At 39.9% G+C, this 72,089-nt stretch overlaps 1 protein-coding gene and 1 long non-coding RNA gene across 3 annotated transcripts in view; one reads left to right on the top strand and one right to left on the bottom strand.

Moving 5' to 3' along the window:
• Positions 1-14,541, bottom strand: part of LOC144456782 (uncharacterized) — a 23,220-nt gene extending 8,679 nt beyond the window's left edge. Inside the window, exons 1-2 of the long non-coding RNA XR_013485876.1 lie at positions 14,260-14,541; positions 5,613-5,678 (exon numbers count right to left, since the gene is read on the bottom strand). This is a non-coding gene — a long non-coding RNA (uncharacterized LOC144456782). The remainder of the gene's footprint in view (positions 1-5,612; positions 5,679-14,259) is intronic.
• A 23,442-nt stretch (positions 14,542-37,983) lies between these two features.
• On the top strand, positions 37,984-69,786 carry ARF1 (ARF GTPase 1). 2 transcript variants are annotated; one of them, XM_020999075.2, is made up of 5 exons: positions 37,984-38,008; positions 64,163-64,348; positions 66,287-66,397; positions 67,061-67,185; positions 68,152-69,786. In XM_020999075.2, the coding sequence occupies exons 2-5, from the start codon at positions 64,201-64,203 to the stop codon at positions 68,311-68,313; spliced, it is 546 nt and encodes a 181-aa protein (XP_020854734.1). In that variant the 5' UTR covers positions 37,984-38,008; positions 64,163-64,200; the 3' UTR covers positions 68,314-69,786. The 2 variants fall into 2 exon arrangements, with proteins under 2 accessions (XP_020854734.1, XP_020854733.1); XM_020999074.2 differs by lacking the exon at positions 37,984-38,008 and adding an exon at positions 38,156-38,303.
• Positions 69,787-72,089: the final 2,303 nt, after the last annotated feature.

Below are 72,089 nucleotides of genomic sequence, written 5' to 3'. Positions count from 1 at the left end.
AAACCACCGTTGGTATGAAAAAGGTCTGGGGGTCCTAATTTCCAGTCCAGTGGTCTTCCTACTCCTTCATACTGCTAGAGTAAACCCTCTTTTTTGATTTCCTTATGCCCAATATTTGCTGTCCCTTCTGGGAAGCCCTAGCTCATCTGCTTCCCAGCTCTGTGCCCAGGAAGAGCTGTCACTCCTCTCCACTTCCTTCTCCATTACGTATCCCTTCTACCACTTATCCATTCCAGCCCTTCTTCCACCTCTCCATTGGTTTCCACACCTTCTAGGCCTGATGTCCAAAGTTCTGTCCTCCATTCATAACATCCTATTGTGCCTGTGAATTCCCATCAGGCCCAGGGTTCCCTGAGGAGAGTAGGTAGGTCTATACCTTAGACCAGTAGCTCCCTGAGGGCAGGGTCTGTGTCCCCTCCTTCCTACCATTTCCCTCCCAGTGCGCTTATCCAAGTATAAGGAGGTGGCAGTATATGAAGATTTCTAAACCAATGACAGAAACCACCTGTAGGGATCAGAGAAGGCCCAAATAGTGATCTCAGTGTCTGACAATCAGTGTGTCCTCTGGAAATGTCCAATTCCCCATCCAGGCAGTTGGTCTGGCTAGGTAGGGTGAGCTCCTGTCCCTGCGCTCAGGGCTCCATCTGGTGGCAGACTTCCCTCACTGGCAGGAAGGTGGTCCTATGCCAGATGTTCACGCCTCTGCCCTCAGGACCAGATCTTACAGAACCTAGAGCCAGAACCGTAGACGACATCTAGTCATCACACTCCCCCCAGCTCATTTTACAGAGGAGTAAACTGAGGTGTAGAGACTGAAAGCATCTTGTGATGGACTCGGAACGTGGAATGAGATGTTTATATATTTGGGAGCACAGCCAATGAAAGAGTTAGCTTTGCTTGACTTTTCCTATTTGTTACATATTTGTTTTTCTTTATTTTTTCCAGCGTAACAGGAGAGGATGGGGAGACAGAAAATAGATTTCTATTGAGTAAGAAAAAAATGTAATTTTTTTAAAAAATCTGATACGTAGCAATGCATTCAAACTCAGGTCCTGGGACACCGAGTTGGGGGGGGGGTCTTTAAACAGCATCTATACCACCTTACTTGTCGACTGTACTTGTATGCTAGTGATGCTCTGGCAGGGCTGTTCTCAGACACTATTGTAAGTAAAAGAGAGAGGAGCTTCCAGCAAGTCTTCTTCCATACTCCTTTGAAGACCAGATGATTAAAGTCCCTTCAACTTTTAAAGCTTAGGCTTTAGAAACAGCAAAGGAAAGGAGACCTTCAGATTCTAGTTTATTAGCTATGTGACCCTGACCAAGTCACTTTCACTCTTGATCTCACTTCCCCAATCTGTAAAATGGATATAATAATATTTATACCGTCTACTTCACAGTGAAGAAGTTCAGTGAGGAAAGTGCTATAGAAATGTGAGTTGTTGGTGTTATTGCTATTATAATAGTCCACAATTTTGCCTGAGTGAATCACCTCTATCACCCATCCCAATGGAAACACAGCCACGCCCTCATACTCCTCTCCTGGGCTTCTCATAGTAGAAATTCTTCATAGTAGAATTGCCCTACATACTGGAAACCTTCCTCTGGGTCTTTTGCTATTTTAATAGCTCATGGATGCCAGTGTGGCACTCTGAGTCATCCATCTGTTATCTCATTCTCGCAGCATGTCTTCCTCCTTCTCTGGTCATCCCTTTCCCTGGTGACGTATTTCGCATGACTTCCTATACACATGCCACCACTGGCCATGCACTCTGGTTTCCCATCCGCAGTCCCCCATGCCTCCCACAAAAGGTGTGCCTCCATTTAGTTCTCAGACTAATTCATTGTCACAGAATAGCAGCGTCTCAGAGCTGGACGGGCCCTTGGAGCCAACTGAATCTAGCTCTTCCCTCAACAAGAATCCCTTCTCCATCAAACTCCAAAAGTGGTGGCCCGGCGTTGGTTAAAGAGCTCCAGTGAGGAGAATTCACCACCTTGTAGAGCAGCCCACTCCTCTTTGGGAAAGCTCTAATTGGTAGGAAGTTTTTTTTTCTCTGACACTAAACTTAAATTTATCTTTTTGCAAATTCCACTAATTTGGTCTTCTGGATCCAAGCATAATAAGTCTATTCGTTCCTTAAGACAGTCCTTGAAGTACTTGAAAATAACTATCTCACTTTTCCCTCTCTAGTCTAACTTTTTCCTCCCACTAGGTGGAGCAGTGGATAGAGTACATGTGGCCTGGAGTCAGAAAGACCTGATTTCAAATGTGTCCTCAGACACTTACTAGCTGTGTGACCCTGGGCAAGTCACTTCACTCTGTTTGCCTCAATTTCCTCATCTGTAAAATGAGCTGGAGAAGAAAATGGCAAGCCACTCCAGTACCTTTGCCAAGAAAATCCAAAAATGAGGTCACAAAGAGTCAGACACAGTGAAACAACTAACACCCCACTCCCCCAACTTCTCTTTCTCAAGCTAAACAGTCCTAGTTTCTTCAACCAATCCTCACTCATATGGCATGAACTCAAGACCCTTCAGCATCCTGCTTGCCTCCTCTGATTGCTTCTCAGCTTATCAATGTCCCCTTTCAAATGTCTCATCAAGGACAATACTCCACATGTGCTCAGAATAGGTCAGAGTGCAGTAGTACCAGTCCTAGACACTAGACTATTCCTCATGCAAGCAAAGACTTCAGCTTTTGTGGCTGTCATGACACGCTGTTAGCTCACATTGGTCCTACAGCCCACAGATACTCAGATCTTTTTTTAAAAATTTTTTAATTTTAATTTTCAGTTCCAAATTCCCTTCCTCCACCCCCTCTCCCATCTATTGAGAAGAAATACAGTACCCATTATACATATGAAGTCATGCAAAACATTTCCACTTTAGCCAGGCAGAGAAAGAAAAATAAGGTAAAAGGAAAACACAGGCTAATCGGCACTCAGAGCTCATCAGTTCTCTCTCTGGAGATGGATGGCACTTTTTATCATGAGTCTTTCAGAATTGTTGTGGATCATTGTACTGATCAGAGTAGCTAAATCTTTCACAGTTGATCACATCAAAGTATTGCTTTTACTGCATACAATGTTTTCCTAGTTCTGTTCACTTTACTTTGCATCATTTTATATAAGTCTTCCTAGGTTTTTCTCAAACCATCTTGCTGATCATTTTTTATAGCACAGTTGATTTCCATCACAATGATACACCATAATTTGTTCAGTCATTCCTCAACTGATAAACATCCCCTCAGTTTCCAATTCTATGCCACCACAAAAAAAGCTATTATAAATATTTTTATATACATATGGATCCTTTTCCTTTTTCTTTGATTTCCTTGGGGTATAGACCTACTAATGGTATTGCAAGGGCAAAGGGTATGCACAGTTTTATAGACATTTGGCCATAGTTCCAAATTGTTCTCCAGAATGGATAGACAATTCACAGCTCCACCAACAATGCATTAGTGTACCTATTTTTCCATATCCTCTCCAGCATTTGTCATTTTCCTTTTTTGTCATGTTAGCCAACCTAATGTGTGTGAGGTAGTACTTTAGAGTTACTTTAATTTTCATTTCTCTAATTATTAGTGATTTAGAGCATTTTTAAATATAACTATTCATAGTTTTCTTCTCTAGATTTTTTTTCCTAGACAAATTGATGTTTAAATCTACCTCCAAACCCTATGGTACTTCTTAAGTTGATTTTTTAAACTTTTTTTTTCCTGAAACATAACTTTACATTTATCCTTTTAAAATTTCATCTTATTAGATTTAGCTAATGTACTCTGACAAGGCTTATTTTTTTTTTTAATTCTCACTATATCATCTAGTTAGAGGAAGAGGAGGAGGAGGAGGAGGAAAAGGAGGAAGAGGAGGAGAAGGGGGTTAGATTAGACAATATTCCTGCTCTAGAGTTAGCATTCTACAAAAACAGACAAAGAAAAGGGTCTGAGCTATTCCTAGGAATCCTAGGGACTTGCTCAGGATCACAAGTATCAAAGTATCAAAGAGAGAATTTGATCCCCAGTCTTCCTGACTCCAAATCTGGCACTCCATCCATCATATCATATAGCCTATCTATCTATCTATCTATCTATCTGTCTATCTATCTATCTATCTATCTATCTATCTATCTGTGTGTGTATGTATGCATAAATATATCTAATAGGATGTATGTATGTATTTGTGTATATATGTATGTGTGTGTGTGTATTTATAATAGATAGCAAGTAGCTAGATGGCACAGTGAATCAAGTGCTGCGCTTGGCATCAGGAAGGTCTCAGTTCAAATCTGGTCTTAGATACTTACTAGCTAAGTGACCTTGGACAAGTCACTTTACCTCTGCCTCAGTTTCCTCAACTGTAAAATGAGGATAATAATGGTACCAACCTCTCAGGGTTGTTGTGAAGATAAAACTGACACTATTTATGAAGCATTTAGCATAGTACTGAGCTCAAAGTAGGTGCTTAACAAATACTTGTTTCCTTCTTTCCTTCTCAAGTAGTTAAATTGTTGTTATTCAGTCTGTCTGACTCTTTGCAACTGTATTTTGGGTTTTCTTGGGAGAAATACTGGAGTGGTTTGCTATTTTGATCTCCAGCTCATTTTACAGATGAGGAAACTGAGGCAAACATGGTTAAGTGACTTGCTCAGGGTCACACAGCTAGTAAGTGTCTAAGGCCAGAATTGAACTCAGGAAGATGAGTCTTCCTGATGAGGCCCAATGCTTTATCCACTGGGCCATCTAGCTTCCCTATTAAAAAAAAAAAAAAGTCTGCTTCCCAAATATTCTACCAAAGATTACCAGTATGATGTGCCTATGTGAGAGCAAAATTACTGCCAGGTCTGGGATGGCTTAAATTACTTCTTCTTCTTCATCCTAGCCCCATACAAAAAAATTCTGTGCAGAGTAACCAACAAATCCAGAGAGGATAGGGGGAGAAAGATGGTGACTCCCTCTCCCTGACAACCGTAAATACATATACATACATGTATAAATGCATATATACATACACATAGATAACCAGATGCTAGAGGCCAACGATTGATTCTTGGTGGATAGAAAAATCCCTCTCTTGAATACTCTGGCTAGCTGCTCTGGTCCTATGACTGACATTATGACTGATAATCTAGTCCTCCTATCCTGAGGGAAAGGAAAGGCAGAAGACAGCCTCATATGCAGACAGGGGAGTTCACTTGCCAATACAAGAGGCATTTGGGGCCCAGCCACCACCGCTTTGATGGCTGATTGAGAGGCAAGCAGAGAGGAAGTGGGCGAGCAGGCAGCACCCCAGGAAACAACTCCGATGAGCAAAAGAGTGGGAGTTTGGGAGAGCAGAAACCTAGAAAACTAACACCATAAAAATGGGAGTGGAGATGGTGTGATAAAGTCACCAAGCCGGGACCCCGGAGCCACAAAGCCGGTCTGGGCAGACTCTGGGTTGCAGATTCCTCATGCTTCTCCTCCCTTTCTCTTTCCCGCCTCAAACCTGCCCCCCATTCTCTTCCTGGGAGAGGTGTGCGCTTGCTCTTGAATCTCTGTTCCTTGAAAGCCAATTTCTTTCCCATTTCCTTTTTGTTTTAAAGTCATTTTTTCTAATATCAATGTTACTCACCATGGCATTATTGATGTATCGTATGACTCATATGCAGCAGCAGGAAAAGTAATAGGGTACAGATGCCTGGGAAAGAGAAATAGATTTCATAGCTATGATTTATATTCATTAAGGCAATTTTGCATAACTAGGAGCTCAAATTGAACTAAAGAAAATAATTGACTTTTTTTTTTGGTAACTTTACAGAGCAGGGAAAAAATGCAGACCTCAATATTCCTAAGCCATGAGTCAGCAATTTGGGTTGTGAGGGTTTTTTGTTTTTGTTTTTTTGTTTGTTTTTGGTGAGGGGAGGCTGTGATTCATCTGAGAAATGAGGCTAGGGGCATTTCCTTTTGCCATTTTTTATTTCCTGCAGCCAGTTTGAAAGGAAGACCACACTATGTCTGAAAGCAAGGCTAATGAAGTGTCTAGACATAAAGTCACACCCAAAGGGGAGGAGAGAGGGAGTGATGAGGAAGAAGTAGAGCCACCCACATGAAGGTGGAGGCCAGAAGGAGAGAGTGACTAACCTTCCTCACCAGCACACCATGCCCTGCACCACTGCTAGATATATGCATGTCTGTACTTACACATATGTTTATGCACATGCTTTGTAAGTTGTAAAGCCCTAAACAAAAATAAGCTATTATTATGATCTTTAGCACATGCCGTTTTGTATTAGTTATTCTGATATGTCAAATCTTCCCTCTGGAAGGTGGGGGGAGGGGTATATACTCAATGACTCAATGACTTAGTAGAGCCTTTTACAGCAAAATCTATTCCCCCATAAAGATTCCTTTAGTAAGAAGAATTCTCCCTGCAAGTAGCCTTTCAGTTGGTCTTTGTCTTCAGTAGCAGCGGTATTATCATCTAACATGATGGGAGGAGGTGATTCATCTATTCAGACAAAGATGGTGGCAGTTTAGAGTGAGTTCATTGATTGAGACATAGATCTGTACTTCCATTAAGTGATGAGAAAATATGAGTAACACGAACAAATTTTCATAATGTCTATGAACATATGATTCTATTCTTCTATGATCTAATATAAAAGTCTTAATCAATACCTTATTATGGGATGGAGATGACCATGGGAACACAAACAATGGCACCTTTTATTAAGAGAGAATGACTTTGAGTCTGGGCATGGTGATGGACCCTGACTGTTGTCTAAGGATTAACCTCTCTAAATTCAGGACATCATCGGAGGAATGGCCATTGCAGGAGAATTTTTTTTTTTAACCATAGCAAACTCATGAAACATGGAGTGAGTGCTACAGTCTGCATCTTTGGAAGAAATACAAACTGAGGAATCCTCAGTATTACATGACCACCATCACTGACACCATCTACCTAACTTTTCAACTGAGATGGGGGTCAGGGTGTGTGAAACATTTTGGAACAAGCTAATGATTATGATAGAAGAAAACACTTTAAAAGGGAAAAAAACCCTACTTTTATGGCAATTCCCTTGTGTGGCTTGGCTATGGTCACCCTGAAATTGGGTGTTTCCTCTCACCACCCTAGAAGGGGCCACCTGCCAAGTCAAATCCCCTGGCAAACTCATATGTTAATATCAACAAAGGCCTCTTTGTGGGCAGTAGATCATGGAATGACTGGGATGCTGAAGCCTGCACCTATTTGTCTCTTCCAGAATTACAAAATCACAGAAATGTCAGAGGTGGGAGGATCCTTAGAAAACAGAGTCTCAGAGCTAGAAAGTACGTTAGAACATTGAATGCCAGCACTAGATAGTACTTGAAGGTTCTTTAAAGTGTTGACTGTCAGAGCTGGAAGGAACCTTAGAATGTAGGATGCCCAAAATGGAGCATAGACGTGAGCTTAGATTATAGGGATTGTTAAACATTTAGTGTCATAGAACTCCTCTTCAGCAGTCTGGTGAAACCTACAAACCCTTTGTCAGAATAGCATTTTTAAATGTACAAAATAAAATATGTAGGATTACAAAGGAAATCAATTGCATTGAAATACGCTTCTGGGGCTGCTAGGTGGCGCAGTGGATAGAGTACCAGCCTCAGAATCAGGAGGACCTGACTTCAAATTCAGCTTCAGATACTTAATAGCTGTGTGACCCTGGGAAAGTCACTTTAACCCAATTGCCTACAAAAAAAAAAAGAAAGAAAGAAAAGAAAAGAAATATACTTCTCAAAGTATTTTTTAAAAACAAGTTCACAGACCACTGGTTAAGAAAAGAACTCCTGATATAGAATATAAAATGTTAGATAGAACATAGACAGACCTGGAGGGCAATTTAGAACACAAATCATTGAATATTAAACTGGAAGAGACCTTAAGACAGAAAATAGAGAAAGGCTGAGTTGGAAGAGTCATCTAGCCAACCCCTTTTTTTACAAAGGAAGAAGCTAAGTCTCAAAGGGGTGAAATGATTTGTCCATGGTCATGTAACTAGGAAGGACCATAGCAGAGGCTTGAACATAGGTCTTCTTACCCCAAATCTGGTGCTCTTTCTGCTATACAACCCACTCTACCACTGAATGTCCACTGGCCAGTAGCCCATCTAAAATCTGACTGCTCCTGAACCCTCTGTGGTTAAGTCCTGCTCTAGGTGCCACGGGGGCAGGGAGAAGGAAGGAAGGCTCAGTGAAAAGCACATGTAGTTCTGATCCTTGGAGGGCTCTTCATCAAATAGGAAAGAGCTCGCATACCAGAAAGAGAGCTACTCAGCAGTACACTTAATACACTTTAATAAACATAGTGTCCCAAAAATATGGGTGCAGTTTTAATCTATCAATTTTAAGCTATTGATAGCTTAAAGCTATTAATTAATCAGTTAAAGCTAAGACATTAATAGCTCTAAAATGCGCCAAGGTTTCGGGAGACTCTTTAAATTAAATGCCCACTATGTATAAGACCCTGTTCTCTGTTAGGAGATATAAAAATAGCTGTAAGACATCCCTGCTCTCAAAGAGTTTATACATTAGTATGAAAGGAAAGATATGTGCTCAAATACTTAGGATAAAAAGGACGGGGCTAAGGGCAAAGGAGGGGTCCAGTCAAAGTGTTGGGAGAGATTTAAAAAGGAAGACTCACTTTGACCTGAGAGGCTAATGGGAAGCGTGGCGGCCACTTCGTGGAGGAAGTGGCATCTGATATGGGGCACTGAAGGAAGGGAGGGACATAGACAGAGAAAGAAGGAGAAAAGAATGGTACAAGCAAAGGCACAGAAAGAGAAGGGAACAGGATGAAGACATAGCCAGTGTTATTGGAACAGATTACATGAAGGGAGTAGTATAAAATACAACTGAAAATGTACGTCTGAGCCAGATTTTGAAGGACCTCAAATGCCAGTTACAGAATTGTATTCAGTAGGCAGAAGTAAGAAGACCATTGTGCTGGCAGAGAGGAAGACCACTTGGGCAGGGAATGAATGAAGACAGGGTTGATAGCAGCAGAGATTTAGAGCTAAAAGGGAGCTTGGAAGCTACCCAACCAGGGGTGTGCTGGTAAATGTTAACGATAATTTCATAGGTCCCTGGAAAAATGTCCACAGGACACTTAGAAGTTTAATCTGCACTATAAACATTTTCTCCATCATTTCCTTAAGTCTATACAATAAATAAAACAAAGAATCAAGTCCTGATTTGCGGTGTTTGCTGATTTTCAAGGTATAAATGCTCATGTTAAAAATTTAACAATCTCTTTGAGTCGGAGCCAGGACACCTAGTCCAATCCCCTCTTTTTATAGATGAGGAACTGAGGCCTGGAGAGGTTAGATTACAGGGACTGCTAACCCTTTAGTGTCATAGACCCCCTTTTCACAGTCTCACAAAACTTCCCCCCTGGGGAGGGGGAATAAGCATTTATGTAGCACCTGCTGTGTGCCGGACACTGTGCTAAGTTCTTTTTACAAATTTTATCTCATTGGACCCTCACTACCTAGGAGGTAGGTACTATCATTATTCCCATTTTACATTTGAGGAAACTGATGCAAACATAGGTGAAGTAACTTACCCAGAGTCTCACAGCTAGTAAGTGTCTGAGGCCTGATTTGAATTCAGGTCTTCCTGACTCCAGGCCTAGTGAATTCATTCCCAGTCCATTCCCTACAGTCCATTGTCCTACAAATTGCCTCTAAAAGATTAAATGATTCACTCAGGATTACACAGGTAGGAAAGAAAGAGAGCCAGGCCAAGTACCCAGGTTCTCTGTAGATCCCATGCCCTTCCCACTTGGAGGAGGAGAGATGTGGCCCACGTGGTGAAAGCTGAACCCAGGTGCCAAGGGTGCACTGAAATGGGAGTTAACGGAATTAATTAGCAAGGGAAGGTTGGAGAAGGTAAGCTGTAGGTCAGGTTCTGGGTAAACTAAGAGAGAAGAGAGCAGGCATTCTGTACAGAGTACACAGGCAGAGTGCAGAAGCCAGAGAACGCAGGTGATGACTTTGACTTCACTCTAATCCTGGTTCTGAGACTAGGCAGACAGCTCAACCTCTCTGAGGCCGAGGTTGTGACCTTTGAGGTGAAGGTGACTATGCTCCCTTTCCCTCAGTGGGAACAATGCAAGGGAGGGAAAGCAGAGAACAGGATTTAAAGGGGTGTGAAACTAAGAGATCATATATCCTTATATCTGGAAGAGATCTTACTGATCGTCAAGTCCAACCTCCTCCTTTTACAAATGAGTAAACTAAGACCCAAAGAGGTTATATAACATTTACAAGTTATATACAGCCAGACTGAGCTCTGACTCATGCCTGGATCTCCTGAAACCTAGTCTAGTGGGTTAAACCAGGTTTGAGTCTTTCGTGTAACACTTTTTTAAAAATCTATTTAATTTTATTGTCTTTAATACTCATTTTTTAAAATTTTGAGTTCCAAATTCTCTCTCTCTCTCTCTCTCCCTCCAGCCACTCCCCCACCCATTGAAAAGGCAAGCAATATGATACCCATTATACATGTGAAGTCATGGAAAACATATTTCTATTTTAGGCATGTGGAAAAAAAGTGAAAAGCAATATGCTTCAATAAACACTCAAAGTTAATCAGTTTTCTTCTGGGAGGTTGATAGCATTTTTTATCATGAGTCCTTTGGAATGTCTTGGATCATCGTATTGATCAGAGTAACTAAGACTTTCACAGTTGATCATTGCTACAATATTGTGCTACTGTGCACAATGCTCTGCTTCTGTTCACTTCATTTTGCATCAGCTTATATATGTCTTCACAGTTTTTTCTGAAACCATCCCCTTCATTTCTTATAGCACAATAGTTTTCTATCACAATCACGTACCAAAACTTGTTCAGCCATTCCTCAATTGATGGACATCCCCTCAGTTACCAATTCTATGCTACCACAAAAAGAGCTGCTATAAATATTTTCATAATATAGGTCTTTTTCCTTTTCTTTTAATCAATCTAATCACGGTATTACTGGGTCAAAGAGTATGCACAGTTTTATATCCCTTTGGGCATCATTCCACCAACAATGCATTAATGTACCTATTTTTCCACATTCCCTCCAGCATTTGTCATTTTCCTTTTCTGTCACGTTAGCCAATCTGATAGGTCCAAAGTGGTATCTCAGAATTGTTTTAATTTTCGTTTCTCTAATTGTTAGTCATTTAAAGCATTTTTTTTTCCATAGGACTATTGATAGCTTCGATTTCTTCTTCTGAAAACTGCCTTTTCATATCCTTTGACCGTTTATCAACTGGGGAATAATTCCTACTTTTATAAATCTGGTTCACTTCCCCATATATTTGAGAAATGAAGCCTTTATCAGAGAAACTTGCTGTAGATTTTCTCCCCTCCCCCAGTTTTCTGCTTTCCTTCTAATGGTGCAACCAACAGGGGCAGCTAGGTGGCACAGTGGATAGAGCACCAGCCCTGAAGTCAGGAGGCCCCGAGTTCAAATGTGACCTCAGACCAAACACTTGACACTTACTAGCTGTATGACCCTGGGCAAGTCACTTAGCCCCAATTGCCTAAAAAAAAAAATCCAACCAACATCAGAAGGGACAATGAGTAATCAGTCAAACTGCCCATTCCTCTCTGTCCAGATTTCAGGCTAACTGGTTGCCAGTCACCCTTAACCCTGTCCTCTGAGTGGATGTTGAAAAGTTCTATATCTATGTCTAAATATGTGTCTGTGTATGGGTATTTCCACTAATCAAATCACTTCCCACAGACCTCTTCTGTCCAGTCTTTTGTGTGGGCCTCATTAATCACTTTTACTATGGTCTTTACTTTACAAAGCATTTAACCAAACTGGTAGAATAAATGTAAACGTCGGCATTGGGAGATTAGCTAGACATGTCACGATCTTCAAGTTTCATTCAATCCTGATTCAAACTCTTAAAGCTGGGGGAGAGGGGGAGGGGTTGGGGAGGAGCCCCTTCTGAGCGACATCCATTTCCTCATCCTCCAGCTGCATACACCAAGGTTTGAGTCATGCATTGATAAGGAATTGATTTCTGGTCATAAAAATCTCAGCTCTCAGTAAAACTGAAGCAGAGTGGTTAACCCATGGCCAGTTAGAAAGCTGGATAGGCATTTCTCATAGTTGTGATTACACTGGAAAGCTAGACTGCAAGTTGCCACTCCCACTCTAGGATCTCAGGAATGTCACTTCTCAAGATCTGAAATTTTGCTGGGCTTTGGTCTGTGCCTTCTTTAGCACTGGAACAGAAACGTTTGGGCTTCTGCAAAGGGAGCTAGCATTGCCCAACTAGTTGAGTCAGGCAAATGGTATCAGGGGAACGAATAGGCTGTTCCAACTACCTCAGGCCTCAAAATTCTCCTTTTGAAATTGTCCTCTTTTTCATTTTCTCACTCTCCCAGCACACTCCGAGCCTAGGAGTGAGTATCTCTGGCTGGGTAGTGCCAAGACCGACGCATCCATGCCCCATATTAAGCTGACCAAATCACTTCAGTTCCCTGGCCTTCAGTTTCTTCAATTGTAAAATCTCAAAGGGCTATTGGGAATATCAAGGGACACTACTATGTGCCCCTACTGTATGTAAAGTGCTTCTTATCTTATTAAATGTTCTCTATACACACATGTTGATTTATGACCATGATGGTGGGGCTGTGATAGCTGGTCCTTTTCAGCCTTCCTTCATAATCCTTTTGCATCTGTCTCTTGTTCTCTTCCTGGAACGAATTACTGCTTCCTCCTCTCTTCTTTGTTTATGGCTCTCCCTTCCTTCAAAGTCCATCTGAGATGCCATCTGCATGAACTGTTCTCTGACCGCCAGCCCTCCAGGTCAAAGCGAGCCCTTCCTTTACACATCTGTCCTAGAATTTTGTCTGGATCCTTCCTTTGCACTTAGCTCATGCTCCTTTATAAAATCAGTTACTTAAGCCCATGTCTTTGCCCCTATACTAAAGTGTAAGCTCCTTGAGAGCAGGGCTTGTGTCATAGCTATTTTGTATTCCCAGCACTGAACACAGAACCTTACACATACTCCCCCTCTGCCTAATCTGCTATTCTCTCCTGCCTGGGCTATTCTACCAACCTCCTAACTGATCTCCTCGACACCAGGCTCTCTTCTCTACAATAAATATATCCTGTATTCTCTGCCACATTCAGCTCTGAACACCTCAATCATGCGCTCAGATCCCTCTTATGGCTCCCCATTGTCTACAAAACAAAAGCCAAACCTCTGAGTCTGGCATTCCAACCTAAATATGTCTCGCCTAACTTTTCTTTCCTCCTGTCCTTGCATGAAACCTCTGGGTTTGCCAAACTGGTATCCCAGCTGTCCCATTCATGTCTTTGCTCCCACCGTTCTCTTTGTCCATAATGCCCTGCCCTAGACCTTCAAATCCTCCCCATTCTTCCAGTTCAGGTTCTACCTCCTCCAGGAAGTCTGCTCTGATTTTCCTCCTCTCTCAACTCCTATAGCACTCATCGTGTCACATTTGATGATATGTTATCTCATGTTGTTCACTATTTTGTGTGTGTGTGTGTGTGTGTGTGTGTGTGTTTTGTCTCCCCAGCCAGACTGTCAGCTCTTTGATAGCAGGGATGGAGTCTTCTCCCTCTCCTGACTCTTACTGAGCGTCCATTATAGAGCTGAGTGTTTAATAAAGGTCAGTGTTTAATAAAGACATTGATTGGTATGAGCTGAACACACCTTAATTGAGCTGAACAGAATTTAATTAAATTCACTTTCTCAGGGCCTATTTTTCTGCTTCCAACTAAAGAGAGTGAACAAAACTGCATATATGCACTCATCCATCCACTCACTCATCTATTTCCTCATTCATTCATTCATCCATCCATTCATTCACTCATCCACTCATTCTTTTACTCATATAGTCCCTAATTCATTATTTCAATAATTCACTCACTCCTTCATTCTTTCTTAAAATCATTCACTCACCCACTCACTTATTCAATTCATTGATTGATCTATTCAAACATTTATTTACTCTTTTAGTCTCATTGATCCATTCGCTTCATTAATTAATTTTGTGAATCATTCCTTCTATTCATTCAGTCATTCATTTGTTGTTTAAAAAAAAAAAATTTACCACCTATTACGTGCAGAGTCTTGTGCTTGTCACCAGGAGGATTTTTGCCATATGCATTGGCAAGATAATTAAAACACGGTTCCTGTCTTCATAAGACTTACAGTATGGCAACTTAAACCGAACTGAATTAAATTAAATTAAACTGCACTGACCTGAAGTGCGACTTTCCAGAGACCCCGCGAGCTTGACACAGGACCCATTTTCACTCTCTACGTTCCCAAATTCCCCATTCTGTCATATAGTGGGGAGACCCTTGACATGCAGTGGTCAATAATCACACCAGTTCCAATTTAATATGTGGCATTAGAGTTTACAAAGCACTTTCCCACATAAAGTAAGTAATGCAAAGATTATCGGCTCCCTTTTACAGATAAGGAAGTAGATTTGCTTGAGTGAAGCAATTTGCCAAAGTTCACTCAGTGCGGAAATAGAATTAGGACTGGAGCTATTTTTTTTTTGACTCCCGATCCTGGGTTCTTTCTATTGTACTGCATATATGGCACGTGGCAGAACCTGACCAGCCATCCAGCTGGTGTGATAGCGAGTCACAGCAGGCCAGTGATGGATTGGTATAAGGTCATTCAGGACAGCAAGTATAATGAGAAAAGAGGTAAAGGCAAGGAAAGAAGAAGGCAACCAGAAATATGCTGCAGCAGAAGGGGAAGTGAATTTAAAGTAAGAAGATAGGGATTCAAATTCCAGCTCTGCTCCTTGCTAGCTATGGCACCTTGAATATGTCTTTTCCCCCTTTTCCAGACTCATTTTCCTTTTTCATAAAATAATGGGGTTGGGCTCAATGATTTCTAAGGTCCCTCCTAGCTCTAAATGCTATGATCACATAAATGCTGTTCTCTCAAAGGGAAGGCAGGAATCTGGGACAGAAGATAAGGTGCTGAGTGATTAGCAACAGGAAATTCCCTCCTTGCTTCAGGCCAACTGTCTGTCTTCTCTGGGAGTTCCCCAGCCAACACCTGGGATCCTGGGAGGGTTACCCCCACCCCTTCAGAGACCCTAACGTATTGAGATTTGTTATTCTCTTTCATTCTCATTTTTTTAAATTTCGTGTGTGTGTGTGTGTGTGTGTGTGTGTGTGTGTGTGTGTGTGTGTGTGTGTAAAACTTGGATTGCAGACCCACCACCATTCTCCCTTCTGTCTGAGGAGAAAGAAAAGCCAACTTTCTTCAGTACCTCTTCCTTCAAGGTCCCTTCCCTCCCCCAAGACCCTAACCCTAACCTACCAGCTTGATTTGATTAAATCAAATTTAATTCAATATTTACTGTGGCCTACTATCAGCATGGCACAGTCTATGGTGCTATGAATTCAAAGCCAAAAGCAAAACTGTTCTTGACCTCAAGAAACCTATATTTGACTAGAGAGATAAAATTATACACATGTGACGATGACCTCAAAATCTAAAACAGCTAAATATATATACATCTATATGTATATAAAATATGTATATATAGACAGATAGATAATTAGATAGATACATACACATACATATATACATATACATACACATAAATATAGACATATGCACACATATACATATATACACACATATGTATATATATATTGTGTGTGTATATATATATGTACATATATGTACATATACATATAGATATATATAAAGCTAGGCTGGTAAAGAAGAAAATTATCTTGCCCTCTAGGTTTGGCTTTACCTAAGTAGGTGCTTCCCCATCTCTTATCCCCAGTCTCCCTGGGGAGCAATTTCCACGAGAGAATATAATGGGTTTTGGAATTGAGAAACTGTGGGACCCTGAACCTCAGAACCAGGACAATAACTAGGTGTAGCCTGGTCTTGAATATCAGATTAATATGTGATATCCAAGGTAGATAAGGAATCAAATCTGTAAGACCAAGAAACAAAAATTATAAGACCAAGGATCATTCCCCCTATTGAGGAATAATAATAAGTGAATTTGATCACTTTTGATAAGTGATCAAAAGATACATAAAAACAGTTTTCAAAAGAATTGCAAACCAGAAATGACATATGAAATCATGCTTTAAAGTACTAATAGAGCAATTCAAATTAAAGCAGTGCTGAGGTTTTACCTCCTATCCAACAAACCAGCAAAGACGACAAAAAATGGGAATAGTCATTGTTGGAGGAAGTGTTGGAAAGACACAGGTACATTAAAATACGGTGGGTAAAGCTGTAAACTAATCCAACCATTCCGGACCAGTCTGGAATTAAGCCAGTAAAGTGACTAAAGCATTCATAGCCTACGGCCCAGCAATCCTACCACACGGCACATACCCTAAGGAGATCAAAGACAGAAAGGTCCAGGGTACATACACCAAAATATTTATAGCAACACTTTTTACACTAGCAAGGAACTGCAAGTAAAGTGGGTACCCATCGGTTGGGGAGCAGGTAAAAAAATCAGTCCTGCGGCATATTAATGAACGACGTATTTTTGTGCGGCACAAAATGACTAATGTGAGTGATTCAGAGAAACATGGGAAGTTTTGTAGGAAATGATGAAGAGCAAAATAAGTAGAATCAAAAGAATGGTACTTTCACAATGTGAATGAATTTATCAACTAAAAGGAAGTCAGATTCTGACCACCAGCTTGAAAAACAATAATGGTCCCAGAGAACAGATAATGAAACATATCTCTTTCCTTTTGGTAGAAAGTCTGGGGAATTCCAGATCAAAATGTTGTGTAAGACAGAGTGACTATACCAGGTATTTTTGTTCGTCTTTCTTTGTCATCAGAGGGTTCAGCTGGTGGAGGTGTCCCAGAAATTATAGTGATATTAAAATAAAAGGTATAAATAAAACATTTTTTAAAAATAAAATTAAAAGTATTTTTAAGACAATTGGGGAAAATGCTGTCTATGGTGTTGGTACATTTGAAAAAAGATTCCAGCTGCCTTTGTCTTCTTGAACACAAAACAGTGCCACCTCTGACTTTTGCCACTTCAGAAATTCCTTTTTTTTTTTTTTTTAGGCAATTGGGGTTAAGTGACTTGCCCAGGGTCACACAGGTAGTAAGTGTCAAGTGTTTGGTCTTAGGCCAGATTTGAACTCAGGTCTTCCTGACTTCAGGGCCGATGCTCTATCCACTGTACCACCTAGCTGCCCTTCCACTTCAGAAATTCTGAATTGAGCTAGCTTTTTCTGGAATTACCACATGGGCTGCCTTTCAAGGACTGGAATAGGATGCTGAGAAAATTAGGCACCTGGTAGAGCTAATTGGCACACATATGCTGGCGTGCTTTTTGTATGTACCATTGATGGTTTGTATGTTATTTATAAGCCTTGTAGGGTTAGATTTAGTTGTATGTAGTTTCCTATTTCCCACCAGCTTCCTATTTCCCATCAGATTATGGTCTTCTTTGGAATTCCCTTTCAAGTCCCTATGGAAAGTACCATTATTTCACTGCATAATTGTCACACACTGTTGTTGTTTTTTTTCTTGTCAGTTCAAAAATCAGTTTATAACCTTTCATCACATAATTGTTGCATGGTATAATTCTATTCATCATGCCACTTAAAAGGTAAACAGAGCAGCAGTGTATTCACAAGTGGCATATGGATACTCATTTATCTCTCAGGCATTGCACTATTCAATTTTAACATCTTCCAAACATCCTAATCTTGCACCAAAAACAGTTTAGTAATGAATGATTTTTAAGTAATACTGGCACAATTTTTAAAGCTTCACATAATGGCCGCACCCTGAGGGGTGGATTTTTTGAGAGCTTTGGAGAAGAGAGATCCTTACTCTTCTGGCTTCCACCTTCGGAGAGGTCCCGGGAGGGAGAGGAAGACTCCAGGAAGAAGCAGATATGTAGAAAGCAAGGATCTGTCCTCTTTCCAAGCTCTCACCAGTTCCATCCCTCACCAGGCAGGTCACCCAGAGAACATTCTCCACCCAGAAAGAGAGCCTTCTGCAAATGGACTTGAACTTAGATTACAGGTTACCAAACGGAGGTTTACTTAGCTTAAATATAACAAGAACACCTTGGCCCAGCTTCTTTGGATGAGGCCCATCTTAATTTCCGTATGTAAAAAGGTCAGGTTAGCAGGGGAGAGTGTGTGTTGAATAGCAGGGTCTTCAGATGTCCATCTACATGGAGGAGCCTGAACTCTACGCTTTTTATGAGTGACCAGAAAGGGACTGCCAATAGAGCCAGACTACTAGAAACATCTGTCATGGAAGGTAGGGGCCAACATGATCTCAGGAACAGTTTTATTGCCTTTTAGGGAAACCAATCCACGTCATGTCATTAATGGAGAAAGCAGTTTCTCATAAAAACCTTTACAATTCTTTTCCATTTTTCTTCTGCTTGTTATCCTCCTAATTTCATTCTTTTTTGTTTGGGTGGGGGTTTTTTTGGTTTGTTTTTGCTAGTCAATGGGGTTAAGTGACTTTGTTAAGTAAATGTCAAGTGTCTGAGGCCAGATTTGAACTCAGGTCTTCCTGACTCCAAGGCCAGCACTCTATACACTGCACCACCTAGCTGCCCCTCCTAATTTCATCCTTGAGTGCCCTTGTGATGATTCTGCCTAGATGGGTCTCTCATTAAGCTTTCTTTGCATTTGTTTTTCCCTCTACCACTTCTGTTTTATGAGTCAGCACTTCTCATAATTTTCTACATTTCTCCATAAGATTTTACAAATCACTTTACATAAACTGACGATACACTTGGCTGCCATATCTAACCATCTGGCAAGGAGATCAAGTGTTTGCTGATCAAGGCAGTTTCTAGGCATTTTGGGTCTCTCATGTTTGGGTGGTTGACTTATTTTGAATACACACATATACCACCTCTTTCTCAGAAGTGTTATAAGAAAAGTTTAACTGTAAAGCCCCATACAAAAGTAAATTATTAGTATTGTCCTGTTAGCTTCAGCCTCTCCAAACATCCTTTTTAGAGTGGTGACAGTGACCTTAAGCTCTCAAATGCTATGGCAGTAGAATCCAAGATGAGAAAGCTTGAAGTCCAGGACAAGGGACAAACTGTAATGTAACTGTTATTTCCTTGGGAACCAGTCTGGTTCAGTGAAGAGAAGTTCTTCCCCAGGTTGACTTCAAGGGGATGAAATTGGTCAGCCAGGGTGATTATCAAAGACTCTCTCTTAATCAGACGACTGTCAGTTATATTCAAGGAGAGAGTACCCATGTTCCCATGTCTAGGAAAACCCAGATGATTGAAGTATTGAAGAAAAATCAAGCAAGCAGTGGAATCTGCTAACTTCTCCCAGCACCAGTTTCTTCATCTTTAAAATGGGTATAAAATGGATATATTTGCTGAGGGCACTTTGAAAAGCATATGGCTTTATATGACTGTTGGAACTTTGGCCTCTTGGGAGGCCCTTTATCAGAGTAGGTATAACCTGTCAGACACTCTGATCCTGTGGGATATTTGTTCATGTTTCAGCTCAGCAATTTATATGAATAAACACATATAAGCACCTACTATGTACAAGACCCTATGTGAGGTACTGAGAGAACAAAGGAAAAAAAGGAGACCACCCTTGCTCTTTATTTTTTATATTATTTTTATTTTTTAATTTTATTTTTAATTTATGGAATAAAATAAACATTTCTATAACATAGTTCAATAAAAAAAATGATCGTACATGAAACTGCAAGTCTGTTATGCACAACTTGCAATTCTTTTCAAATGTACAACAAAATCATCATGTAAATTTCTTTTTTTTTTCTTTGCCCCTCCACCCTAGAGATGGCTACCATTAGACACAAATAGGTATATACATCTAAAATTATTCTATACATACTTTTTTATCAGCTTTTTCTCTAGACGCAGAAAACATCTTTCTTCATATGTCCTTTATAGTTAATTGGGTATTTATAATAGACAAAATAACTTATTCTCTCAAAGTTATTCTTAAAATAATATTGCTGTTACTATATACAATGTTCTCTTGGTTCTGCTCATTTCACTGTTCATTATTTCATGCATGTCTTTTCAAGTTTTTCTAAAATCTCTGAGCTCATCATTTCTTATAGCACAGTAGTATTCCATCACAATCATATACCATATAAGGAGAGATTTTACAAGAAAATTAGAATATGGAACGTACAGTATTTTACCGCATAGTAGTCACAGATTTCATGCCAATTTTTGCAAAAAAGGTGGGGTGCGACCATTATGTGAAACTTCAAAAATTTGTGCCAAATCTTAAAATCTTTTATTACCAAACTATCTTTGATGCAAACTTAGGATGCACAGAATACTCGTGAATATATATTAAAGTTGGGATAATGCAAGTCTTACCATATCATGTAACTTACTCATGGCAGCTTCCCCTGCCCACTCACTCCACTTGTGCCTATGGCTCTTCATTGGGTTGAGTGACAATATCATTAGTACTGCAGCACTCTAAATAAACCACGCAAGTTGACTTTCAGAAATATACTGACAATGCATGTGCTGAGAATTCTAGGCTAAGGGCTCACAATGCACAAGAGATAAATGTATATCCATATGTCACTGATAAATACATTGCTGTTCTGTTTACCTTTTAAGCAGCTTGATGAACAGAATTATACCATGTGATGATTAAGCGATAAAAGGTTATAAACCAATTTTGGGGCTGAAAAACAGGGTGGTGACGATTATGCAGTGAAATACAGTATTACTCAATCAGACTTATGGATAGGTGAACAATTTACGAATAAACAAGAGATAGACAGCAAAGTTAAATGTAAAATGGATAATTTCAATTACATTAAATTAAAAAGGTTTTATACAAATAAAACAAATATAGCCAAGATTAGAAGGAAAGCAGAAAATTTGTGTGTGGGAGGGGAATTTTTATAGACAGTTTATCAGATAAAGGTCTCACATCTAAAATATATAAAGAACTTTGTCAAATCTATAAGAATACAAATTGGTAATCTGTCAATTGATAAATGGTCAAAGGATATGAACAGGCAGTTTTCCAATGAAGAAATCAAAACAATGTATAGTTATATAAAAATGCTCTAAATTATTGATTAGAGAAATGAAGACTAAAACATCCTTGTATTTTAAGTAGATTATATTCTTCTGAGACATGAAAAATGCATAGATACCTACATTCAAGGTAATTTGGGGAGGGAGAAATTATTAACAGTTGTGGGGATGGGGAAGGCTTAACAAAGGAGAGAGAACCTCCTTTGAGGAAGCTAGGTGGTAGCTACAATAAAGGAGAGAGCTAGGTGGTAGAGTGATAGAACACTAGGCTTGGAATCAGGAAGACCTGAGTTCAAATGTGGCCTTAGACACTTACTAGCTGTGTGAGCCTAGGCAAGTCACTTAACTCTGTCTTCCTCAGTTTTCTCAACTGTAAAGTGGGGATAATAATAGCGCCTATCTCCCCTGTTGCCATGAGGATCAAATGATATAATAGTTGTAAAGCACTTTGCACAGTGCTGGGCACTTAATAAATGCTTATTCCTTCCTTCTTTCCCTCCTTTCTTTGCCTGAGTTAAGCCTTGAAAGAAATTAAGGACACTGAGAGGCAAAGGTGAGGAGAGAAGGCATTCTATTCACTGGTCATGGCTTGTGAAAACACATAGGTGGAAGATAGAATTAACTAAACTAATAGTCTAATTTAGCTAGAACACATGATATAAAACTAGAAATCTAGTTTGGAACCAGAGTTTTGAAAGGTTATCATTGCCAGGCTAAGGAGTTTGTATTTTGTATTTGTATATGTTTATACCCTGGAGGTGATAAGGGCTCTATGTAATGGACTTTGAGCAAGGGGGATTAGGATAAAGTCTCATTGGAGAAGCGACTTTAATGTGGTAGGTGAAGAGGTCTGCCTTTTTTCTCCACTTGCCCCTCCTCCCTGCTTCTCTTCCTAGTATTTCCAGACCAGAGTACAGCAAAACAGGAGGAGCTGCCTTCATTCCATCCCCTTTGGGAGCAGAAAATGATGCCTTAAAGGAGAAGCATATGACTATGCTTGACCAGATGATTGGGCGGGGGGGGGGGGTGGAGAGTTCTGAATTTTCGCTTCTTGGATGTCTTCTTCTGCCTTTCTGTTTCCTTTTCTCAGCAAAAAACAAAAACTAGAGATTCTAGGAATAAACACTCCCAGCCTTGGGGGTTACCTCTTGAGTAATTCTGAGATAGTGAAAGGTGAGTTTGAGATTGGGTAGTTGGCCTCCTAGGGGGAGATTTGCTGGGTAGAATGCAATTGGGAGAAGGGAGAAGACTTCTTTAGCTGGGGGCCTAAAGCCATTCCATGAAGAGCCAGGAGATCTGGGTCTTGCCAACCCTCCATTGTATGGATGTATGTTGCTCAACCGTGAAGATGGAAAGTGAACAGGAAATCTTTGTTCAGTCACACAAAGTGCCTTTACCTTCCCTGGGAGGGCTAATGAGTCTAATGGGCTTTCTGAGTATTTTATACCTCTATATTTGTTTATGGACATTTGTCAGTCTTTCATAGGTTATGCTTTTTCTGTGGTAACTAAAACAATAGCTGTCCCATACTTGAAATCCACACTGTCCACCTGTGTATTTGGGGTCCCTATTACTATTCACATTTGGGGAAACCTAAACCTCAGTTCTATTCAGGTTTCCTCAATGTTTTATTCAGGTGGCAGGAGAGCGCCTAAAAGAGAAACTCATGCTCTTGGCGGTCAGCCTTCAGGATGGAACCCAGAACATGTGAGTCCAGAACCTGTGGTGGATCTTAGGGTTCTTGGACACATTTAAAATGGAAATTATAATGCCTACCTCACTGTGTTGTTATAAGGCTCAAAGGAGTAGCTAAAGTACAGTACAAATATCAGCTATTATTATTATAGACATTTTATAAGCTTGAGAGCTGCCTAGTAAGCCACAGAAACCATGGGAGCATTCTGCTGCTATCCTGGATGGATATAAATATTGAAACTTGAATCCTCTCTTGCCAATAAATCCTTACAAAATTAATATTAGTTCAAGCTGGGCAGCAGAGGAGAGGATTAATGAGGTGAGGGGAAGCTGAAAGACGGAGGTGGTGCCCAGCTCTTGCTAGCTATGACATTGCCCTCTCTGAGCCTCAGTCTCCTTATCTGTAAAACAAGGACAATACCACCTACGCTACTGACTCCACTGGCCTGTTATGAGGAGTGTTTTGTAAGTGCTAGATCAGAGGTCCTCAAATTTTTTGGTCTCAGGACCCCTTTAGTTGCTTAAAAATTACTGAGGATACTCCCCAAAGAGCTTGGATTTATATGGATTATATCTAATTTTTTATGATATTAGAATCTGAAATATCTTAATATTATTATGAAAATAGTTTTGACCTTACAGACCCCCAAATAGGGTAAGGGTACCCAGATCACACTTTGAGAACCAATGTATTAGATGATGAGTAGCATAGCAACAGATTTCCTGGGCTCAATGTAGGGCTCTGTCTCCCATTACCCGATCTGCTCTGGGTTCACAAACAGACTGGGTTCACTCCTGGGTAGACTTACTCACTGAAGTGAGTGGCCAGGCTCTTTTTCTTTTTTTATTAATATATTTTGATTTATCAATAATCACTTTCATATGCTTTTGAGTTTAAAATTTTTCTCCCCCTTCCTCCCCACCACCCTCCCCAAGACGTTACACAATCTGATATAGGCTCTACATTTACATTCCTATTAAACATATTTTCACAATAGTGATATTGTAAGTAAAAATTAAAACCAATAGGAGGAACCATCAGAAAGAGGAAACAAAACTCAGCAGAAGAGAAAAAAAATAGCAATTCAACTTCCATAGTTCTTTCTTTGGATGTGGATAGCGTTTTCCATCACAAGGCCTCTGGAGATGTCTTAGATTCTTGTATTGCTGGAAAGGGTTATGTTTATCAATATTAGTCATCACACAACGTGGCTGTTATTGTGTACAACGTTCTCTTGGTTCTACTCACTTCACTCAGCATCAGGCCATATAAGTCTTCCCAGGTTTTTCTGAAGTCAGCCTGCTCATCATTTCTTATAGCACAATAGTATTCCATTACATTCATATACCACAACTTGCTCAGCCATTCCCCAGTTGATGGGCATCCTCTCAATTTCCAATTCTTTGCCACCACAAAAAGAGCTGATATGAATATTTTCGTACATGTGGGTCCTTTTCCCATTTGTATGATCTCTTTGGGATATAGCCCTAGAAGTGCTATTGCTGGGTCAAAGGGTATGCACGTTTTTATAGCTCTTTGGGCGTAGTTCCAAATTGTTCTCCAGAATGGTTTGATCAGTTCACAACTCCACCAACAATGTATTAGTGTTCCAATTTTCCCACATCTTCTCCAACATTTATCATGTTCCTGTTTTGTCATGTTGGCCAATCTGATAGGTGTGATGTGGTACCTCAGAGTTGTTTTGAATTGCATTTCTTTAATCAACAGTGATTTAGAGTATTTTTCATATGACTATAGATGGCTTTAAATTCTTCATCTGTCTGTTCATATCCTTTGACCATTTATCAATTGGGGAATCTCTTGTATTCTTATAATTTGACTTAATTCTCTATGTAGTTTAGAAATGAGGCCCTTATCAGAGAGACTGGTTGTAAAAATTCTTTCCCAATTTTCTACCTTCCTTCTAATCTTAGTTGCATTGGCTTTGTTTGGGCAAAAACTTTTCAATTTAATGTAATCAAAATTATCCATTTTGCTTTTCATAATGTTCTCTATCTCCTGTTTGGTCATGAATTCTTCTGTTCTCCATAGATCTGATAGGTAAACTATTCCTTGTTCTCCCAGTTTACTTATGGTACTAGCCTTTATATCTAAGTCATGAACCCATTTTGACTTTATTTTGGTATATGGTGTGAGATTTGGGTCTATGCCTAGCTTCTGCCACACTCTTTTCAAAGTTTTCCCAGCAGTTTTTTTCAAAGAGTGGGTTCTTATCCCAGAAGCTGGGATCTTTGGGTTTATCAAATAATAGATTACTATAGTCATTGACTACTGTGTCTTGCATATTTAACCTATTCCACTGATCCACCTCCCTATTTCTTAGTCAGTACCAAACAGTTTAGATGATTGCTGCTTTATAATACAATTTAAGATCTGGAATTGCTAGGCCACCTTCCCCTGCATTTCTTTTCATTAGTTCCCTTGATATTCTGGACCTTTTGTTCTTCCAAATGAATCTTATTATTTTTTCTAATTCTATAAAAAATAATTTTTTGGTAGTTTGATTGGTATGGCACTGAATAAGTAAATTAGCTTAGGTAGAAGTGTCATTTTTATTATATTAGCTCAGCCTACCCATGAGCAACTGACGCTTTTCCAATTATTTAGATCTGACTTTATTTGTGTGAATAGTGTTTTGTAATTGTGTTCAGGCTCTTTCTCAAAACCCCTTCTTCATTATGCCCACTCAAGCTTGGGCTGGGCTCTAGGGTAGGGTCTTCCTGAGAGGGATCAGAAAGACTCAGTGTATAATGCAGATCCGGTTTGACTGCTAGTTCTTTCCTCCACCCAAACAAAAGAAATACCTAAAACACGAAAGACTTGCAGGGTATGATGACAAAAACATATGGCATGAGAGAGTAATCCATAACTTCTCTCATACTCCTGGGAGGTTTATTAAGCAAACATTAAAATATGAAATGTTTTTGTGGGATTGCTGAACAGACATTTCAACCTTACCTCGGCTCTGCACTGGTCCCGCAAGGTCCATCATATCTCCTGGACAGCCAGGGCATGGCTTGGGCTCACCCTCCTATCAGTGGTTATCTTCTCAGAGAAGGATATAGTTTAAAAAAACAAACAAACCAGCTCCTCCTGGAGTTAGTCAGCCCTGAGAGACCCAGGAACTTCTGAATTCCTGAAACAGCCACTCCCAAAAAACTAATCTCTCAAGATTTATGTTTAGTCACTTGTGCTAAGGGAAAGAAATAGAAGAGGAAGCCAGGGGCCTGAGGTCCAAGCTCAGGCTCCCTTAGATGGCGCATATGTTCATGGTCATGTGCTAGTAGCTGCTAGAGCTGCCAAGGAGGTGGAGGAGCCTCTCCCCTTTGTACCCCTCTTCTGGAATTCTAAGAGACAGCCTCATAGCATTCCCCACAGGCTCAAAGAGTGGGAAGAGAGAGTAATAGGACCTACTGTGTAGGCTATTTACTCTTCTTAGCTCAGAAGTCACCATTCTTCCCTTGACACCTAAAGAGCCAAAGGGACTAATAAGGGGATTGTTTCATCTCCCAAAATATACATTCTTTTTTTTTTCTTTTGGTTAGGCAATGGGGTTAAGTGACTTGCCCAGGGTCACACAGCTAGTAAGTATTACGTGTCTGAGGCCAGATTTGAACTCAGGTCCTCCTGAATCCAGGGCCGGTGCTCTATCCCCTGAGCCACCTAGTTGCCCTTAAAATACACGTTCTTAAATACTGAGCACATCTGGCCAGATGAAGCTTAGTTCAGCTCCAGGAATATTCAACACCCTTTATATTCTCCCCCCAGTTAAAGATTTGCTGTCCTCAGAAAATCACCTATGGTGCACTTGGCACATCTATACAGAAAGCTCTCTGGAGAGACTCAGGCATTGTCCCTTTGAGTGTCTCCCCCAGTGCCTTGCACTAAAGAGTACCACCAATAAAGTCCATGTGACACAGTTCTTAATGGCCTCTATTATATACATATAAAGAGACCTAGTAATCCAGTCAGCATAGCTCTCAATAATCTCACAATTAACAGTCTTTTGTGAGGGCTCAGCCCTGCGGTAGACGATGAGCCTGGAGACTACAAACACCCCCAAATCCACTCTATTCTAGCTGTCACAGTTTGTGAAACTTGTAGCAAAATTATGAGAACCAGTGCAATGTAATAGAAAGAGCTGGCCCTGGAGGACTTTGGCCTGTGTGCTGGGTAGCTAGGGGAGGTAGAAAGGGTGAGTCTCTGTTCACTTTGAGAGTGAAGTCTTGTAAGGGAGATAAAATAAATGCTAACTATAAGACAAAATAATACTTAGGATATAGACCTAGAAAAGATCTTAGATATCATAGGAAACTAATCCCTCATTTTCTAGACAAGGAAAATGATGCCTGGAGAAGTTGAATGACTTGCCCAAGGTCGGTCTGTCTGTCTGTCTGTGTATCTGTCTGTCTCTCTCTCTGTGTCTTTCTGTCCGTCTGTCTGTCTGTCTACCTGTCTGCTCCTCTCTCTCTCTCATACACATACACACACACACACACACACACACACACACACACACACATACACACACAGTAGATAGCAGAGCTGGAATTTGAACCCAGGGCCACTGACTCCAAACTCAGCAGGTTTTACTACTAAATCACTCTGCCTGATGAGTAGATTAGAAAGGCAGAAACTCTGCGTGATCTGAGGTAGAAAGTTCTTTACTAACTGAGGTGTGAGACAGAAGGCATCTAGATATTTGATTTAGCCTTCAATGAATGGGTAGGGTTCATTAAGAGAGAACCTAGAATCTGAAAGGCGGTAGAACAGCTGTCTTCTGTCCTGGTCTGACTGTGGTCTGCAGGATGGGGCTCAGTTTCTGGGTATTCCACTTTAGGAAGGTAGGAGTTTAGAACTTTACCAGAGGAGGGCAATCAGGATGGGAAAACCCTGGAGAACGTGTTATATAAGGTTTAATTGAAGGACCTAGGAATTTTCAGTCTAGAGAAGAGACTTAGGAGGGATATGAAAGCCACTTTCAGATACAAAGAATTACCATGAATAAAATAAAGATGAAGTTTCAGAGTTGCAGATTTCTGCTTGATACAAGCAAAATTTTCCTAGTAGAGACCAATAAATAGATGATAGCAGATAATGGACAGGGGGCAAGTTATAGAGAGCACTGGGCCTGGAATCAGGAAGTCCCGAGTTCAAATTTGGCCTCAGACACTTACTAGCTATGTAACCTGTTAATCTGTGTTTGCCTCAGTAACTTCAACTGTAAATTGGGGATAATAATAACACCTACCTCCCAGAGCTGTTGTCAGGATCAAATGAGATAATATTTGTAAAGTACCTAGCACAGTGCCTGCCACATAGCAGGTACTATATAACTAAAGATGATAGGGAGATAGATAATAGATAAATAGATAAGTGGATGGACAGACATAGATAGATAGACAGACAGACAGATCGATAGATTTAGATCCATATACGTGCCAGGCACTGAATGTTGGTGATACAAACAAGACAGTCCCCACTCTTGAAAAGCTTACCTTCTAATGGGAAAAGATAAAACACAAGGAGTACTAGAAAGAGCAGGGAAGACCCATAAGAGAACAAGGCAGCTGATACAGAGATTGAACATGTTGGAGAGGAAGCCATAGTGAAGTGAACAGCGTGACTCGGGGGCCCCTCAAGATATTAAGGTCTCCTGTAGGACTACCCAATCAAAAGTGAAACGTATCCCAAAGTACTATGGACTGTTTGAGGCGGTAGTGGGCTCCCCCTCACCAGGAGTCTTCAAGCAAAGGCTGAATGACCAATCAGAGCAGACTGTTGCAGGAGAGAGGTACCTGTTTCAGGCAGATGTCCGACTAAATGGCCTGGAAGGTCCTCTGTTCTCTCTGATATTCTGAGAATCTGGGTTTGAATTCCTGGCCCAGTTATTTACAAGCTAATATGCGGCCTTAGCAAATCACTTTCCTCCCTTGGGCCTGTTTGGTTATCTCTTAAAGGAAGGGTTGTTTTAGAGGATCTCCTATGTTCCTCCCAGCTTTAGATCCTATGATCCCATGAATATTTCTCGAGATATTTTGTTTGTATCTTGTCCTGTAGAGCCAGGAGCTCTGTTTAGAGCCCTTCCCACTGGAGGGAGTAGGATAGTCAGATAGGAGGCACCCAAGAGAAAAAGTAAGAGATTTCTGAGCAGTTCTCTTCTCCAGATACTTGCTCCTCTGTCCAATAGTCAGAAGACAATTGTGGGCCCCTTGGGGAGGGGGAAGTAACATATTGTAGTAACAGTTGCCACAAACAAACTCTTCCACAGCTCACAGAGAGGAAAGGGTGTGGGGGAGAAGTTCAGAGAAACCCCAGGACCCTAAGCTACCGAGGGGATAGAGGGGAAGTCCCCAGCAGCAGCTGGTTGTAACATCCATTCACAAAAGCATCCTGGGCTCCCTCGTGCTCTCTTGGAAACCTGCCTGACAGTGCCGTGGTTCTAACCGCAGTCTAATAACTCAGACAGGCTAGCTCTCCCAGGAAGCCTTCCTAGCTTGACCAACGATGATAAAGTCAAAGTAATAGCTTTCCTTAGCCCCACCCCACTTAGGCAAAGAACTTCCAGAATCCTCCTCTCCTCCTCAACTCAAAGCCCTTTCATAGACCCTTGATCACCTAATAGCCAAGGGCAAGCCACTCAACTTTTCAGTCTTCATTTAACTCATCTGTAAAACCAACCAGACAATTTCTAAGGTCCCTCACAATTCCAAATCCTGGGATAAAGCCTCTTCCCGCTCTGGTATCTTATATTCTACTGTTTTCCTTTCCATCAGCCCTTAATCATAACTTACACTAGCATAAATAACGCCTTGAGGTTTTCAAAGAACTTTCTTCACAACAATCCTACCTCCCTGTTTTGCAGATGAAGAAAACTGCTACATTCAGGTAATAAACAGCTAATGATTCTGGAAGGCAGAATTTGAACCCTCATCTCTCCTGACTCTAAATCTAGCAAACTGTGCCATGCTCCCAGTTGACATCTAGGGTGAGATGTTAACTGGTACTCACAATGTATGGGGGGACACAGCAAAGAAGGGGAGGGAAGGGCATTCCAAATGAGGAGGACTTCCAGTGTGAGCAAGGTGATAGAGATGAGGATGTCTAAGTAAATGTCAAACCTCTTAGTATTCAAGACTCTTCATCATGATGATGATGATGATGATGATGATAAATAGCTCACATTTATATAGGACTCTAAAGCTTGCAAAGAAAGTACTTTCTATTTGCTACCCCATTTGATCCTCACAACAATCCTACAAGACAGGTGCTATTATTATCCCCATTTTACAGATGACAAAACAAAGTCTGAGAGAGTTTAAGTGGCTTGAAACATCAAGTAATCACAGATCTTGCCCTGCCAGACTCTTCCAGTCTTTTCAAACAACTTCCCTCCAGAGGCGGAAGCATGCAAATTCTCACTGCATTTTTTCATTGGTCTAGGAGCAATTGGCATATTTTATATAATTATACCTTCCAATAGTATCAATTCCTATAACCACTTCAGGGGATTCATCATTCACACTAATCTATACCTCTTTGTATTTTCCAATGAAGCAAGACCACTCCCCTGCATATAGCCTGCATCCCTCCCCCCAGTATTCCCAAAGCTTAGGGACATCTTTCTTTTACACTCTCTCTACCTCATTGAAAATCCTATCAATCCAATTCAAAGGTCATCTCCTACAGAAATTTTTCCTGAATCCCCCTGTGGCTCATATTCTGGGCACAGGACCCCATTCACCCACTTAGCATTTCATTTACAACTCTCAGAGGCACTTACATAATATTTGTAATATAGTCATCTCCTTATTAGACTCAAGGAGACCAGAAGACAGGGACTGTGTCTTATCTAACCTTTATACCTCCTCCAGTAGGAATTATCAGATATTGAGCACTTGTTATGCTAGATGCTCAGGGAAATGCTAAATCTAAATGACAGGTCCTCATGACTCTGAGGTTTACCCTCTATCCACTATGCCACAATCCCCTTCTAATGCCTCCTATAAGCTCAGAAAAAAAACCCAACAACAACAAAGGTTTTGTGATTATAAAGGGGGAATGTGAGCTGAGCCTTAAAGAATGAATAGGATCTGGGCAGGAGGTGATTGCAGGTGGTAAGGCTAACCTCACCAAAGGTCCAGAGGTAGGTGGTGGGAAGAAGAGGATGGCAATAAGAGGAGAATGATTTTGAAAAGTTGTGATGGGATTGGTGAGTTGAGCTGGGCGTGAAGTGAGGTAAGCAGGTCTACTATTCTTAATTCTTGGAAGAGAAAAAAAAGACCTGATTTTGTATCCACGTCCTGACTCTGACACTATTCAGGAAATCACTTCATGTCTTTTAATCTTTAAAATGGAGTTAATAGGGCCAGAGCTGTGCCCAACATTGGGCAGCCACAGGGAACCATCTGAGGCAGGAGACAGGATCAGAGCATCACTCAACACAGGGTGACCCCCAGGGACCCAGTCAGCAGCAGGGGAAAAGGCCAGACCAGCTGTAAGCAGTGGGTACCTGACCTAGCATCCTGGCAGCCAGTCTCCATAATAGGAGACGAGGTCATACAGCTCCTACAGAAGATGATAGCTAGTCTTAGCTGCCATACTCAGGGTCAGCCAGGGCTTACTATATACCATCCAGGAGTGTGAGAGCAGAGTGCGACCCATGTGCAAGCTCCTAATCTAGAAACTAAGGCTGGAGATATGAGAAAAGAAAAGGAAAAAACAAGCAATGAAGAAATTCTTTGGGCTGAAAGAAGCCCAGAAGATAAATACCCAGAAGAGAGTAACTCCACAAGTCCAAGTGGAGCCTCAGAGATTAAGGATGTCTTAGCCATAAGAGTTGTTTTGTAGTGGTTTGCCATTTCCTTCTCCTTATATTTTATACAGGAAGAAACTGAGGCAAATAGGGTTGTGACTTGCCCAGGGTCACACAGCTAGTAAGTGTCTGAGGCCAGACTTGAACTCAGGAAGATGAGTCTTTCTGACTCCAGGCCCAGCAGTCTATCCACTTCACCACCTCACTGCCACAAGAATATCTGGAACAGATTGAAACAAAAGATACAAAATGGAACAGCTAAGGAGAAAAAAATGGCACAAAGAATTAATACCTTAGAAGAGATAGTGGCAAACCTTACTCCAGAACTGAACTCCCTAAAAATTAGATTGTGATAACTCCAGGAGATAACAAGAAATGTTAAAAAGAAAAAATCAAAAAATGGAAAAGATGGAAGAAAACATATGGTATATATTATCAAAAACAACTTTCCTGGAAAGGATCAAAGAGATTGTCTAAGATTAAACTACTTGAAAATTATGACCATAAAAAAAAAGTTTAGATATTTGGAACCAGATAATAAAATGAAAATACAAAGACTCTACCAGTTATCTCCTGAAAGAAATCCCAAAATAAAAACTTCAGGAATATCTTAGCTAAAATCCAATACTTCAAGCAATCAAAAAAGAAAGCATTCAAGTGTCAAGGAGCCACAATCAGGATAACCCAAGGCTTGGCAGCTTCCGTCATAAAGGAGAGGAGATCTTGGAATACGATACTCCAAAAGCCTTACAAATAAGAATTACCTATCCAGAAAAACTAAGTATATTCTACAGGGCCAAAAATGGGCCTTTAATAAAATTTTCCTGATTAAAAGGCTAAAAATGAGTAAATCCTTTGTAATGGAAACAAGAGAAACAGAAAAGCACACACATTTGAAAGGGACAGCGTGGTGATTGTTTACATTTAAGGGAGAGAAGAAACAAGTATGTACCCGGAACTTGAATATCTTCAAAGATAATAAAGAAAACTAAATAAGAGAGGGGGTCAGGTGGAGGAAAAGTTTGTCTTTGTCCTATTTTGATGGTCTTAGGAGCAGAAGGAAATGGGAGGGGTACCATACTATATTGGGGAGGAAAAGAGGAAGAGGAGGGGATTCACTATCTCACATGATAGGGGTGCATGAGATGAAAAGACACAAGCACGGAGGATGGGGTGGGAGTGGCAGGAACAAGCAGCCCATAAGCCTCACTTTTAACTCAACTGGTTGAAAGAAATTTGAAACACATTCACACTCAAGATGGTATAGAGATATATTCAACTCAACAGGATCAGTTGAATTTATGTATACTCATCTGTATACGTATATGGGTTATCCTGATTATGGCTCCTTGACACTTGAATGCTTTCTTTTTTGATTGCTTGAAGTATTGGATTTTAGCTAAGATATTCCTGAAGTTTTTATTTTGGGATTTCTTTCAGGAGATAACTGGTAGAGTCTTTGTATTTTCATTTCAATAGGGTCAGGTGAGCACGTGTCAGGGAGAGTAAATGAGATGGGAGTTTGTGAAAGAGAGAAGGATCAGTGATGGAGAAATCATAAGCATGGGGATCAAATATAAACAAATACCAACATTGAGGGAGGGGAGGGAGAGTGAAAGAGAGAGAAAAAGAAAAGAGTAAAACCTCTGGGATGGAGGGAGGAGACACGAGGAAGAGAGAAGAGGGTCAAGTTCAGAATAAAAAGAAAAAAATTAAAATGGGGCTAAAAATACTTGAAGCATCTACCTCATAAGGGTGTTATCAAGAAAGTCCTTTAGAAACTTTGAAACACTATAAAAATGAGTATGACCTGAAGAAAAGATGGGGGTCAAGTGTAAGGAATGACAGGTAGACAGCTATGGTGCTTCACGGGTGCCCTGGAGATGTTTGGAGAAATCAAGTAAGGTGTCTAGCACACTGAGTGTCAGACTTATGAGCATAGACAAGAACCACATAGGATCAGCAGCTGTGGATGGGCTTCAGTCTGAAATGGAAGGAAATCCTAAATGAATGATAAGAGATTTATATCAAGAAGGCAATGCTCTGCCCCTATGGGAGGCACTCACTGCTTTGTATTTCATACAACTCAATCCTTTTACCCCGGCAGAGGCTATGGCTTCTGTCTGCCCAGCCAAAGGTCACCTCTCTGCTTTTAAGCCTTCTGGGCTTTTGAGGAAGTGAATGAAAGAGGCCAGTGTCTTCTTCCCCAAAAGGGAGCTGATATATACTGGTGATAATAACAGTAATTCCCATTTCAGTAGTGTCTTAAAGGATTATAAAATCCCCTTCAGCACCCTATTTCTTCTCCATTTTCTTTCTTCTAAGTTCTATGAAATCTGACTTCTGACTTCATCATTCAACTGAAACTGCCCTTTCCAAAAGCTATCCATAGGCTCATTAAGGGCTATCAATGCCCTTAATTGCCAAATCTAATGGCCGTTGCTCAGTCTTCCTCCTTGACCTCTCTGAAGCATTTGACCTTTTCCTCCTGGACACTCTCCTCTCGAGGTTTTCATAACACTGATCTCTCCTGGTTCTCTTCTGATCAGTCCAAAGGCTCCCTCTCACTCCCTGTTTCTGGCCCTTCATTCATTTTCATGCATTGTAATTGTGGTCCCCCAGTGGTATGCTGATAAATATTTAACAACCAGTCGTCTGGGAAGAGGAGGCGGGGAAGGGGAAAGTATATCCCCTGGCACACTTTTAAATTTAATCTGCATTAACGACCTTTTAGCCATCTCTTTCTTAAACCCAGACCAAACAATACATCAAGCCCTAATTTGTAGCATTTGCTGATTTCCCAGGTGAAAATACTCTCATTGAAAATTTAACAACAGGCTTTCCTGAGATGGTTTGAGCTGGCTCCTGCACTCCCCAAGTTCGGAGCCCCCTTCTCATTTCACTCCATACAATCTCACCTGGCAATCTCATCTGATCTTGTCAGTTCAATTATCATCTCTTTCGTGCCTATAGGCAGGTAGGTGGGTGCAATGAATAGAGTACTGGGCCTACATACCTGTTGTTTCTCTATCCCCCACCTACTTGCCTTTGGACTAACTATTCCCACAGGCGGTGCCTTAGTTCCTCTGGCTTCCTACAAGACCCAGCTCAAATCTTATCTCCTCTGGCAGGGATCTTTCCCAGTCCCTCCAGCTGCTAGTGCCTTCTTCTCTGAGATTACTTTCAACCTACATTGAATATATCTTGGGCATATGAGTTATTCACATGTTGTGTCCCCCACTAGAATTTAAGCTCCTTGAGGGCAGAAATTGTTTTTTGCCTTTTTTTGTAACCCTGATGAATTTTACATCAACAACTTTGTGAGCTCACCTCTTATCACTATGCTATCACCAGGGATGAGATACAAGTATGTATAAACCAAAACCTAGAGGTCTAAGATAGAAGTAGGAATTTGGAGATCAGACTGGAGATTCAAGACAGAGAGGTCAGTAGTCAGTACCAGTGGGGGCAGGACACAGTGAGGGTTTTGCTGAAATGTCTGTTTTTCTGCCTCAAGTCACCCCTACAAATCTTCAGCCTTTCATTGTGATGGCACAATGGTGAGGGAAGGAAACAAACCTTTTGTTTTGCTTTGTTTTGGTTTTTCTAGGCAATGGGGTTAAGTGACTTGCCCAAGGTCACACAACTATTAAGTGTTAGGTATCTGAGGCCAGATTTGAACTCAGGTTCTCCTGACTCCTGGCCCAGTGCTCTATCCACTGCACCACCTAGCTGCCCCGAAACAAGCATTTCTTAATCACCTACTGTATACCAGGTAGGTAGCTAGGTGGTGGAGCGGATAGAGTGCCCAGCCTGAAGTCAGATTTCAAATCTGGCCTCAGACACTTATTAGCTGTGTGACCTTGGTCAAGTCACTTCACCCTGTTTGTCTCAGTTTCCTCATCTGTAAAATGAGCTGGAGAAGGAAATGGCAAACCATTCCAGTATGTTTACCAAGAAAACTCCAAACGGGGTCAGAAAGAGTCAGCCAGGACGGAAAAACATCTGAAAACAACAACAACAACAACGTGCCAGGCATTGCTAGGTGTTTTACAAGTATTAACTCATTTGATCCTCACCCTTGGAAGGAAGTACTATTATTATTATCCCCATTTTACAATTGAGAAAACTGAGGCTGATAGAGGTTAAGTGACATGCCCAGGGTCATACAGCTAGTAAGTGTCTGAGGCCAGATTTGAATCCAGCTCTTCCTGACTCCAGGCCCAGTAGTCTATTTACAATGCCACCTAGCTGCATCTTATTACCCATGTGATCTGAGGTAAGTCATCTTTTTTTTTTCTAAACCTCAGTTTCATCTGTAAAATGAGGGTGTTGGACAGAATGACTTCTAGGTACCTTTCCACCACTAAAGCTATGATGCCATGATTCCATAACTCTTCCGAATGGTGGCCTGAAACATTATGTTGGGAAAGTCATAGTGATGCCCAGACCTGTTCCAAATTTATCTTAGTGGGGAACATAGAGGACAGAGTTCTTGCTGGTCGGGATTCCTCGTTATCTAGGTGATCTTGGACAAATCGTTTCGCCAGGAAGCCTTTTTCTTCATCTTACACTGTGAGCCCCTTGAGAATAGGGACTGCCTTTTGCTTCTTCTTGCATCCTTAGCCTAACTTAGCACAGTGCCTCTTACACAATAGGCGCTCAATAAATGTTTGCGGATTGAAAGTGAGGGGTTTGGACCACGCTTTTAGATCTAACTGATGATGATATACCAAGTGTTCCAAAGGGCTTTTTTGTTGTTCAGCCACGTCCGACTCTTCCTGACCCCATTTGGGATTTTCTTGGCCAAGATACTAGAGTAATTTGCCATTTCCTTCTCCAGCTCATTTTACAGATGAGGAAACTGAGGCAAACAGTTAAGTGACTTGCCCAGGGTCACATAGTTAGTAAACATCTAGCTGGAGATTTGAACTTAGGTCTTCCCGACTCCTGGCCCAGTGCTGTATCCACTATACTACCTAGCTGCCCCTCTGAAAGTCTTAGTAAAGTTTTTAAACTCAAAACTAAAACAACTTTTAGCTTTAAAAAAAAATGCACTGAGACTTTTGGGACACTCTATATAATGTAACTCCAGAAAGCTGACCCTTTAGCTTTGCATATTCAGTTTGTATTTCTAAATGAACAATAAATTGTGAATCGACTCTTCCCCAGTGCTAAGCTCTGGTCAATGTGGAAGAAAGATTATGATATTATACTGTATATTATGTAATATATTATAATGTATTCTGTAATATTTTATACTGTATTTTATATCATACATATAGTATATATAATATATACAGTATATTATTATATTATAATATTAATAATGATGATGATAATGATGATGAATGGATGGATCACCCTCAAGGATCAGCTCCTCAAGGGGAAAAGCCAGTCTTTTGTCTTTCTTCATTTCCCCGGTGCTTAGTGCCTGGCACACATAGTAGGGCCTTAATAAACGGTTTTTTGACTGACTGATGATCTAGCACTTCTGTAGAGCTTGAAGCCTTGCAAGGGGGCTGTGCCTCTATCATGATCTTATTTGATCAAGACCAGAAGGAAGGAGGCAGCTTGACTTGAATTTGGCCAGCCAGGGTGCAAACTTCCAGCTGTGACATTTATTGGCTGTGTGGCCTCCAGGAAGTCATTTTGCCATTCCAGGCCTCAGTTTCCTTTAAAAGACAGAAAACTTAATTTGAGCTCCAGCTGTATCAATAGAGGCACAGCATCCGGAAGGAGAGTCAAAGTCCCGGCTGGCATCTCCCCAGCTGGAGCATCATGTCCCGTCCCTTAGGAAGGACCTTAATAAGCCAAAGTGGGTCTAGTGGAGGCGGGTGACCACACTGGGAGAAGATGCCGTGTGAGAACCGGTTTAAGGAAGACTTGGGGAGGAGATTTGGCAGCCTAGAAGTGTCCCCAGTTGACACAACCCTAGCATGTAAGCATTTTGGGGAGAAAAATTTCAAACTAAGAATGGGGAGAGAGGTGTTGAAGAGAAGCATTTCTTTCTTAAAGCATTTCTCCGGGGAATCAATTAATAAACAAGTCAGATTAGTAAGCTGGGGTAGGATGGCAATCTAAAAGTGTTTTTTGTTTGTCGAGCTTCGATTTACTAAATTTACGTGGCCGAAAAACGAGGCCGACCACCACCTGCCCGGGCCCGATAGAGGGTACTGGGAAGTAGGGCAGGGAGCGGAAGAGATCTAGGCCGCATGCGCAGCCTGCGATCTCCGGGTCCAGGCCCCACCGCGCCAGGGAAGCGGTCTGACCTAGGCAGGGCAGGGAGAAAAAAAATAGAGGTAGCACGCGTGCGCATAAGAAAAGTGGAAAGGAGTAGGAGAGCGGCCTGTGAGCGTGCGCATAAGGCGGAGGACGTGGAGGGCCCCGGGAGCGAGAGGAGCGAGGTAGGAAGGGGCCAACTGGGCTCGAAAGCGCTTAGCCCGCAATCTTGAGGGAGGGAGGGGTCAGGGGATAGAGGGAAGGGTGGGGCGGGAAGTAGGGGAGTGGGCGGAGCGAAGCGGTGACGCAGCCCGCCGATTACCCAGCCCCCCCCACGGCCTTCCCTGGCACTGACGTGGCTGCCGTCGGGAGCCGCCATCTTGTGGGAGCGAAACCAACGCCTGGAGAGCCGATAAAGAGAAGGAGCGGCAGCCGCTCACGGGTGAGGAGACTGGAAGCCCGAGGCTCAGGAGCGGAGAGGTAAGGCGAGGCCCCCTCCGCCACTCCGGGCCCCCGACCTGCAGCGCCGCGGCCCTCGGCCCTGGGGGTCCGGGCGGGGGAGGTGACGGGAGCGAGGCCAGAGGCCAGAGGCGGCCGGGCCCAGGCGGGGCGGCCCTCGGCGAGGAAGGCCGCGGCTCCGACTGAGGGAGGCCCACGGGGTGTAGGCCTGTGAGGGGGTGGCCGGGAGCGCGGAGCCTGGGGCCGGGGCAGGGGCGGCGGGAGTTGGGGTGGGGCAGGGAGGCCGGGAGCTCGGATCTCCCTCGACGCCGGGGGCTTGGGTCCCGCGGAGGCGAGAGAGCCGAGAGCCGGGTCGGAGAAGCTCCTTATAGCTCCTGTATGCCAGGCAGGAAGGCCCAGGGCCGCCCCCCCGAAAGCCTTCCTGTTTCCTCCGCGAGACCAGGGGTACGAGCTGGGGGGGGGGTGCGGTGGGTCCTGGGAGTGTCTGCGGACCTTTTAGTATTATAGCGTCTGAGCGAATGGGGGGGGGCTTAGAGACACTGGAGGCCCACCCTCGCCGTCCATCGACGAGGAAACTGAGGCCGGAGGGATAGTAAGTGTCAGAGGCAGGATTTGAACTCTGGTTTCCTTCTCATACGCTTTGCATAGCTTCCTTCGCTCTTCCTCTTCCACCCCCCCCAAAAAAAAGTCTTAATATTAATAGTATTAATACAACCTCCCGCGGGGCGGAGACGGTGGGTCAAATGCAGTCCTAGAGTAGATCTGTAAGGGACCTTTAAGACCACTCTTGTAATGCCTTAGTTTTACCGAGGGGCCATATTTAACCGAAGCCCAGGGAGGCCGAGGCACCCGAGTGAGAGTCGGGGCTCGTCCCTCGGACAGCCAGCCTCCATTTCCGCCTGCCCGGGCCTGATTCTGGGGGCTGGAGCGGGGATACAGGGGTGGAAAAAAGACCATTCCCTTCCTGCCCACAGGGAGATTACAACGTAATGAGAGACCAGAGACCGGGGCTGGAGAAGGGGAATGAATTGAGAACCGAAGGGTTTGAGATATTTTGCGGTGGAGGAAGAAAGCCGAAGGAGGAGTTTTTACCAGCATATCCCAGTTTCTCTTCCTTATCAGGAGAATCGGAACTGGGGACTGGAAGCGCCCTCGGTTTATAATAATACCTTGATTATGTAGCATTATATGAAGTGCTGTATAAACTCTTTTTAACCTCACACCCCCTATAAGTTTAGGTAGTAAGAGTATTATCAGCCTTGTATTTACGGGTGAGTACTCCGAGGACTGGGAGGTGAGGTGACTTGCCCAAGGTCACACCACTGAGGAAGCTGGGACTTCAACCCAATTCTGTGATTCCACTTTCAGTTCTCACCTTCTCTCCAACCCTCGCCCACCCCATGCCACACCTTGGGTAAAGGGAAATTGCCTTCAACGTTCATAGAAGAACCTAATTTAACAACACTACAAAGTGAATGCCTTATCATAAAAATTTAGTGTTTGGACACTTTTCAGGGAATATGGTGTCCTTTGTGGCTAGTATTATTCCTACTATTGGTGGTAGTAACAGACTTTTTCTCCTAAATGTCAATGCCAGAACCCTGGTGATAGACAAAAAATATGTATAAGAATCACCATGTAACAGTGAATGTTTAACCTGAATATAAAGACAGGGATGAAGGAACAATTTTAGTCACTCTGGAGGTGACTCTGCTGAGCACTTCCTATTGCATAATCCTAGTTGTGAGTAGCATATAAAAATTTAATTCCAATAATAACTTAATTACACAGTACTTAATATTAACTAATTTATTCAAACAACACCTTAAGGTAGGTGGCATTTTTTCCATTTCAAAGAAGTAGAAAGTCAAAATTTAATAGAATTTGTGAAGCTTGAGTGATATTTGAAATTAAGTTACCGGAGGATTTTCAGATGCCACTAGAAATAATTCCTAGAATTTGTCATCATGGAGTTTTAGACATAAAAGGGTTGTTGTGATCACGTAGTCCACTCTGCTCATTTTATAAATGAACATTTGGTTGGGGGAGGGAGTTTAGTGACACACCCAAGGTCATACAGTTAGTATGGAGCTTGTGGTGATGGAACAGTTTTCTGGTTACTGTTTTAGAATAAGGTGTCAGCACTTTGTAAAATACTAATTTTATCCTCACCTTTTCAGCAATGTTTCTAATCAAGTATAAAACATACTATTACACATCTAACTGACCTATTCTAGTCTTAGGTATCATTCTTTGCCTAAGCTAAAACTAAGTATTATGACAGCATCAATTTATCAGTTAACTTTAGTTTTTAGTAATAGTCAGTGGTTCAGATGGTTAGACCTTGAAAAACCCAGTGTTAGTTGGGGCCAAAGTGAAAAGGAATTTAATGGTTTAAAAATGAATCACAGGCCTAGTTTATTTATCTTTACATGTTACTGAAATATGCTATTTCCAGTACTTGGGGGATACACTTTTAAAGTTATTTTGGAGAAATATATGGACAAAGTAGTTTATACATGTTACTCAGCTCACCAATTACAACCCCTGAGTCTTAAGGTATGTCTGGCTAACTCAAAGGGATGTCACAGATTTTCCCCTTGCTTCTGTTCTTTTGAAAAGAAAAAAAAAGTTTGTTTTAGCATATTCTTAAATGTTATTCAGCATTTAAGGGGACCTGGTGCTGTTACAACTCTAAAAGCTTGGGAATAACTGAACTAAGGTTTATAGTCAGCAGTTGCTCTACACCCTAACAGTTCTGCATTTTTAATCATGTGATCTAACCATTCACTTTACCTCTTACACAATATGACAAGGGCATTCCACACACCCTAGTGCCTGCTAACTCATAATTAAGATAAGAGTAACTTGGAACAAAGGAAAGTTACAATCCTAACTTTTCCCTTCCCCTCTGTAAGTGATTAACAGCAAATTTTGATTTGGAGGGAGACTACTTGCAAAAAAATGGTTTGCTGCTGTGGTGAGCCTTTTAAAAAAAGACAAAAATCAAGCAGTTACATTGTATGCTGTGTTGTATACTGCTATCTTAATGTTATAGGTGTATTTTTGCTTGAAACAGACTTGATGTTTGCATTTTGCTGGTAGATGGGGTGTTTCCTTTTTTATTCTTTTGTACTATTTGACTTTATTATCCTTCTGTAATTAGTTTATTGAAATTGTGGAAGCGGCTGCATTTTGCCGGTATACCTCCTTGAGAAAGGCTTTGTTTTTATTAGTATTTTAGAGTAATTTAGAAATTTCGGTCATAAAATGTGGGCTGCAATTTGAAATTAAAGAATTCTGTTATCAGGGTTGGAGTTTTGACAACCCGCGTTGTACTTTTAACGCAGAGGTGGAATTTCTGCAGGATACAATGTGTAGAGGAGTACTCGGATCAGAATGAGACTTCATACTTAGATGGTTTGGTTTTGTGAGCTTATAATCAGAATTTTAGCTAAACTTTTACACTATTCTGACATTCCTTTTAACAGTTGTATGAATCTCATGGTGAGTTTCAGAGCTGCTGTAGTCATAAGTCAGTTAATTCCTGTGTACTCAGAACCTGCCATCCAGTTTGTATTGTATGACTGTATATATGGAAATAAATAGAAATAATGAAAAGGATTAAATCTTAGTTTTCTTACTTTTTATATTACTAAAGTTTTATTGGAAGGGGAATTAAAAATTCCTAGTTTGGTTTTTGAAATTCATTCTGAATTTCTTTCATTATAACTGTTCCCCATTAGCATAGGTAATGGAGAATTATAAATGTTTTTCTAGCTTACCTGTGTCTGAAAAAATGATCTTTTGGTATTAAAAAAAAACCCAGATAAGATAGTACTTTGGTTATATTGAACATTATTCTTTTCTACTTGGAGAAGTAAAAGTGCTTACAATAGTGAATTTTCAAAATGTTTTCTCAGAATTTGTAAATATGAGTTACAATTGCTTTTAGCTGATCCTAGGTTTATATATATATATGTATATATATCTATATACCTTCTAATTTTTACAAATGTTTTCATAATACAATGACATTTCACCTATCCAGAAATATAAAAGGGTATGTTTGTGTATGTTATTTATAGGATAGACCCTCACAAAGAATGTTTTAACTTTACAGAGGATTGTATCCAGGATTTTGAGCAGACCAGAAGTTATAGCCTGACAGTGAAAGAGGAAAATGAAATACTTTCTGAAAAGTAGACATAGAAACTGGAAAAGCACAGCTGTCAGTGCCACTTAGGATACCTATTCCTTATTATCAGTAATTGATTACAGTATGACCCTGAATAAGTTGTTGTATCACATTGTATGCTCTGCATGAGAAAGCAGGTAAATTAACAGAGGTTAACATAGATTTCTTGTTTTATTTTCACAACATCCCTGTGAAGCGAACGTAAAATGTAATATTTTACATATTACAGCACCATAGCTCTAAAGACATAAAGTACTCAGAGGGCATCTAGTCCCATCCCCTTCGAATGAAACCAAGGCCAAGAAATGAAATGACTTGCCTTACATTATATACAAGTAGTAAGTGGCAAAGCTGAGATGAAATGACTTGCCCATGGACTGACTATCCCTTATACCACATAGCATTGCCAAACATTGTTCTTCCTCTTCAGTAGATCTAAGCATCCTTCTGGCCCCTGTTCTCCATTGACACAGCTACCATCCTAGTTCAAACCCTTATCACCTCTTACTTGGACTAATGGTATAGCTTCCTGACTGACCTCCCTGCAGCATGTCTCCCTTTTCCCTTTCCAATCCATCCTCCATACGGCTACCAGTGATATTCCTAAAGCACAGGTTTGATAATGTCACACTCTTGGTTCCTTTTCTCCAGGATCAAATATAGATTTCTTTGTTCAGTATTTAAAGCCCTAGAAAACCTTTCTCTTACCTTTTCCAGCTTCGTATACACTATGATCCAGCCAAATTGGCCCTCACCAGGATATTACATCTGTTTCTAAGTAGCTGGTGGTGCAGTGGTTAGAGCACTAGGGCCTGGACTTAGGAAGACCTGAGTTCAAATTGAACCTTAAAACAGTTGCAGGCTGTGTGATTCTGGACGAGTATAGTAACTATCTTCCAGAGTTGTAGTGAGGATCAAATGAGATGGTATTTGTAACTTAGAAGAGGTTTACAAAGCATCTTCGTAACACTGAGGTGGGTTATAATTTTTCTCAAGGTAGAAATCATAAAACATGTACATAGGATCTTGAGCTGGAAGAGACTTGAGGCCATCTAGTTCAGCACCCTAATTTCTGGAAACTTGTGACTTGCCTAAAATCACACAGAAATGGAGGTGGTATTGATTCCAAAGTCAGTGCTTTTCCCTCTGTACCATGCTGCTCTTTGTGTTTTTAACTCTGAGTACTGAATATTTTCCTTTGACAGATTTCTTTTGTTCCACCAATTTAAATGGATAGGTTCAGATAGGTAAGGCCAGAATTTTTTTCCCCCTGAAAATAAGATTGGATGGTAAAAATGCAGGTATAGTTATAAATGTGCCAACAGGAGAACAAAGAATGTTCTTTTTAAAATTGCTGTTAAAATGATTTTCCTATGAAGTAATACCTTCCTACCTTTTGCAGATGAAAGAGAATACAAATACAGCTTGGCATTTAACTGACTGAATGCATTAGTTTATGCTTAAAATACTATGCCAATTAGTAATTTGGGCAGTGAAGTTAACTGGCAGATATTAATAACTTTTGGTATTTCCAACTTCTGTTGAAAGTGATATAATCTTTTCAAAATTATAGACGTAGTTAAATGAAAATGTGTACGTATGCTGCAGTTGATGATGGCTGAAGCCTTTGCTTAATAACTTGGCGGTTAGTATATTGGTAGAAAATAGGAAAATCTTTCTGTGATGACATATCTTAGGTTTGTCTAACATACTTGCCTTAGGCCAAAAATATTAAACCATGTCTAGGTATTCGTTATGTAAGCAAGAATATCGGTGCACTCTTGAACTTAAGTGATCATTCTGATAATGATTAGTTTTGGTGTTCCTTGACAAAATTGTCTTCTGATGACATTAATTATAAGCATGTATAGCAGGAAGGGACCTCAGAAGCCATCTAGTCCAACTATGTCATTTAAAAAAAATTATTTTAAATCATGAACTTGACAGATATGAAATTTTCATTATACGAAGAACAGAAAAATAGGGTTGTATGTAAAACTGTGAACTTGTTAGGTAGTTTTTTAAAAGCTGGATTCTATGTTTAACATACTAATGAACTGCCATGTCCCCTTTTTTGAACTTTTTGTATTTTAAAATTTAATTGTAGTTCTTTTTTAATCACTACCTACTAGCTGCGCTCTCTGCAATGTCTCCCTTCCAGACAGAAAGCCCACTTTTATGACAAGTAAATATAGTCAAGGAGAACACATTGTTCACACGTTGTCTGAAAATACAGAAAGCTTGCTTCGTTAGTCATCATCAGAGTCTTCTGAAGTTATAACTGGTCATGGGGTTCAGAGTTCTTAAATTTTCCAAAGTTATCTGTTCCTCACATTATTCCAGTTATTGTGTAAATTATTCTCCTGGTTCCATTCATTTCGCTCTGAATCAGTTCAGTCAGCCAGTAAACATTTGTTCAGCACCTACTGTGTGCCAGGCACTATGCCAAATCCTGGGGATACAAAATGAGGCAGAAGACAATCTCTGCCTTCAAGAAGCTCAGACTCTGAAGTTCATACAAGTCTTCCCAGATTGCTTTGAATCCAGCCCTTTTTATGGCATAATGGTGTGGATGGGTACCAATGTTGTTTCTAGTTCTTTGCAACAGAAAGTACTCCTGTAAATATTTTTGTATGTAAGGATCCTTTTTCCCTGATTTTGGCATCCTCTCTTAGAGTATGTGACTTGTAGTGATATCATTGAGTCACTGTATTCACTATTTAGTGACTTTTTGGGACTACTTCGAATTTGCTTTTCAGAATGACACCTCTTCCTCCCATTTTACAGATGAGGAAACTGAGGCCCATGGAGGTCATACTGGTGGTATTGAGTCTGAATTTGAACACAGGTCCAGACTTCAAATCCAGGACTTTTCCCACTGTACCACACATATGTCAAAGCACTATTCATTGACATCACCATAATCTGATTTTGGAAATGTCGATGGACATAAATTCTCCTGTAATACTTTTTATCAGATTCATTGATTTGGCATCTCCTTATTCTATTCTAATCCAGTTTAAGAAAACATTTATTAATTGCCTTCTGTTTCAAGGCCTTGGGTTTTGGGAACTGAGACAAAGTGAAAAAGTCTTTTCCCTGAAAGAGTTTACATTCTACTGAGGTGTATGTAGCATGTGTGAGTATATACTGGAGAGAAGAGGAAGAAAGCTTTAAACTAAAGGGATCTGGAACAGAGATGATTTGTGAACTGACCCTCAAGGCAAGGAGAAGGAAATGTATTCCAAGCATTTGGAGTGCAGCCTGTACTTTGAGAATCTGGAGGGCTGAGAAGTATCCTGGTACGTACAGTGAGAAGGTGTAGGATTCAGAGTCAGAGGACCTTGGTTAAAATCCTTGTTCTGCTATTCATTACCTTTGTGAGTAGTTTAGGTCAGTTAAAACTCATTGGGCCTCAATTCCTCCTCTGTAAAATGAGTGGGTACCTCTAAGCACTTTCTAACTCTAAACCTTGAATTTTTGAGTTCAGGGAGTGGCAGGTAGGTCCATCCCCATTCTGTTAATGAAATGATGTGGCTTTTTTCAAAGAATGACACAATCACACCACCTTTTACACTTAGTTGTTTTTGTTGGCCTTTTGAGGATTGTTTCCTAAATGGCATGCTTGCTGAGCTCTGTGACCCTGGGTAGATGGATCATTTAAAACCTCCCAGTGCACCAGCAACTTTCTAAGAATGTAAGTTGAAAAGCAGATACCTCTCTGCTTTGGTAGGGTGAGTTTTCCCATTGGGATTTATCACAGTTTCAGTCTCCTCCCACCCCCAGTGGCCTTGGTATTCAGTAGTGTATATGCTGAAGAGGAGAGTTGGGGGTGGGGAGTAGAAGGGAGGCCATAATGATTTTATAGAAAAGGCACCATTCATTCTTCATAGGCTTTCTGGGTTAAATATTGCACCAAAAAGATGAGGATACTTCAATGTGGGTATTGGTAATGTAGAAATAAAGATGCCTAGTATGTGATGTAAACTTGGCATTAAAAGGCTATAGAGGAAGAAATAGGGTCCCCAAAGATTGTACAATCAGAATTAGGCATTTTAGTTATCTTTGGCCCGGCCAGACAACCCTGTCCTTTGCAATCTGTTCAGGAGACAGAGGGACCTTAAATGATGTCTCCTTGTTTTCCCAGGTTCTGCCTTTATTCCATAGCAATGCATTTACTTTTTGATGTTTTTCCTCTTCCTTTATTTACCTTGAGGAAACAACACTTCCTCCTTACTCCCCCCAAAAAAATGGTAAAGTACAGATATTTTGGAGTTTGTTTTGTTATGAGGATAGTATTTGTTTTTGTTTTGCCTGAAAGGCAAAAAAAATCATATTTTTTGTTTTTTTAAAGTGGCATAGTCCTTAGACTTCCAACTTTTGATGGCAGTTCATCTGAACGTCCTTAAAAAAAATCATTTTGTAATCCCAGAGAAAGCAAACCTGAGGAAGTTATGTTGGCTATAAAAAAGAACCTCATTGCATCTTTATGTGTGTTATCATTTCATACAGGATTGGGTATTGTAATATACCTTCTTTGGAGAATACCCCAAAATAGTAACATGTTAGTAAAGTCACTTCAAAAGTTTGTGTTTAAAAAAAGTTGTTTATAGTTGACTTTACATTTTATTATCTTTATGATTTGAAGTTGCCAAATATGTTAATTTTTGGGTTTAGTAAAAATATCTTATATCTGAGTTGTACACTCTTTATAGTCACAATCTACCCTATCCCTACCCCCACCCTACCACTTCCTGTAGTGCTGGCTTTGTGACCCTGGATAGGTCTTTTAAAACTCCCCATTGTTCCAGGCATAGGTAGAGGAAGTTTTCCTACTAGAAATTCTCACAGGAATTACTTTTTTTCCTTTTTTTTTTTAAGGTAATTGGAGTTAAGTGACTTGCCCAGGGTCACACAGCTAATGTCAAGTAGCTGATCTGAGGCTGAATTTGAACTCAGGTCCTCCTGACTGCGGGGCTGGTACCCTATCCACTGCGCCACCTAGCCGCCCCTAGGAATTCTCTATGCCTATAAAATCACATCTGGTTTCCCCCCTCTTCCCTTCCCCCCCAAAAAAAAATTTTTTTAAAACATTCTGAGTTTCACAAATAAGTGATGTGTAGACTGGTCTGATAGATGCCTGTGGTTTTTACTTTGCTTTGTTAACTTTAAGAGGCTAAGGCTCTTTATGTTGAATTGTGTGGAGTGTTTGGTTTGGGGGGGAGGGGCTGATGATTAAAACTAACCTTGAGTTACATCTTAAACTTGAATATTTTCTGCAGTCCTAGCAGCTCGATCTTTGCTTACCTGTTTTAATAATATCTAAGATGAACCAGAATACAGCATGTTTGAGAGACCTCTAAGAAGAATTATTTCTCCAATCTGGTTTTTAGCATACTTTTGATGTTGCAAGTACCATACGTTTTCTGTTTGGTTGTTGTTATAGTTGAGGATCCTAAAAGATTTTGATATTCTGTACAGTGCTTTACTTAAAAAGAGAGAGAAAAGCATGCAGCTATTAAACTTCGGTGCTTTTATTCAAACAGATAAATGACTGACTTCATGCTTTTCGTTGGAAGTGGTATTTTCACTTCCTTTTGTAAGTTGTTCAAGTTTATGTGGTGCTGTTAAATATTTGCCATCTTCTCTGGAGGAAGATTCAGTAGAAATCATTAAAGTTATAAAAGGGTGTGGTTAGGGTGAACATGAACTTGGAACAAGTAGAAAACTAAAGCTATTGGGACTCTGGGGAAGCTGAAGAAGGTAGTTTTCAGGCACATAAAAGAAAGTGATATTTGTTGGGTAATACAGTAAGAAAAGTATGGGGAAATTAAGAAACCTGTTTGATCTCCTTTTTACAGATGGAAAATAGACCCAGAGAGAGTAACATGCCCAAGATCACATAGAAGGGTGGAGTGGTGATGGTGATGGAGAATGACCAAATGATTCTGTGCAGTATTTCTCTAAAGTTAAGAAATTAGTTGAGATGGCTTTTGAGTCTTTCTTGAAATTCTCAATTATGTCATAGAGCAATTTTTTGAAATATGTCTGAAGGTACACCACTGTTAAAGGCAGTGGGCTGTCTTGAAACGGGCTAGAATAGATGGACCGTTGGTATGAGCCTTTGTGAAATTTATTATGACCCATTGACATACTTTAAGGAACAAAGAGAAGAATTGCTACCTTAGATCAAATTTTGGGGGTGGGGGGGGCCGAACTAGTTGACCAAATGGGCAAAACAGAAACATTTAGGAGGAAAGTGAGTCCACATCCATAATGCCTGAGGGAAATGCTTGGTGTGGTAAGACATTTCACTTGAGCTTTAGAACAAATTGTGAAACATTTGAGGAAAAGATAGTTAACGTATAGCCAGAGAATAAGAAAACGTGATGAGAATTAGAGGTTGTCAACAAAATTTTGATGGCTTAATGGTTAGTGGCCCTGACTGAGCTATAGCTTCTGAAAAATGCTAAACGAAACATGGATGTTTACTGGGACAGACCATGCTAAACAAACGTTCTCCTCCCTCTTTCCTATTCTCCCTTTTATTTCCTCTCATGTGGTTAAGTATAACAGGGTATGTTTTTGAAAGTCATTCAAAACAAAAAGATCAATTAGGTGGCATTATTTATCAACTGTTTTGTTTTTATCTTAATAATAACGTTTTGTGTGGAAAATATAGAACACTGAAGGCATTGGAGCCAAAGTATAGCAAACTAGAGTTGCATGTACCCAGAAAATCTTAAATCACTTTAGGTCTCATAGCTTGGAAAAATAATATACCAAAGTACAGAACCACCATTTGTGATCTTTCATGGAATTTTGGAGAAATTTGAAAATTTTCAGTAGATGACTTGATCCTGAGAAAAATTCTGGAGACTCTCAAACTGATAAGTTGTAAGTACTTAGAAGGGGATGTACCAAATCATTCCAGATTTATTGTGCATCATTTCTGTTTCTGACAAGGTTGCTAGACGAAAGTTACCAGATCAGGGAAATCCTTGTAGTCATAGTATACCTAAGTATAACATCATTGTAGACAGCTCGGAAGAACTGATGGGAAAGAGGTGTCATACTTGAAAGTGAGGCTCACATTGTCATGTATAGTTTGTTCTGTTTAGCTATGATTTGTTACATATAAGGATATTTTTTGGTGGGGTGGGGGAAATGACTGATGTAAGAAAGAAAAGAACAATAAAACATGTTTTTAAAAACCTTAAATGGTAGTGCAGTTAGATGGATGTGGTATGGTTTGACCAAATCCAAAGTATTGGTTAATGAATCAGCCTCAGTCAGGAAGAATGAGGGTCCTAGGTGAAGACTTTTGTCCTTCCCTCTATTCCATTGGGGACTTTTATCAATGATTGACACATTGCTTGAGGTCTCCATTCTGTCCCAATCTTTTAGTTTCCCATTGCCTTCAAACATGCCCAGATTTCCATAATTTAAAAACCTTTGCTATTTCCTACTGTCCCCTCAGGCTATTGCACTATTGTTCTCCTCCCCCTTTCAGCCAAACTTTTATAAGAAGGACACTGTCTGCATTCTTTGGAAGGATAAGCCAGTTCCAACTTTGTCATTATTTGCCTTAATCAGTTTGACAGCAAAAAGTATGCTTAAACATATAGGTATTAATGTTAGCTTCACAAAAACTTAATTGTAACCCTTCTCAAACCTTGTTACTGTATTTTTTCATGTTTGTATAGATCTAGATCTATTTAATTTTTTCTGTAGTTGAAATCTATGTGAATACAGACCCAGTTTTACTATTTTGGCTTTTAAATCTTTCCATGTTTCTGTGCAATCTTAAAGTCGTAAAACTAGAACTCTTATTACATTGATATTCCATACCCTATAGCCATCCTCTAACCACTGGTCATTTAGGTTATTTTCAGTTTTTGTTCTTAGTAAAGGTTCTTTACTTTTTTTGTTAAATATTTTTTCTATAGTCAACTTTATTTTCTTTGAATTACTTTCTAGAAATATATTTATTCCCACTAGTGGAATTAGTGGGTCATAAATGTGACATGATTTTTGTGGCTTCTATATCACATAGCCTTCCAAAAAGAACATGCAAATAAGTTGCCTTTTAAGCTTTTTAGTTTTATTATTTTTGCTTGTTTTTTGTTCCTATAAAACCAAACCTTGTCCCAAATAATTTTCGATTGCTTTGATAAAGAATTGTTTTCCTCCTTCTTACATATATAAATACATGTATATGTGATGCATATTCTGTTTCTAGGTTTTATTTTCTTTGTGTTGGTATAATTTTTTTAATGCATGCCTAGTGCCAGATTTTGATGACTGCTGTTTCATAATTTAAAATCTGAAAGTATAAGTTACCCTTGATCAACTCTTTTACCAGTATGTCCTTTGGTATTCTTGTTTTCATTCAATTTTATAAAATATATTGATGTTTTAGTATGAAACTAAGTCCATAAATTGGAAACCCATCCCTTTTTTTAACCTCTCTTTTATTTGTCATTAATGTCTAAATTTTTCCTTTATACAGGTCCCATGTATTGGTAGTTACATATATTGTGTGTGTGTGTATTTGATTGTTATTATAAGTGGGAGTCTTGTTCTAGGTATTTATTGCTGCAATATGGAACTACAATTGGCTTTTAACAAATTGAACATCAAAGCACTTACTATGTATAGGGTCCAGCAGGTAACATTTCTATAACGCTTTATATACAAAATGCTTTACATATTGCTGTCACTTGATTCTGCAGCAGTTCTGTGGAAATACCATCCATCTTATAGATAGAAAAGTGAGGCCCCCAGAATTTGACTGTATTAATGTCATAAACTAGTATTTTAGTAAGGTTCAAATCCTAATGTCTCCTGAAACTTCAGTCTGCTGTTGTTTTCACATTGCCCCTTACACTGATCATCATTTTATTACAATTTTAAAATTATACATATTTTACAGAACATTCATTTTAACAAACATTAAGCAACCTGTTATGTGCAAAGCATGGTGGGGGGTTTAACTTTAATCTCTAGGAGCCTATAGTATGGTTGGAAAAGACATGCTGTATATACATAGATAAGTATAATCCAAGATAAGGAATGTTGGGTGCAAATTTAAGACCCAGCCAGAGCTATAATAGGGATATTTGAGAAAGAGGAGAGAATACTTTCATTTGGAGAGATCAAAAGTACCACCTGAGAAAGGATTTGAAGGAGGTATGTGATCTAGACATTGGAAGCAAGATGTCAGGTTCAATTTAGGGATCAGCTAATAGTGCAGTTTTGCTGGACTGTAGCATGTGTGAAAAAGGAGGTAATGTGACGGAAGTCTGAAAAAGATAGATTAGAGCCTGTGGAATGCCTTCAGTGCCAATTTAAGAAGATTTTGTTTCTGGTTTTGTTTTAATCAGAGTACAATTTGGAGCCAAGGAATTTTTAATCTGGATTTATTTTATTGTAGTGATAAAAAGAAACTACTTGTTGAAGGACTTTAACAAATATCTTTTAAATTCATATCATCTTAGTGGTCAGAGATTACCAGTCTGTAATATTGGGATTGTGAAATGCAGGGCTAGATGACGGTATAGTAGTAGGTTAATTTGTAGTTAATTGAAGGGCCTTACCCAAAGGGCAGGACAAGGAGTTTACAGGAAGTTCAGTTTCAGCTCAATATAAAGAAAAATGTTATTACTAAAAGAACTCTGTAATTTTAACATGGTGGCTGTTACCACCATGCAGACTGGAAACCATCTATTCACACATAGTGAAATTCTTGCCCATATTCTTCCGTAGATCCACTATAGAGAATCCATCCTTAGAGACCTTCATGTAGGTCTTTTTATAGTTTGAAGAGTACCAATTGAGCTAGTAGGCTGTTCGCTTGTTATCTCTGTGACCACTCTACCGCCTGTTATGATTATATATTTCCTTAGAGAAATCCCTTAAGCCACTGTGAGCACAGATAATTATTGGAAATACTCTATAGCCTACTTGTACTGAGCTTGCATCTCCATTGTCTATTGGATGACAGTGAAATTTGAATTCCATGACAGTTTGTGGTGTTCTGAGATTCTGTCATCAGAGAGTATTGTCAGGAGAAGGTTTATTTAAAAGAAGGGAGTTTTTTGCTTGGGGGAGAGAGCTTGTGATCATATGCAGTATCTTAATTTCATTCTATTCTGCTCTCTTCCTCTTTTTCAGTTCTGGGCCCAACTGATTTTCTGTTTGTACTGTGCGTCCCAAATCCATATATTGATGTACTATAATTCAATGAGCTGATTATCTAACTGCATGTTATAATCTAGACAATAGGCATTTAAAAATCCATTTAGTTTTTTTCTGTGTAGATTGTTAGACTGATCTCTTCTGAATAATCTTAGGTCTCATTGAGGAACTCCTGTGATATTTTGGGGTTTGTTGGTGCGTTAGGCACAATATCCACAAGCAGGAACTTTTAGAGGACCTCACTATCAATAAGGAATTCCCTCTTTTACACGGGTTGACCTCTGGTGGTGGTGGATACCTTTTGCAAGTATGTGTCTCAGTGTTTTATAAGTCTGTGCTGCATTTGAACTATTTGTGCTTTTAGGAGAATCATTGGACAGTATAATCTCTGGTTGCATTTGTCAAGGAATATTTTTGATTTTAGCATATGCCTGAAAATTTCCATTGGAGAAGTAACTTTAAGGCTGTGTTTTGTTCTGGATCAAATGTTTTATTATAACCAGTTAATGCTGGGATTTTGTGTTTTATGATTTTCAGTTAGTTGAATGTCATTTGTAAAGAACTGATCTGCTGTGTACAACTGTTTCAAAGATGCCTACTTGTTTCTTTCTCATACTTCCATCAATCATACATACATTTGATTATTTTTCTAAAAATGAGACATTGGGCCTTTGGGTTACTAGTTATTGATATTTTCTTCACCTTTTAGGGGCATCAGTATCATTTGTGATTTCTACTGCCACCACTTCCATTTTCTTATCTTGCCTTCCTTGAAATAAGTTGTGCCACGATCCCTCAAAATCAGAACAGGTTTTCTCTGTGTGCTTGGTAAATGCCATTTCTACTAGGAACATGTATAGAGGGAGAAACTGCTAATGTAGATCTACCTTAGTTACTGTACAGTGGCCACAACATAGTAAAAACAGTAGTCAACATACCCAGAAGTTCATCAGAGACAAAATTTTTAAAAAGGACTCAGTAATAAAATCTGTTACCTCAGATTTCTACACACAAATGTGCAAAGTATGGATATTAAGATGAGCTAAGAGGTCCTATGCAAATTTTACCTTATAAATATTGCTGAGACTTGGGATAAAAACCATGTCTGGAATATGGATCAGTAAAGTTATACCTCAGTCAAAAGAAATATGATAAGTAAGTGGAAGTGGGGATAGAGTGGTATTGTATAATAAAAAGTTAAACTAATCAAGGAAATCTGGGACAAAAAGGGAGCAAATATTTTGGTGGAAGATCAGAGGAAGCTCAGGCAAAAACAGTATTGAATTTGGAGCATACTACAAACCACCTGGATAGAAAGAGGAAATTGAAGAGGAGCTTGAGAAAATGTCATAAGCTTGGCATAAAAGCATAATGTGGTAGCAATGGGGACTTCAGCTTTTTGGACACTTGATGTAGCTCTCTCTGCCAAAAGCAGAGCAACTGGTAATTTCTTGACTTGCTTTTAAGATAATTTTCTCTTTCAAAAAGATAAAAACAAAACTGAAAAAGAAATTCTCAATTTCGATATAATTTACACCAACAAAAAAGAATGACTTACTGGGAACTTTGAGAAATGGCCATTGCAATTTAGATTTGGGGGGGGGAGTTAAGTGACTTGCCCAGGGCCACACAGCTAGTAGGTATCAAGTGTCTGAGGTCTGATTTGAACTCAGGTCCTCCTGACCCCAGAGCCTGTGCAGCCCTGACCATTTTAGATTTTGATAGAGGAGAGTTAAGTTTGGCATAATCTGACATATACCTTGGATTTTGGGAGAGCAGATTTCAAAGAATTTGGAGAAAGAGTAGGTGGACTCAGTGGACTAAAATTCTACAGAAGTAATTAGATGAGGAGGAATGGGAAACCCTTCAAAATGAAATTATGTTGGGGTTTTTTTGTGGTGTTGTTTTTTTGTGTTTTTTTTTAAGGCAATTGGGGTTAAGTGACTTGTCCAGGATCACACAGCTAGTAAGTGTCAGTTGTTTGGTCTGAGACCGGATTTGAACTCAAGTCCTCCTGACTTCAGGGTCGGTGCTCTATCCACTGTGCCACCTAGCTGCCCCCAAAATGAAATTCTGAAGACATGAAAAACCCAGTACTGATCAGGAAGAAAGAAAGAATACTCATCTAAAGAGACCAATGCACAGGGAGCTCACTAACTTCAGATTTTTAAAAATGTATGTACAGAAAGTAGAAGCAAAGTTTGATCCTGAAGGATACAAAAGAACAGTATCAGGAGGCCTCACAGCTCCTGGGCAGAAGTTGATAAGGAAATTTGAGGATAACAAGAAGCAGACTGGTTTTTCTTTTCTTTTTTTTAAAGCTTATATTAGGGAAATAGGAAGACTAAAGAAGGAATTAGATGCTTAGAGTAGGGAGGGATAATGATAACTGATGGTGAGACTGGAAAACTAAGCTATTCACCTCTTTGTTTTCTTCTCTTTCCTTTGCCAAAGAGAATTTTTGGACTGGAAAGGACAGAGCAAAAATAATGACTAATAGGGAGTTGATACTTAATATAAGTAAGGAGATAGTAGGACAGCACCTAGCTTGCCTTTGTTGAGTTCAAGTCACCTGTCCCAAACGAACTGTGATTTCAGGTAATGAAAGAACTGGTAATGTGGCACAGTGCTGAATTTGCAGTCAGAGAACCTGGATTCAAAACTTTTACTCTCTGATAGTGGTTAAAGCAACTTAATCTACCTCACTTGTAAAATGAATAGTTCTGACTAGGTTGACATCTAAAGGCCTTTCTAGCTCTGAGTCTTACATGAGAGCTGAGCCACTGTGTGTGTTAAAATTGTATGTTGTCCTCCTGACCACTGCTACCCCCCTCCCTCCATAGTAAGTTTATAAGTAGCTAGTATAAAGGGGCAGTAGCAGGAAATAAGATTACATAGGGGAACCTGGAAGTCACAAAGCTCAAAGGAGAGCATAATTTACAAAGTGTATCATGTATTAACCCAAAAAATCACATCTTGATGATTAATATGTGTGGAATTAGAAGATATCTAGTGTCTGATGTCAAGGTTTTTGATCCTATGATATATAAATCTCAGACAAATTCCAGACATCCACAGAAGACCAAAAGGTATTGATAATTTTGAGATGATATAGACACGTTAACTTGAAAGTTTTAATGACTGCTTTGAGATGATTTGAATGTATTAATGAACTAATGTGTCATAGATAGGAGTTAGTCTTTTCCCCCCAAAACCCTATAAAAAATGAGACCTTTAATTCCTGCTCCCTCTCCCAAGTGCTCTTCTATCTCCATCGCATCCATACTGCCTAATGCTCCCAACTTTAATCCATGGTTGCATGAGTAATATTCTCTCCCTCTCCTTGTCCCCATATCCTCTGCCTCTGTACCCCTTTCACTGCTTGTCTCTGTACTTTCTGTACTTTTTTTTGCCCCCACCACCTCTGTGGTTATTAAAGTGTGATTACAGCTCCATTTCCCCCTACCAATCATATCTTTTCTGTCGAGGATCCAGAGAACTGGGTGTGTCTGCCTCCATTTCATAATTTCATAAATTATCAGTTCATGCTTTTCATTGATATTTGAAAGCTCTTGGATCAAGAAGAACAGTACATAGTAAGCATCAAACATTGCCCGCAGACTTACTGATTTTATTAGGAATGAGTGGTTACTGTTATACCAGAATCAGAATAGTAATGTTACCAAATTTGGACTAGTTAGGGCAAAAAAATAAAAATGAACATCAAACTAGAATAAAAGCTAAAGATGAGGAGATATTGTGGAAAACCTGCAATAGCTTCAGTCTACTTATCCGGTAATGTTTAGCCTAGAGAAACACTGAGGGGGAGCACTGCAAAGCTGTCTCCAAGTAACTTGAAAGGCTGTTATGTGGAAGTAAAATTTTATTCTTTTGGTTCAGAGGGCTGAACCAGAACGAATGGGTAGAAGTTGCAGAGACATATTTAGCCTTGATGTCAGAACCTCTGTGCCATTTAGCTACAACTTTCTTTTTTCTTTGTCTTTATTGTGGGAGCATAAATATTAATGTAGTTAAATACTTTCAATAGTACATCACTTCACTGGTCATTAGACAAATTTCAAATACCTCTACAAGCTTAATAATTGTAGATAGTCCAAAAACTGATGCTTCACATTTGGCCTTATTTCATCACTCCATCCATTACCACCCCACTGGTAATAGAAGCAGCTTATATAGGATCGAAGGCCATTTAAAAGTTTTTGTTTGCTTCATGGATTGACCTCACCACATAATTAATCTCTTAGTGTCCATAGTAATAGACCTCTCTGTCCCTAGCTGAGCTAGACTTGGACAGCATGTTCAGTCTTGACCATACTTTGAGCATGGTAGAGCTTACCAGATTTAAATTCTGATGGCCTTTGAAAAAGGTGATTTTTTGGGGAGGAAAGCCACTGGGTGGGGTTGGGGGGCGAGGTACTGCTACTTTAATAGGTAGTTTAATATCAGCGTCTGGAAGCTTTGGAAGATACATGTTAATAACATTTACTGTTACTTTTAGCCCTAAGCGAGGCTTCTCAAATCTTATGTGTGCTGGTAGAATACCTTTAATGGGTTCATTGTTTAATATTGCCTAACTGCTTAGTCAGAGGTAACTTTGCATTTCGGTGGCCATAAGTAGGTGGTTTTTGGGTGTTTTACTTGGACTGGTACTATTTGGCCACTTGCACAGAGTGACACCTATCTGCAAATGAACAAATTCCAGAAATAATTATAAAAATCATAACAACTTCATTTGTAAAGAAATGGGAAGTAAAAATACAAAACCACAAATCTATTTAATAGCTTTGGTTTTCCTATCCATTTGGTAATCTGCTTAATTTGGATATGTAAACATACTCTGCTGTACCACCCCATCTTAATTTGCAATGTTAACGTTTGACCTACAACAGTCCTGAAAAACCCGGTTGTAATATTATTTGTGTAGCATTTTAAAGTTCACAGAGCCCCCTTCCCCAGAACTCTTTACACTGAACTATTCAGCTTTCCCTTCTGATCTTAATAGATGAGGAAACTGAGCCTCCAAAGACTAGATGTGGTTTCCCATAGTCACACAACTAGTAATTGTTGGGACAGAAGGTTCGAATCCAGTACTTCAGATTCCATTTTCAGATATGTGAAAAATTTTGTCCAAAGTGTTGAAGGAACCAATTAATGGACTTCGGCCAGCACCTGTAGTAAAATTTCATTTGTCATAGGATTTGGTGTGTTGTACGGTTGTTTGGTGTGGTGAATGCCCATTCTTATCAAAGCTCACCATTCTTATTTTGCAGAGTATGCTTTTTTCTTCTTAGGTGCTGGAATATAATATGAATAAAACTTATTTGTGACTTTTTAAACATCAATATAAGTATTTCTGCAGCTGGCAAAAATGAATTGCAAATTGCAGAATCTTATAATTACTCTTAGTTGTGTTCGTGACAAAAGAGCTAACCTATTTTTTTCTTTTTGATGGCATTAAAATTTTATTAGGCATTTATATTAAGCAGAAAATGACAAACACTGGAACGTAATTGTTAAACTAGGTTACTTAGTGAAACTTACAATTTAGGATAAAAATTAATAGAACATAATTTCTGCTTGGATTCGTTGGTATTTCCTTCAAGAGATACATACAAGTTTAATTTGTAATTTCAAATGTACAGTGATATCTTAATTATCCTTGTTTGGATTGGCTGGGTCTAATTTTTATCTCCATTCTACTTTTTCCCTTCCTGTTAAATTTTTGGGGCATATTCCCCTACCAACAGTTGCTCAGTGACTACTTTTAATAATTATCTTAAAATGAAATTAAGCAGTTAAAAAGACTGTTAAAGGAATATACTGCATTTCAAAATGAAATACAAAGGGCTGAAGAAGCTAACCTATTTTAGGAGAAATGTAAAATGAAAATGCTTCTGTCATTTCAGTCCTTAATTGGGGTATATCATTGTCATGTAAAAAAAATTGCACATTGATGCCTATTTTGAATATTCTGGAAGTTTTCTGATCAAAGCGATGCTATTGTGAATCTTTCAAGTTATCCCTAATTTTTTTCTTATGTATGTTCAGGATTTCTTTGAGATTGCAATTAATCTATATAATCAGAAACACCATTGTCTTTGAGGATCTTGGTGGGTAGAAGAGGAAGTCGAAGGGTCTTCTTCTCACACCCATTCCATAACTCTGTCATACAAAACTCTGTTGTAATATTTGTTAAGAGAGTGGGTGTAATTACAGTAAAAGGTTACAGGTAAAGGTCAAAAGTTTATTTAGGTCACAGATACTTTTTTTCCCCGCAGCAGTAAAACAAGTTAAGTCAGATTTCATCTATTCAAGTGAAGCCACTACAAAATACAGCATCAAGACTTATGAACCCAAGAAGGCTCAGTAGCCTTAACAGACTGTTCTCTCTCCCAAGAGTCAAATTATTTGGAGCGTTTCAGTTTTCCATGGAGTAAACTTGAAAATGAAAGAGAACACTGGTGCCATTATCAAAACCAATTTCATGGACCCTGGGTTAAAAATTCTTCATCTACTGTAATGTGTTCTGGCTGAGAATTCCTTCTACAGTGTCTCCAGCACTTGCTCAAGCTAGTTAACAAAGACCCAATAAAGTTAGCTTTGGGTTGGCTTTAATTGTTAGATTTCTCCTCTTGTACCTTGACAGAATCTACTTTTTTGTAATTTCCATGAATTGTTCCTAGTTCTTCTCCTTTGAACCAAGTAGAATAAATCTTATTGACAGTAGTTTATACAGTGCTTTAAGGTTTACAAAGTACTCTACTTGCTTAAATCTCATTTGATCCTCAATGACCCTTTGAGGAAAGGTACTATTATCCCTGAAAGAACTGAGACTGAGAGTCAAGTCAACAAGCATTATACAAGCAGGAAGATAAGTCTCTGTCCTTGGGGAGTTTACAGTCTAATGGGGAAAGCCTACACCCTAATGGAAGTACTCAAAGAAGAGTCTTTGTAGAGAAAGTCTCAGTGCAACTTGGAGAGGGCTGTACTGGGCGTCCTTAAAATAGGTTCCTGAGTCAGCCAGTCGGAAGGGAGGGGCCAGAGTTGGAAAGGTAATTCCAATGTGTGCTGTCCAAAAGTGAAGGGACCTTCCAGGATGAAGAGGTTTCTGAGGCTTTGCAGAGGACACTTGGGAGAGCCAGGAGTGAAGCCTCGAGAGAAATGAAAAGGTTAATTAAGTGATTTGGCCAGGGTCACACAACTAGTGAGTTTTTGAGGGAAGATTTAAAACGAGGTCTTCCTGACTCCAAGGTCAGCCCAGTCCACTACATCACCTAAATCTACCTGCCTTATTTCATATCGGAGCCTTTGAGTATAACTTGTTGGTGGGGGCTTTGTTACCTGCAAAGTGCTTTCTCCACCATATCCCCATGTGGTGAGTGCAGTTAATATCCCCTCTAGTTTAACCTTCCCCAACACCTTTTACCTGCTCCCATGGCATGATCTGGAGCTCTATCACCTTCTCAGTTGTGCTGTCATTTTTTCCCCCCAAAGGATTCCCCAATCATAAACAAGTCCTGCTAATAAGCAGTTCAAGAAGGAAATTTTCTTTATTTCTGTTTTCTTCTGTTAACTTGCTCTAATGTGAAGAATAGCCAGAACTTTAGGTCCTTGTGAAAACAGTAATTATTCTGCACAAATCTGCCTTTTCTGTGACTTTTTCCGTTCTCTTTTGCCAAAGAATTTCATTTGATGCCTGGCATCAGATGTCCACGTGGGAGAGGGCTCTTTGGAAAATCAGAGAGTTTCCTCTCCTGACTAATATATAGGATGATTAGGTTGAACTAGAAGTACCGGTTTCCACAGTAATGTAGATCTGATCATGATGAAGGAGAGGATGAAATAACAGCATCTGGGCTAGGCATCACAAGACAAGCCCAAGCCTGTGAGAGGCTGGAAAGTATCCTGAGACAGGTAGTCGGAGTAGGACCTTTTCTCTCCTAATAAAACATGTTGCATTAGTGACCTGAAGGAGAAAACTACGTGTACATGGACAGTACTGCAAATTATTTTCTTGGGAGAAAATGCATTTCTTTTCTTTTTAAAGTATCAGGAAGATGCCATAGAATTTCCCTACCAGATGGATAAAATAATATTTGGCACTGGTAGTAGAGGCATATTGTAGTAAAAAAAGACAGATTGGATAATGTTTGTGTATATGATGCTATAATCAGTTTCCATAAAGATTATAAACTGTAGCAGAAACCCAGGCAGCATTAGATTTTTGTCATTACTGATCAGCATAAGGTATCTTCAGTTTGGGACAGGGTGAAGGAATATGTGGACAATTTGAATAACTTCCCAGTTAGGAATATTGCCTGTGTCCCCAGGAAAGGAAACTAATGATTAGAGGCATTAAGTTCTTGACCACTGACTTCTGGGAAACTACATGTGTTACTCAGAACTGAAATTGAAGAAGCTGAGGTAAATATTGGAGGTGCCTCAAAATATTGAGTTTGTACTTCAGCTTCATGAAGCAAGCCACTTGAGTGGCAAGGTGAAGTCTAAGGGGACCCATGAGAGTACCTGGGGTTTAATGATACCTTTCACAGAAATTGAAACTTGCCAAGCCAGTGTAGACCATATTTGACCTGGCAGGGAGTGTTCTTGTTTAACAAGCAAAACTGATGCATTCACGCTTAAACAATTTGGCCTTTGTGGGATATCGTGCAGAACAGTAAATCCTAGGGACTTGGGAGGAAGCTTTAGTGATATGTTGAGGAGGGTTTTAGAAATAATTAGAAATAGGAAGCAATAATGCTTTTTCCAGTCAGTCAGTAGACATTTATTAAGCTATGTGCCAGGTACTGTACTAAGTAAACACTGGATATAGGAATACTAGGGGAGTTGGGGGAAGATACTTGGCCGGGGGCAGAACAGAGAAGTGCAGAAGAGTACAGCTTGTCTGGAAAGGAAGCAATGGGTGGCCTGGATGCTGTACTTCGGTGGAGGTTTGATGAAAAGCTTTTCACTCTGTCCTTCAGTCCTCAGGGGCACCGGATACTGGTGAGGTGTGTGTACTAAGGCTGATGAAATTTTGCAGGATGTTGAGGTGATTCCAAAGAATCATTATGCAGCTGGGGAAAGATGGATTCTTTAGAAAAAGAGAAAGATTGAAGAAATTGAAAGGTGGCCCATGCGATCAAGTTTGGATTTGAGCCAGAAATGGTCTCTCACTGCTGAAAACTACATTTACTCCTTTGGTTCTCATTGTTTTTCATATCACTAGAGCATTATAGAGATCTTAGAAAGAGATTGTCCACTTCTTGTACTTACCCGTAAGTCCTTGCATAATAAAGGCCAGCAATACCTATTTATTTGACAGAGAGAAACGAAGAAGAGAATTCCCAAGGTGAAAGCTGAGGAATAGACACTGAGGGAAAAAGACCTTATATTTGCAACAGCTTCTTGGGAGGAAAGTGGTAGTAGAATCTCCCACCCCCACCCTTAAAATTTTTTGTTTAATTTTTTTAACAAAACGGAAGAGACATTTATTTGTTCTTTGTTGTTAGAGAGAGGCGTTTCTACTGTGATAACCAAGGTAATAATCTAAGAGGTTTGTTCTCCCTGTGTTTCTGGTTTTTTTGATAAAGTTATGAGCTTTTTGTTACGGACAATAGGTTTTCAAAAAGTGAGAGTGCTGACTGAAAACTACACAAAGGGAAAACTCTTCTGGTCATGTCTGAGAGTACTAAAGGTGGGACAGGGAGGAGCATTAAAAATTTTAAGCAAATTTGTGTGTACTTTTTTCTGGAAATGGTTATCACCCTTGAGAGGGTTTATAATGTTTCCAACAGTGCTTTCTATTACAGTGAAACTATTTTACAAATAAAACTACTTCTATTGATGTGAATGCTTGTTTACTTTTTATTAGCCAGCAGGAATGTTCTCAGACATTTAACATGTCTGAAAATTTTCTTAAAAAAGCAATACTATGTAAGTAAAATAGTATTTGACAGTGTAATCAAGGATTGCGAGGATTATACTTTATGTGGTCTGTATATAAAGCAAGAAAGGTAAAACTGCTACTTAATTTTATGATCTGGCTTCATAGGCTCCTAGTAGATACCATTATTAGAGCCTAATCTAGTTCTAGTTGTTTCTGGAATACAAGGAAGGTAGAGTATTCAGACAACTCTTCTCTAATTTAGGTTCACAGATTTTCCAACAAATAAGGTGGTCTTTCTAGTGTATGATTTTTAAAAATGCCAAATTCTTATCTGTCAAGTCATTTGAGGTGTTATTTAAATTCCAAGAAACTTGAGCCCACAGACTTCTGTTTCCTCAGTGATAGATAGTGTGATTCCATTCTGTTTCACACAGTAGTGGTAGAAGGTGCTTCTCCCTTGGACATATTTAAGGCTTTGTTTCTAGTTAGTCAGATTTTGGGTTTGCAGTTGAAATTCCTTATTTTTAACCATAAACTATAAATTGAGAGTTGGAAAGGACCTTATGCCATCTTTCACCAACTTTCTCATTTTACAGGGGAGGAATTGAAGGCCAGAGAGACCCAGTGACTTTCATCCAAGGTCATAAAGTTAATCAGTAACAGAACTGGGATTCAAATTCAGGTGTTCTGATTCTAAAATCCAGCTTATTTTCCACTGTCCATGCTGCCTCTCAGTAATCAGTGGAGCAGTTGGGGGAAATAAATAGAAATTTATGAGATTTTATGTTGCCTTTAAAGTGCAGCTAGGTGGCCCAGCACCTAGAGAGCATTGGACCTGAAGTTAGGAAGACCGTAGTTCAAATTCAGCCTCAGATGCTTCGACGAGTTGGGTAACTTTGGTTAAGACACTTAATCTTTGTCTCAGTTCTCCATCTGTGAAACGGGGATAATAATAATTTTGCCTTATTTTTTAAAAATGCACAACATTGTCAGATTTTTTTCCCTTAAAAAATGCATGTTTGGAGAAAGAGTTCTTAAAATCATGTGTTAAGAACAACATGATATAGGAGAAAGAACAGTGGGCTTTGGATATAGGAAATGCAGATTCTGTTCCTGCTCCACTACTCACTCACTGTAGCAGGTTGTTTCCCCAGTCTGGGCTTCAGTTTACTCATTTGTAAAGTGAGAGAGCATAAATTGATAAACAATTGGAAATGGACCTGAGAGGTCATTTAGTTCAACTTCTTTGTTTTACGGATGAGGAAATGAAGGCCTGGAGAGGTTAGGTGACTTTCCCCCAAAGGCACATAGTTAGCAAGTAACAGAACTGGAGTTTGAGAATATTTACTCTTAGTCTTACATACTACATACTTGTCTGTTACTAGAGGAATGAAATTCTACAAGAGCTGTCCTCTGGTTTGTTTGTTTTTTTTCCATTTTATTTTATCTTCTTGGTTTTCTGCCTTCTCAACTACTTTTGCCTTCTTTTGATATGTATTTGGCTGCCTTTATATAATAGATGGACAAAGTTTTTTTTCATATGATTTAAAAATATTCTCCTTATCTTTACAGGTTTCTTTTGCCAACGTTCAACACATCACATTTGGACCATGGGGAATATATTTGCTAACCTCTTCAAGGGGCTCTTTGGCAAAAAAGAAATGCGGATTCTAATGGTTGGTCTGGATGCTGCAGGAAAGACAACTATTTTGTACAAACTGAAGCTGGGTGAAATAGTAACTACTATTCCCACTATAGGTGAGCAATTAGTGTTGCATAAGTAAGTGGCAATTCTGTGGTATGGGTCAAATGAAGGCTCTTGAATTAGAGCCTCTAATAAAGGCAACTTTCCTCCTAGTTGTAGCAGCAGCAGGAAGGGAAGAGAAAATTGAGCAGTACAGCTGGGAGCTTTACTGAAAAGACAAGAATTTAAGAGAAATTGGAAAGGCTCTCAGTAACTTTGAACAACTGAGTATTTGCAAGTCTCCAGTGAAAGCTTAGTAACTGGGGAGCCAGGATCACACATTATCGTTTCTAGCAGTGGGTTTGCTTCTACAAAGTTAAAGAGGCTGCTCTGAATTTTTAAAAGAAAAGACAGTTCTTTAAAAAGACTTTCAGTGTTTTTGTTTTTTGGGGTGGGGTGGTGCTGGTGGTTAGATTTTGGGCAATATTTCCCAAAAAAAGTATCCTGAAAGGACTTTTATTCATACAAAAGTTCATAGTTATCATTCTGGTAATAGTTATGGTCAGTTTTGATCCGTGTCAGTCAGTAGACTGACATTAAATGGCTATTTTGTGCAGCACTGTACTAAGTGCTGCTTAGCAAGGAGCTCAGAATCTATTGGAGGAGACAATGTGGAAACTTTATACAGGATAAATTGGAAGTAAACAGTGGGGAGGCACTAGAATTAAAAGGTATCAGGCAGGGCTTCTTGTAGAAGGTGAGATTTTAGCTGGGACCTGAAGGAAGCCAAGAGGTAGAGATAAGGAGAGCATGGAGTGATGGGGAGATTGCTGTGAAAATGCCTAGAGTCTGGAGATTGGAGTGTCTAGTGTGAAGAATGGCAAGGAGAGGCCAGTATTACTGGATTGCAAATTGGGAGGGAAGAGATTGGCAAGTCTAAAGAATGGAAAGGTAGAAAGGGGTCAAGTTATGAAGAGCTTTGAACACCAAACAGGGTTTTATATTTGATCCTGAGGGTGATTTGGAGACACTGGAATTTATTGGGGGGGGGGTATTACCATGTGACCTGCACGTTAGGAAAATCACTTTGGCAGCTGAGTGGAAGATGGAATGGCATGGGAAGAGACTTGAGATATGGAGACTCACCTATAGTCTACTGTAATATGCTGGCCTAAGGTACACCGGATTAGTGGTGTTGTCAGAGGAGAAAGGGGGGCATCTGCAAGAAATATCACTAAGTTAAAACTGAAAGGCCTTGGCAACCAATTAGATATGGGGGCTGAGAGAGAATGAGGATGATACCTAGGTTGCCAGCCTGAAAAATTGGGGTATGGCACTTAGTAGGAAGACAGTGACCATACAGGTATTTAATAGACTGAATTATTATTCTGTGTTTATAGAATACTTATGTTGCATCTCTGAGATGTATTCAGTTGGGGCACACCTCAGTTCTAATTGTAAATACACGAAATTTGGCTACACAGCCAGAAATTTGAGGTGGTTCTGTGGTATCTCATTTAGTGGTGTTTTTTGAGTCCACACCTATGATTTCGTTATTATAGGGAGCTCTCAATGAGGAAACCCCCTCTACCAGTAGAGATCAACAACTGTCTTTCAACATTGAAATTGTTCCAGGGCACTGGGGGAGTAAGTGACATGCCCAGGGTAGCACAACCAGTGTGGGTCAGAGGCTAGACTTAACAACCTATAGCTTTCTGATGTAGCCTGACTTTGGATCCTGTACTATACTAGTTCATGTTTTTACTTAAAAAAGAGATTTGGAAAATAGCAAATTGAATAGCTATGAAGCTTCTTTTGTTTAATGCTTTGTTGGTACTATTAGCTATTTTCAAGATGGCAGTTTATAATGGTTCTAGTTAGCTGCCGAGTTTTACAAAAGAACATCCTATCACTAATTTTTTACTTTGGGACTTAGGGTCTTATAAAATCAAGACATTATATAGACTAATGGGTTGTACTGTAAAATCATTATTGTTTTTAAATTCTTGCAGGTTTCAACGTAGAAACTGTAGAATACAAAAACATTAGCTTCACAGTGTGGGATGTAGGTGGCCAGGACAAGATCCGACCCCTGTGGCGCCATTACTTCCAGAACACACAAGGTGAGTCATAGATTTGGGTCCTTTCACCTCCTACCCCAAGAATCAATTGATGCTTCAGGGCTGTGCTAGGTACTGAGAGAGAAACAAAGCTATAGGCCTCTGCTCTCCATACTAATAGTTAATTTTCTTGAGCACTTGGAGACTTATAAAGTGTTTTCCCACAAAATCCTATGAGTCAGGTAGTGCAAATACTATCCAATTTACAGATCAGGACCCCAGCCTCAGAGAGATGAACTGGTTTGCCCAAGGTTGAGGAATGCAGACTTGAATTCAGGTTGTCCAACTCTCAGTCCAGTTCTTTCCACTTATACATTGAAATCCTCTATATGTAACTATAGTGTAGCATAGACTGTAAGTATATGGAAGGTATCACAGGGATATGGAAGTATTAGATTTATTAAGAAGTCTTTAATGGAAAGCTTTTGGTGACTGAGTAATTATTTTTTTCCTTCAGATGTATAACATTCTGGTAGTGCCAGAATTCTTTTTTTCAATAGTCATCCTATAATGGTGTATATCAATAAATTTTCATTTGCTTTGATCTCTTAGCTATGCCAGTTAGTATTTATAGGATAATTAGCACAGTGTATCTTAAGACAAACTAACAAACCTTTAAGAATGTGTCTTACAACCTTCTTGAAATGCTGCTTTCTTATTTTGTAGGACTGATTTTTGTGGTTGACAGTAATGACAGAGAACGAGTGAATGAGGCCCGAGAAGAACTGATGAGAATGTTGGCAGAGGATGAGCTTAGAGATGCTGTCTTATTAGTGTTTGCTAACAAACAGGTAGATGTTTGAAGAATATTCAGAATTGTTTGCCTTGCTGAGTTTGTTTTGTGGGTGACCAGAAAATGTGAGAGTTGGTATTTATTGCTTATGTGTCATAGAATCTTAAATTGTCAGAACTAGAAAGGACATTTGAAAGTATCAAGTCTACCCCCTTTATTTTACAGAGGAGGAAACTGAGGCCCCAATAAGAGGATGTAATATACTTTAGTTACAAAGCAGGTCAGTAGTTGAGTCACAACTAGAGCCCAGGTCTAAAATTATTGTCAGTTTGTTGTGGTCTTAACTGTACCAAGACTACTGTGCCCCATTGTAGGCTTTTATATTTTGAAACGGTAGTAAAAAGGATTGCCACCTGTGGTGGGTGAAAGATGAAATGACTGAAGCAACAAAGGTTCGATCTTCCAAGCATGTCACTTTATTAAGCAGTGCGTAGCAGTTGCCCAAAAAACCAGGACCAAATCTCCTCAGCTTAGGCCTGGGCTCTTAATATAGGGGGAGATGGATTTATACATTAAAAACAAATAAGACCAGTTAATTAAAAGGAAACAATACAAATTAGGTAATCTGATTTCTAATTGGAGGAAAGATTAGGGACTTTCCAAATTGGGAGGGGGAGAGGAAACAGGTACAATTCTCTGAATTCAGAAAAGGAGAAAGGGGTATGTACAATCAGAGATGGTCTAGAGAAGAGTGTTGAGGGTTGACTGGCTGACTGGTAGGGAGAGATTTGGTTATATTCGTGGAGGGACTTCCTAGAAAGGTTAACCACAGATAGGTTGCTGTGAGAGACTATAGAAAAGGTACTAGATCTAAGAATAGCAGTGATCTCTTTTGGGGGTTGGCACTTGGGGAGGAGCCTGGCCCAGAGTAGTCTTACCTGGATAACAGGACTCTGACCCTTTGAGCTCACATGGCTTCTGTCATTCCATTCTGAAAACCACTTTCCCCCCTCTTTTTTACCAGGATCTTCCCAATGCCATGAATGCAGCTGAAATCACAGATAAACTTGGACTGCATTCTCTTCGTCACAGAAACTGGTACATCCAAGCCACCTGTGCCACTAGTGGGGATGGGCTCTATGAAGGACTGGACTGGTTGTCCAATCAGCTCCGAAACCAGAAATGAATCGACAAAAGTTCCTCCTCCCTTTTTCCTTCTCTCCCTCTTATTTCCTCCTATTCGCCCTTCGCTTTACTCTCATGTGGCAAACTGTGCTACTTTGTGGTATTGAGTGCCGGAAGCTGTTTTTTCCTACCCCTTGTCACAGTATGTATTGCACCATGCTGTAAATGTGGCAAATACAGGCCTGAAAACAGGTTTCTTATTTAATGTAAATAGTTTTTGTTTCCAATGGGGCAGTTTCTGGCACTCCTATGCAATATTACTCAGCTTTTTTTATTGTAAAAAATCAACTCACCGTTTAGTACTGGGAAGGGATTTTAAGCACATTGACACTTGGGTTGCTGGGGGTTAACGTGCAGCAGCAGAGCCGAATGCTACTCCTACTGGCTTGTGAGATCTGTGTTGAGATCCATTTTGGTGGTTGGTTTTTAACCTGAACTCTGTATTTTTTTAAATAGTAAAAAAATAAAAAAAGACAAGTAAAACACTTGAACACACAGAACAGAGAAATATGCTTAGTGTAGGTTTTGCAGTAACAACTTGAATACCAGACCATTGTAATTGTCTGCAGTTTCTCTTTTGAAACTTGAGAAATGATGATAAAAATCAAACAATTGATCAATTTTGCATGGTTAAAATAGAGATCCATGTAATGCTATGTCTTTGGATCTTTATGTATTTCATAGAGTTTGTGCTTGTATTTGTGCTCACATGGATACTTATTAGGAAAAAAAGCCTTGAGGTTGTGGTTCAGAGCAGGCTGCACATTGAGAGCATTGGATCTTCAATCCTAAACCGTTTATAACTAGACTTTTCCCCTCTTGCAGTTCAGGTCAGGCTGTGATTAGTTCTCCATCGCACTTGAATAACTCTTAGGAAGGACACAATTATGGCTGGTTATAAACATTGAGAAAAGCTTTCTGACATTTGGACAACAAAAAAACCAGCCTTTTAATTTTGGTCAAGTGTGTGGTGCTTCTGTTTGAAACCTCTCCACAGTAAGTACAGCCTACGTTGGTCCCAAAGCTCAGTTGGAGGTATTTCAAAAACACAGTCAGGAACACCAGGCATTTCTCTATGGTGTCTAGGTTTCGAAAGAAAATAAATTGAGCATGAGAGCTTGGGGAGTCATTCCATTCTAGAAGTATTCGGTCCCGTTTTGGAACAATCCCCCTATCTGTATATGTGTGAAATGTCCTTTACTACCCCTCATTACTACAAGAGTCAGATTTGCCATCTGAAAAAAAAATCTTTCCTTTTTTTTTTCTTTTGTATTTTGATAAACACTGAAGAAGCTGGAGCTGTGAAACTTTGTCTCGGGAAAAACTCAGAACTGGTTTGTTTGGTGTTGTGGAAACTCTTACTGCTTTCAGTACACACTTAGTAATCGACTGTTTTGTATACTTGTTTTCAGTTTTCATTTGGACAAACAAGCACTGTAATTAAAGCTATTAGAATAAAATCTCTGAACTATTTCATGGGGGTTTTTGGTACCTTAATACTACCTAAGTTGCTGATGACTCTGCAGTAATGATTAAGTGAAAGACTCTCCAGTCCAGACTGGTCACTGTAAGCTGGTCTGTGGTACTAGTAATTGGCAGCCACAAACTATTTTCCCCATTAAAGACTCCTGGCCTTTTTGATGATGGCAATAGTTTTCCCACATAATTCAAAGTTCTCAGTGATAATCATGTCAGCTGTAATGCAAGGTATAATGGAAAGAACATTTGAGTCCTGTGACACTTAGTATGACCTTGGGTAAGTCACTTAACTTTGGCCTCAGTTGTCTTATCTGTAAAATGAAAGTTCAACTAGGTGGCCCTGAGCTCTTTTCCAACTCAAGGTCTTTTGTAATGGGGATATAAGCTAGAAGCATTTCCAATAAGATTGGGGGTGAAACAAGGGTATCCATTATGACCACTGTTCAATATGGTACTGGAAATGTTAGCTTTAGCAATAAGAGAAGAAAAGAAAGAAATTGAAGGCAACTCTCAAGGTCTTTAATTCAGGGGACAGCTAGTAGCATTATTTCCATTTTGCTGATAGGGAAATAGGTTGTTGTTTAGCTAAAACATAGCCAGATTCGACCTGAAAGCTGCCTTCTAGCCCTCCAACCCCACCCCCATAGAAGCTAGAGTTGGAAGAGATTTTGCATGTGGTCTTAAGTTATTTTACAGCGGAGAAAACTAAGGCAGTAAATAACAGCTGGCATTAAAACCCAAATCATTTGACCCTAAATCCCAGTGTGTTCTCTGCTATCACAAAATGCCTCCTCAGTGATATATCCCTGTCATCCTTGGATACCCAGGTACCTGGTACATTGCTGTGTCCTAATCACTGCTTTAAGAAAAAGGTCTGGAAATTTTTACTATCACATGGAAAAATAAGCTTCCAAGTTTTACTATTGCAGGCTTACTCACAGAATACTTCACCTTCTATGGTTGTTTTGGTAATGCTTGTTAATGATGGAATTAAACTCTTGTGTGACTTTTGGCAATGCCCATTTAGAACCATATTTCTATGGCTTAACTTCATAATGTCCCTTTTCCTTAACGTGATGTTAATGGAACAAGTTATTGGGGCATGCTTCTGCTCTGAATTAGTAAAAGGCTGCCACGTTTCTTCCTTATCCCTTAATTTTCAGGTATTTGTTAGAACCACCACTCTCAGTGGCAAATTTAGACTTCCTTGAAGATAACCTGTTCATCAGAGGTATTAACTTGAGAACATTCTCCACAGGTGAAGCATCTATTTTTTTTTTCTTCTCATTTTTTAATAGCTTTTGTTTTTACCTCCACTTCAAATACATTCCTCCTCCCTCCCCTATCTCAGAACAAAGGGCAGCACATTCAGTGCTCTACTCTTTCAACTTTGCAAAGAACAGAGCAGCCTTCTCCTCTCTTACACCCTGAATTTGGTCACTTACCACACAGCTTCACTTTGGGACCTGTGTTCTAGAACAGAGCAGCAGGTGCCTTCTCCTTTACACCCTGAATTTGGTCACTTACCACACAGCTTCACTTTGGGACCTGTGTTCTTCCCATAGACACTGTTATGTATCAACTATGTGTATTTTCCTGGTTCTGCTTGCTTTACTTTGCTTCAGTCCATTTAAATGCCCCCATTCATCTCTGTTCATCTTCAGAGTTTCTTCTGTTGCAATAGTATTTTGTCACATTCTTGGACTATCATCGTTTAGCCATTTCCCAATCAATGGGCATCTAATTTTGTTTCCAGTTACTTGGTATCACAAAAAGTGCTGATCTCAATATTTTGGCCTATGGGACCTTCTTAGCTATGCCTTCTTTGGGTATAGGCCTTGAGGTGAGATCTCTGAGACAAACAGTATAGACAGTCACTTTCTTAACATTGTCCTAAATTGCAACACATGTGCTCTAATTAACCAAAGTATTCCACAGTCTATTTCTGACTGCCTTGGAAGGGATTTCAGAAAGGAGATCACAAAAACACCACAACCCAAGTGCCCTCTCCAGCCATGGCAGGGCCTTCTGTCACTTTGGCCAAGTGACTACTATCAGGACGGATTTCTTTGCAGCATGCCTAACCTAAATATACCCCTGTTATTTTTACCCATGGTACCTATGGCTTCTCTGGAGTCGAGCAGAACAAGTCATTTTTTCCTCTGCTGTGTGACAGCCCTTGAAATACTTGAAGAAGAACATGTCCTCCCCAAGTCTTCTCTTTTTCATGCCAAAGAGCCCCCGTCCTTTCAGCTGAGAACATATGGCACAAACTGGAGACCCTTCATTCTGGTTGCC

The sequence above is a fragment of the Phascolarctos cinereus genome, unplaced genomic scaffold (genome assembly GCF_003287225.1).
Source record: "Phascolarctos cinereus isolate Bilbo 61053 unplaced genomic scaffold, phaCin_HiC Scaffold_4;HRSCAF=312, whole genome shotgun sequence".
NCBI classification, from domain to species: domain Eukaryota; kingdom Metazoa; phylum Chordata; class Mammalia; order Diprotodontia; family Phascolarctidae; genus Phascolarctos; species Phascolarctos cinereus.
The sequence above is the reverse complement of the archived record's forward strand: the minus strand, read 5'-3'. Positions and strand labels throughout refer to the sequence as shown.

Bases quoted from the DNA above. Each gene is read 5' to 3' on its own strand.
- ARF1 (XM_020999075.2), top strand. From the start codon at position 64,201: ATGGGGAATATATTTGCTAACCTCTTCAAGGGGCTCTTTGGCAAAAAA. The intron at 66,398-67,060 runs GTGAGTCATAGA...CTTATTTTGTAG, and splicing joins TTACTTCCAGAACACACAAG to GACTGATTTTTGTGGTTGAC. The intron at 67,186-68,151 runs GTAGATGTTTGA...CTTTTTTACCAG, and splicing joins TAGTGTTTGCTAACAAACAG to GATCTTCCCAATGCCATGAA.